The sequence below is a fragment of the Argiope bruennichi genome, chromosome 7 (assembly GCF_947563725.1).
Source record: "Argiope bruennichi chromosome 7, qqArgBrue1.1, whole genome shotgun sequence".
NCBI lineage: Eukaryota > Metazoa > Arthropoda > Arachnida > Araneae > Araneidae > Argiope > Argiope bruennichi.
In genome coordinates this window covers 135583400-135655488 of record NC_079157.1, presented here as the reverse complement: position 1 = coordinate 135655488, position 72089 = coordinate 135583400, and the positions used below count along the sequence as shown (strand labels likewise).

At 30.6% G+C, this 72089-nt stretch overlaps 2 protein-coding genes across 3 annotated transcripts; both read right to left on the bottom strand.

Moving 5' to 3' along the window:
• Nucleotides 1-27451: 27451 nt before the first annotated feature.
• LOC129976241 (sterol O-acyltransferase 1-like) lies at nucleotides 27452-36982 on the bottom strand. Of its 2 annotated transcripts, none has more exons than XM_056089720.1 (5): nucleotides 36501-36982; nucleotides 34033-34131; nucleotides 33342-33471; nucleotides 30195-30337; nucleotides 27452-27946 (listed from the first exon to the last, which is right to left on the bottom strand). In XM_056089720.1, the coding sequence occupies exons 1-5, from the start codon at nucleotides 36618-36620 to the stop codon at nucleotides 27881-27883; spliced, it is 558 nt and encodes a 185-aa protein (XP_055945695.1). In that variant the 5' UTR covers nucleotides 36621-36982; the 3' UTR covers nucleotides 27452-27880. The 2 variants fall into 2 exon arrangements, with proteins under 2 accessions (XP_055945695.1, XP_055945696.1); XM_056089721.1 differs by having other exon boundaries at nucleotides 36599-36982.
• LOC129975596 (sterol O-acyltransferase 1-like) lies at nucleotides 36673-57042 on the bottom strand. The gene is made up of 9 exons (XM_056088659.1): nucleotides 56923-57042; nucleotides 54671-54801; nucleotides 52010-52072; nucleotides 50094-50201; nucleotides 47862-48013; nucleotides 44453-44580; nucleotides 41236-41311; nucleotides 38774-38894; nucleotides 36673-36679 (listed from the first exon to the last, which is right to left on the bottom strand). The coding sequence occupies exons 1-9, from the start codon at nucleotides 56992-56994 to the stop codon at nucleotides 36673-36675; spliced, it is 858 nt and encodes a 285-aa protein (XP_055944634.1). The 5' UTR covers nucleotides 56995-57042.
• Nucleotides 57043-72089: the final 15047 nt, after the last annotated feature.

The window sequence follows — 72089 nt, the reverse complement described above, 5'->3', positions numbered from 1 at the left end:
CACGCACATGCGCAGAATTCATTCCTATTCAAAACATTGTGCTTTTAGACCAGAATGACACCACGTTAAAACTTTTAGTTGATAATCATAATGAGAGTCTTAGACCATTCAGACGCGCTGCGGGTACGAAGCTTCGTGGGCAGATCGGCAGCACGAGGCATCTAGTTTTGCTGGTCTTCAGTTCGAGTCTCGAAACTGAGAACTTTTTAAATATATTTTTCTTTTCTTTTTTTTACATTTTTTTTAGATATTTTTATCCTTTATTCCCACACTTACTACGAACTTTTCCAAATCTTATACTACTAAAATAGAATTTTATGTCAAAATATTTTTATATTCAAGAGAAATTTTATGAGTCGAGTTCACGCACATGCGCAGAATTCATTCCTATTCAAAACATTGTGCTTTTAGACCAGAATGACACCACGTTAAAACTTTTAGTTGGTAATCATAATGAGAGTCTTAGACCATTCAGACGCGCTGCGGGTACGAAGCTTCGTGGCCAGATCGGTAGCACGAGCCATCTAGTTTTGCTGGTCTTCAGTTCGAGTCTCGAAACTGAGAACTTTTTAAATATATTTTTCTTTTCTTTTTTTTACATTTTTTAAAAATATTTTTATCCTTTATTCCCACACTTACTACGAACTTTTCCAAATCTTATACTACTAAAATAAAATTTTATGTCAAAATATTTCTATATTCAAGAGAAATTTTAGGAGCCGAGTTCACGCAATTGCGCAAAATTCATTCCTATTCAAAACATTGTGCATTTAGACCAGAATGACACCACGTTAAAACTTTTAGTTGATAATCATAATGAGAGTCTTAGACCATTCAGACGCGCTGCGGGTACGAAGCTTCGTGGGCAGATCGGCAGCACTAGCCATCTAGTTTTGCTGGTCTTCAGTTCGAGTCTCGAAACTGCGAACTTTTTAAATATATTTTTCTTTTCTTTTTTTTAAATTTTATTTTAGATATTTTTATCCTTTATTCCCACACTTACTACGAACTTTTCCAAATGTTATACTACTAAAATAAAATTTTATGTCAAAATATTTCTATATTCAAGAGCAATTTTATAAGTGGAGTTCACGCACATGCGCAGAATTCATTCCTATTCAAAACATTGTGCTTTTAGACCAGATTGACACCACGTTAAAACTTTTAGTGGATAATCATAATGAGAGTCTTAGACCATTCAGACGCGCTGCGGGTACGACGCTTCGTGGGCAGATCGGCAGCACGAGCCATCTAGTTTTGCTGGTCTTCAGTTCGAGTCTCGAAACTGAGAACTTTTTAAATATATTTGTCTTTTCTTTTTTTTACATTTTTTTAGATATTTTTATCCTTGATTCCCACACTTACTACAAACTTTTCCAAATCTTATACTACTAAAATAAAATTTTATGTCAAAATATTTCTATATTCAAGAGAAATTTTAGGAGTCGAGTTCACGCACATGCGCAGAATTCATTCTTATTCAAAACATTGTGCTTTTAGACCAGAATGACACCACGTTAAAACTTTTAGTGGCAAATCATAATGAGAGTATTAGACCATTCAGAATCGCTGCGGGTACGAAGCTTCGTGGCCAGATCGGCAGCACGAGCCATCTAGTTTTGCTGGTCTTCAGTTCGAGTCTCGAAACTGATAACTTTTTAAATATATTTTTCTTTTCTTTTTTTTAGATATTTTTATCCTTTATTCCCACACTTACTACGAACTTTTCCAAATCTTATACTACTAAAATAAAATTTTATGTCAAAATATTTCTATATTCAAGAGAAATTTTAGGAGCCGAGTTCGCGCACATGCGCAGAATTCATTCCTATTCAAAACATTGTTCTTTTAGACCAGAATGCAGCCACGTTAAAACTTTTAGTTGATAATCATTATGAGAGTCTTAGACCATTCAGACGCGCTGCGGGTACGAAGCTTCGTGGGCAGATCGGCAGCACGAGCCATCTAGTTTTTCTGGTCTTCAGTTCGAGTCTCGAAACTGAGAACTTTTTCAATATATTTTTCTTTTCTTTTTTTTAAGTTTTATTTTAGATATTTTTATCCTTTATTCCCACACTTACTACGAACTTTTCCAAATCTTATACTACTAAAATAAAATTTTATGTCAAAATATTTCTATATTCAAGAGAAATTTTAGGAGCCGAGTTCACGCACATGCGCAGAATTCATTCCTATTCAAAACATTGTGCTTTTAGACCAGAATGACACCACGTTAAAACTTTTAGTGGCAAATCAGAATGAGAGTATTAGACCATTCAGAATCGCTGCGGGTACGAAGCTTCGTGGCGAGATCGGGAGCACAAGCCATTTAGTTTTGCTGGTCTTCAGTTCGAGTCTCGAAACTGAGAACTTTTTCAATATATTTTTCTTTTCTTTTTTTAAAGTTTTATTTTAGATATTTTTATCCTTTATTCCCACACTTACTACGAACTTTTCCAAATCTTATACTACTAAAATAAAATTTTATGTCAAAATATTTCTATATTAAAGAGAAATTTTAGGAGTCGAGTTCACGCACATCCGCAGAATTTATTCCTATTGAAAACATTGTGCTTTTAGACCAGAATGACACCACGTTAAAACTTTTAGTCGATAATCATAATGAGAGTCTTAGACCATTCAGACGCGCTGCGGGTACGAAGCTTCGTGGGCAGATCGGAAGCACGAACCATTTAGTTTTGCTGGTCTTCAGTTCGAGTCTTGAAACTGAGAACTTTTTAAATATATTTTTCTTTTCTTTTTTTTACATTTTTTTTTAGATATTTTTATCCTTTATTCCCACACTTACTACGAACTTTTCTAAATTTTATACTACTAAAATAAAGTTTTATGTCAAAATATTTCTATATTCAAGAGAAATTTTAGGAGTCGAGTTCACGCACATGAGCAGAATTCATTCCTATTCAAAACATTGTGCTTTTAGACCAGAATGACACCACGTTAAAACTTTTAGTTGATAATCATAATGAGAGTCTTAGACCATTCAGACGCACTGCGGGTACGAAGCTTCGTGGCCGGATCGGCAGCACGAGCCATCTAGTTTTGCTGGTCTTCAGTTCGAGTCTCGAAACTGAGAACTTTTTCAATATATTTTTCTTTTCTTTTTTTTAATTTTTATTTTAGATATTTTTATCCTTTATCCCCGCACTTACAACGAACATTTCCAAATCTTATACTACAAAAATAAAATTTTATGTCAAAATATTTCTATATTCAAGAGAAATTTTAGGAGTCGAGTTCACGCACATGCGCAGAATTCATTCTTATTCAAAACATTGTGCTTTTAGACCAGAATGACACCACGTTAAAACTTTTAGTGGCAAATCATAATGAGAGTATTAGACCATTCAGAATCGCTGCGGGTACGAAGCTTCGTGGCCAGATCGGCAGCACGAGCCATCTAGTTTTGCTGGTCTTCAGTTCGAGTCTCGAAACTGATAACTTTTTAAATATATTTTTCTTTTCTTTTTTTTACATTTTTTTAGATATTTTTATCCTTTATTCCCACACTTACTACGAACATTTCCAAATCTTATACTACTAAAATAAAATTTTATGTCAAAATATTTCTATATTCAAGAGAAATTTTAGGAGTCGAGTTCACGCACATCCGCAGAATTCATTCCTATTGAAAACATTGTGCTTTTAGACCAGAATGACACCACGTTAACACTTTTAGTGGATAATAATAATGAGAGTCTTAGACCATTCAGACGCACTGCGGGTACGAAGCTTCGTGGCCAGATCGGCAGCACGAGCCATCTAGTTTTTCTGGTCTTCAGTTCGAGTCTCGAAACTGAGAACTTTTTCAATATATTTTTCTTTTCTTTTTTTTAAGTTTTATTTTAGATATTTTTATCCTTTATTCCCACACTTACTACGAACTTTTCCAAATCTTATACTACTAAAATAAAATTTTATGTCAAAATATTTCTATATTCAAGAGAAATTTTAGAAGTCGAGTTCATGCACATGCGCAGAATTCTTTCCTATTCAAAACATTGTGCTTTTAGACCAGAATGACACCACGTTAAAACTTTTAGTGGCAAATCATAATGAGAGTATTAGACCATTCAGAATCGCTGCGGGTACGAAGCTTCGTGGCCAGATCGGCAGCACGAGCCATCTAGTTTTGCTGGTCTTCAGTTCGAGTCTCGAAACTGATAACTTTTTAAATATATTTTTCTTTTCTTTTTTTTACATTTTTTTAGATATTTTTATCCTTTATTCCCACACTTACTACGAACATTTCCAAATCTTATACTACTAAAATAAAATTTTATGTCAAAATATTTCTATATTCAAGAGAAATTTTAGGAGTCGAGTTCACGCACATCCGCAGAATTCATTCCTATTGAAAACATTGTGCTTTTAGACCAGAATGACACCACGTTAACACTTTTAGTGGATAATAATAATGAGAGTCTTAGACTATTCAGACGCACTGCGGGTACGAAGCTTCGTGGCCAGATCGGCAGCATGAGCCATCTAGTTTTTCTGGTCTTCAGTTCGAGTCTCGAAACTGAGAACTTTTTCAATATATTTTTCTTTTCTTTTTTTTAAGTTTTATTTTAGATATTTTTATCCTTTATTCCCACACTTACTACGAACTTTTCCAAATCTTATACTACTAAAATAAAATTTTATGTCAAAATATTTCTATATTCAAGAGAAATTTTAGAAGTCGAGTTCATGCACATGCGCAGAATTCTTTCCTATTCAAAACATTGTGCTTTTAGACCAGAATGACACCACGTTAAAACTTTTAGTGGCAAATCATAATGAGAGTATTAGACCATTCAGAATCGCTGCGGGTACGAAGCTTCGTGGCCAGATCGGCAGCACGAGCCATCTAGTTTTGCTGGTCTTCAGTTCGAGTCTCGAAACTGAGAACTTTTTAAATATATTTTTCTTTTCTTTTTTTTAGATATTTTTATCCTTTATTCCCACACTTACTACGAACTTTTCCAAATCTTATACTACTAAAATAAAATTTTATGTCAAAATATTTCTATATTCAAGAGAAATTTTAGGAGCCGAGTTCGCGCACATGCGCAGAATTCATTCCTATTCAAAACATTGTTCTTTTAGACCAGAATGGCGCCACGTTAAAACTTTTAGTTGATAATCATTATGAGAGTCTTAGACCATTCAGACGCGCTGCGGGTACGAAGCTTCGTGGGCAGATCGGCAGCACGAGCCATCTAGTTTTTCTGGTCTTCAGTTCGAGTCTCGAAACTGAGAACTTTTTAAATATATTTTTCTTTTCTTTTTTTTAAGTTTTATTTTAGATATTTTTATCCTTTATTCCCACACTTACTACGAACTTTTCCAAATCTTATACTACTAAAATAAAATTTTATGTCAAAATATTTCTATATTCAAGAGAAATTTTAGGAGCCGAGTTCACGCACATGCGCAGAATTCATTCCTATTCAAAACATTGTGCTTTTAGACCAGAATGACACCACGTTAAAACTTTTAGTGGCAAATCATAATGAGAGTATTAGACCATTCAGAATCGCTGCGGGTACGAAGCTTCGTGGCCAGATCGGCAGCACAAGCCATTTAGTTTTGCTGGTCTTCAGTTCGAGTCTCGAAACTGAGAACTTTTTCAATATATTTTTCTTTTCTTTTTTTAAAGTTTTATTTTAGATATTTTTATCCTTTATTCCCACACTTACTACGAACTTTTCCAAATCTTATACTACTAAAATAAAATTTTATGTCAAAATATTTCTATATTCAAGAGAAATTTTAGGAGTCGAGTTCACGCACATCCGCAGAATTTATTCCTATTGAAAACATTGTGCTTTTAGACCAGAATGACACCACGTTAAAACTTTTAGTTGATAATCATAATGAGAGTCTTAGACCATTCAGACGCGCTGCGGGTACGAAGCTTCGTGGGCAGATCGGAAGCACGAACCATTTAGTTTTGCTGGTCTTCAGTTCGAGTCTTGAAACTGAGAACTTTTTAAATATATTTTTCTTTTCTTTTTTTTACATTTTTTTTTAGATATTTTTATCCTTTATTCCCACACTTACTACGAACTTTTCTAAATCTTATACTACTAAAATAAAATTTTATGTCAAAATATTTCTATATTCAAGAGAAATTTTAGGAGTCGAGTTCACGCACATGAGCAGAATTCATTCCTATTCAAAACATTGTGCTTTTAGACCAGAATGACACCACGTTAAAACTTTTAGTTGATAATCATAATGAGAGTCTTAGACCATTCAGACGCACTGCGGGTACGAAGCTTCGTGGCCGGATCGGCAGCACGAGCCATCTAGTTTTGCTGGTCTTCAGTTCGAGTCTCGAAACTGAGAACTTTTTCAATATATTTTTCTTTTCTTTTTTTTAAGTTTTATTTTAGATATTTTTATCCTTTATCCCCGCACTTACAACGAACATTTCCAAATCTTATACTACAAAAATAAAATTTTATGTCAAAATATTTCTATATTCAAGAGAAATTTTAGGAGCCGAGTTCACGCACATGCGCAGAATTCATTCCTATTCAAAACATTGTGCTTTTAGACCAGAATGACACCACGTTAAAACTTTTAGTGGATAATCATAATGAGAGTCTTAGACCATTCAGACGCGCTGCGGGTACGAAGCTTCGTGGCCATATCGGCAGCACGAGACATCTAGTTTTGCTAGTCTTCAGTTCGAGTCTCGAAACTGAGAACTTTTTAAATATATTTTTCTTTTCTTTTTTTTACATTTTTTAAAAATATTTTTATCCTTTATTCCCACAGTTACTACGAACTTTTCCAAATCTTATACTACTAAAATAAAATTTTATGTCAAAATATTTCTATATTCAAGAGAAATTTTAGGGGTCGAGTTCACGCACATGCGCAGAATTCATTCCTATTCAAAACATTGTGCTTTTAGACCAGAATGACACCACGTTAAAACTTTTAGTGGATAATCATAATGAGAGTCTTAGACCATTCAGACGCGCTGCGGGTTCGAAGCTTCGTGGCCAGATCGGCAGTGCGAGCCATCTAGTTTTGCTAGTCTTCAGTTAGAGTCTCGAAACTGAGAAATTTTTAAATATATTTTTCTTTTCTTTTTTTTACATTTTTTAAAAATATTTTTATCCTTTATTCCCACACTTACTACGAACTTTTCCAAATCTTATACTACTAAAATAAATTTTTATGTCAAAATATTTCTATATTCAAGAGAAATTTTAGGAGCCAGAGTTCGCACACATGCGCAGAATTCATTCCTATTCAAAACATTGTGCTTTTAGACCAGAATGACACCACCTTAAACTTTTAGTTGATAATCATAATGAGAGTCTTAGACCATTCAGACGCGCTGCGAGTACGAAGCTTCGTGGCCAGATCGGCAGCACGAGTCATCTAGTTTTGCTGGTCTTCAGTTCGAGTCTCGAAACTGAGAAATTTTTAAATATATTTTTCTTTTCTTTTTTTTACATTTTTTAAAAATATTTTTATCCTTTATTCCCACACTTACTACGAACTTTTCCAAATCTTATACTACTAAAATAAATTTTTATGTCAAAATATTTCTATATTCAAGAGAAATTATAGGAGCCGAGTTCGCGCACATGCGCAGAATTCATTCCTATTCAAAACATTGTGGTTTTAGACCAGATTGAAAAAATGTTGTCTTTTAGTGGAAAATCATAATGGGAATTTTAGACCATTCAGACGCTGTGCGTTTAAGAAGCTACGTGGCTAGATCGGCAGCACGAGCCATCCAGTTTTGCTGATCTTCAGTTCGAGTCTCGAAACTGAGAACTTTTTCAATATATTTTTCTTTTCTTTTTTTTAATATTTATTTTAGATATTTTTATCCATTATTCGCACACTTACTATGAACTTTTCCAAATGTTGAACTACTAAAATAAAATGTATTGTCAAAATATTTCTATATTCAAGAGAAATTTTAGGAGTCGAGTTCACGCACATGAGCAGAATTCATTCCTATTCAAAACATTGTGCTTTTAGACCAGAATAACACCACGTTAAAACTTTTAGTTGATAATCATAATGAGAGTCTTAGACCATTCAGACGCGCTGCGGGTACGAAGCTTCGTGGGCAGATCGGAAGCACGAACCATTTAGTTTTGCTGGTCTTCAGTTCGAGTCTTGAAACTGAGAACTTTTTAAATATATTTTTCTTTTCTTTTTTTTACATTTTTTTTTAGATATTTTTATCCTTTATTCCCACACTTACTACGAACTTTTCTAAATCTTATACTACTAAAATAAAATTTTATGTCAAAATATTTCTATATTCAAGAGAAATTTTAGGAGTCGAGTTCACGCACATGAGCAGAATTCATTCCTATTCAAAACATTGTGCTTTTAGACCAGAATGACACCACGTTAAAACTTTTAGTGGATAATCATAATGAAAGTCTTAGACCATTCAGACGCGCTGCGGGTACGAAGCTTCGTGGCCATATCGGCAGCACGAGACATCTAGTTTTGCTAGTCTTCAGTTAGAGTCTCGAAACTGAGAACTTTTTAAATATATTTTTCTTTTCTTTTTTTTACATTTTTTAAAAATATTTTTATCCTTTATTCCCACACTTACTACGAACTTTTCCAAATCTTATACTACTAAAATAAATTTTTATGTCAAAATATTTCTATATTCAAGAGAAATTTTAGGAGCCAGAGTTCGCACACATGCGCAGAATTCATTCCTATTAAAAACATTGTGCTTTTAGACCAGAATGACACCACCTTAAACTTTTAGTTGATAATCATAATGAGAGTCTTAGACCATTCAGACGCGCTGCGAGTACGAAGCTTCGTGGCCAGATCGGCAGCACGAGCCATCTAGTTTTGCTGGTCTTCAGTTCGAGTCTCGAAACTGAGAACTTTTTAAATATATTTTTCTTTTCTTTTTTTTTTTTTACATTTTTTTTAAATATTTTTATCCTTTATTTCCACACTTACTACGAACTTTTCCAAATCTTATACTACTAAAATAAAATTTTATGTCAAAATATTTCTATATTCAAGAGATATTTTAGGAGCCGAGTTTGCGCACATGCGCAGAATTCATTCCTATTCAAAACATTGTGGTTTTAGACCAGATTGAAAAAATGTTGTCTTTTAGTGGAAAATCATAATGGGAATTTTAGACCATTCAGACGCTGTGCGTTTAAGAAGCTTCGTGGCTAGATCGGCAGCACGAGCCATCCAGTTTTGCTGATCTTCAGTTCGAGTCTCGAAACTGAGAACTTTTTCAATATATTTTTCTTTTCTTTTTTTTAATATTTATTTTAGATATTTTTATCCATTATTCGCACACTTACTATGAACTTTTCCAAATGTTGAACTACTAAAATAAAATGTATTGTCAAAATATTTCTATATTCAAGAGAAATTTTAGGAGTCGAGTTCACGCACATGAGCAGAATTCATTCCTATTCAAAACATTGTGCTTTTAGACCAGAATAACACCACGTTAAAACTTTTAGTTGATAATCATAATGAGAGTCTTAGACCATTCAGACGCGCTGCGGGTACGAAGCTTCGTGGGCAGATCGGCAGCACGAGCCATTTAGTTTTGCTGGTCTTCAGTTCGAGTCTTGAAACTGAGAACTTTTTAAATATATTTTTCTTTTCTTTTTTTTACATTTTTTTTAGATATTTTTATCCTTTATTCCCACACTTACTACGAACTTTTCTAAATCTTATACTACTAAAATAAAATTTTATGTCAAAATATTTCTATATTCAAGAGAAATTTTAGGAGTCGAGTTCACGCACATGCGCAGAATTCATTCCTATTCAAAACATTGTGGTTTTAGACCAGATTGAAAAAATGTTGTCTTTTAGTGGAAAATCATAATGGGAATTTTAGACCATTCAGACGCTGTGCGTTTAAGAAGCTTCGTGGCTAGATCGGCAGCACGAGCCATCCAGTTTTGCTGATCTTCAGTTCGAGTCTCGAAACTGAGAACTTTTTCAATATATTTTTCTTTTCTTTTTTTTAATATTTATTTTAGATATTTTTATCCATTATTCGCACACTTACTATGAACTTTTCCAAATGTTGAACTACTAAAATAAAATGTATTGTCAAAATATTTCTATATTCAAGAGAAATTTTAGGAGTCGAGTTCACGCACATGAGCAGAATTCATTCCTATTCAAAACATTGTGCTTTTAGACCAGAATAACACCACGTTAAAACTTTTAGTTGATAATCATAATGAGAGTCTTAGACCATTCAGACGCGCTGCGGGTACGAAGCTTCGTGGGCAGATCGGCAGCACGAGCCATTTAGTTTTGCTGGTCTTCAGTTCGAGTCTTGAAACTGAGAACTTTTTAAATATATTTTTCTTTTCTTTTTTTTACATTTTTTTTAGATATTTTTATCCTTTATTCCCACACTTACTACGAACTTTTCTAAATCTTATACTACTAAAATAAAATTTTATGTCAAAATATTTCTATATTCAAGAGAAATTTTAGGAGTCGAGTTCACGCACATGCGCAGAATTCATTCCTATTCAAAACATTGTGCTTTTAGACCAGATTGACACCACGTTAAAACTTTTAGTGGATAATCATAACGAGAGTCTTAGACCATTCAGACGCGCTGCGGGTACGAAGCTTCGTGGCCAGATCGGCAGTACGAGCCATCTAGTTTTGCTAGTCTTCAGTACGAGTCTCGAAACAGAAATTTTTAAATATATTTTTCTTTTCTTTTTTTACATTTTTTAAAAATATTTTTATCCTTTATTCCCACACTTACTACGAACTTTTCCAAATCTTATACTACTAAAATAAAATTTTATGTCAAAATATTTCTATATTCAAGAGAAATTTTAGGAGCCAGAGTTCGCACACATGCGCAGAATTCATTCCTATTCAAAACATTGTGGTTTAGACCAGAATGACACCACCTTAAACTTTTAGTTGATAATCATAATGAGAGTCTTAGACCATTCAGACGCGCTGCGAGTACGAAGCTTCGTGGCCATATCGGCAGCACGAGACATCTAGTTTTGCTAGTCTTCAGTTCGAGTCTCAAACCTGAGAACTTTTTCAATATATTTTTCTTTTCTTTTTTTAAAGTTTTATTTTAGATATTTTTATCCTTTATTCCCACACTTACTACGAACTTTCCCAAATCTTATACTACTAAAATAAAATTTTATGTAAAAATATTTCTATATTCAAGAGAAATTTTAGGAGTCGAGTTCACGCACATGAGCAGAATTCATTCCTATTCAAAACATTGTGCTTTTAGACCAGAATGACACCACGTTAAAACTTTTAGTTGATAATCATAATGAGAGTCTTAGACCATTCAGACGCGCTGCGGGTACGAAGTTTCGTGGGCAGATCGGAAGCACGAGCCAATTAGTTTTGCTGGTCTTCAGTTCGAGTCTTGAAACTGAGAACTTTTTAAATATATTTTTCTTTTCTTTTTTTTACATTTTTTTTTAGATATTTTTATCCTTTATTCCCACACTTACTACGAACTTTTCTAAATCTTATACTACTAAAATAAAATTTTATGTCAAAATATTTCTATATTCAAGAGAAATTTTAGGAGTCGAGTTCACGCACATGAGCAGAATTCATTCCTATTCAAAACATTGTGCTTTTAGACCAGAATGACACCACGTTAAAACTTTTAGTTGATAATCATAATGAGAGTCTTAGACCATTCAGACGCACTGCGGGTACGAAGCTTCGTGGCCGGATCGGCAGCACGAGCGATTTAGTTTTTCTGGTCTTCAGTTCGAGTCCCGAAACTGAGAACTTTTTCAATATATTTTTCTTTTCTTTTTTTTAAGTTTTATTTTAGATATTTTTATCCTTTATCCCCCCACTTACAACGAACATTTCCAAATCTTATACTACTAAAATAAAATTTTATGTCAAAATATTTCTATATTCAAGAGAAATTTTAGGAGCCGAGTTCACGCACATGCGCAGAATTCATTCCTATTCAAAACATTGTGCTTTTAGACCAGAATGACACCACGTTAAAACTTTTAGTGGATAATCATAATGAGAGTCTTAGACCATTCAGACGCGCTGCGGGTACGAAGCTTCGTGGTCATATCGGCAGCACGAGACATCTAGTTTTGCTAGTCTTCAGTTCGAGTCTCGAAACTGAGAACTTTTTAAATATATTTTTCTTTTCTTTTTTTTACATTTTTTAAAAATATTTTTATCCTTTATTCCCACACTTACTACGAACTTTTCCAAATCTTATACTACTAAAATAAAATTTTATGTCAAAATATTTCTATATTCAAGAGAAATTTTAGGGGTCGAGTTCACGCACATGCGCAGAATTCATTCCTATTCAAAACATTGTGCTTTTAGACCAGATTGACACCACGTTAAAACTTTTAGTGGATAATCATAACGAGAGTCTTAGACCATTCAGACGCGCTGCTGGTTCGAAGCTTCGTACCCAGATCGGCAGTACGAGCCATCTAGTTTTGCTAGTCTTCAGTACGAGTCTCGAAACTGAGAACTTTTTAAATATATTTTTCTTTTCTTTTTTTTTTTTTAACATTTTTTTTAAATATTTTTATCCTTTATTTCCACACTTACTAAGTACTTTTCCAAATCTTATACTACTAAAATAAAATTTTATGTCAAAATATTTCTATATTCAAGAGAAATTTTAGGAGCCGAGTTCGCGCACATGCGCAGAATTCATTCCTATTCAAAACATTGTGGTTTTAGACCAGATTGAAAAAATGTTGTCTTTTAGTGGAAAATCATAATGGGAATTTTAGACCATTCAGACGCTGTGCGTTTAAGAAGCTTCGTGGCTAGATCGGCAGCACGAGCCATCTAGTTTTGCTGATCTTCAGTTCGAGTCTCGAAACTGATAACTTTTTCAATATATTTTTCTTTTCTTTTTTTTTTTTTTAACATTTTTTTTAAATATTTTTATCCTTTATTTCCACACTTACTACGAACTTTTCCAAATCTTATACTACTAAAATAAAATTTTATGTCAAAATATTTCTATATTCAAGAGAAATTTTAGGAGTCGAGTTCACGCACATGAGCAGAATTCATTCCTATTCAAAACATTTTGCTTTTAGACCAGAATGACACCACGTTAAAACTTTTAGTTGATAATCATAATGAGAGTCTTAGACCATTCAGACGCACTGCGGGTACGAAGCTTCGTGGCCGGATCGGCAGCACGAGCGATCTAGTTTTTCTGGTCTTCAGTTCGAGTCCCGAAACTGAGAACTTTTTAAATATATTTTTCTTTTCTTTTTTTTACATTTTTAAAAAATATTTTTATCCTTTATTCCCACACTTACTACGAACTTTTCCAAATCTTATACTACTAAAATAAAATTTTATGTCAAAATATTTCTATATTCAAGAGAAATTTTAGGGGTCGAGTTCACGCACATGCGCAGAATTCATTCCTATTCAAAACATTGTGCTTTTAGACCAGATTGACACCACGTTAAAACTTTTAGTGGATAATCATAACGAGAGTCTTAGACCATTCAGACGCGCTGCGGGTTCGAAGCTTCGTGGCCAGATCGGCAGTACGAGCCATCTAGTTTTGCTAGTCTTCAGTACGAGTCTCGAAACTGAGAACTTTTTAAATATATTTTTCTTTTCTTTTTTTTTTTTTTAACATTTTTTTTAAATATTTTTATCCTTTATTTCCACACTTACTACGAACTTTTCCAAATCTTATACTACTAAAATAAAATTTTATGTCAAAATATTTCTATATTCAAGAGAAATTTTAGGAGCCGAGTTCGCGCACATGCGCAGAATTCATTCCTATTCAAAACATTGTGGTTTTAGACCAGATTGAAAAAATGTTGTCTTTTAGTGGAAAATCATAATGGGAATTTTAGACCATTCAGACGCTGTGCGTTTAAGAAGCTTCGTGGCTAGATCGGCAGCACGAGCCATCTAGTTTTGCTGATCTTCAGTTCGAGTCTCGAAACTGATAACTTTTTCAATATATTTTTCTTTTCTTTTTTTTAATATTTATTTTAGATATTTTTATCCATTATTCGCACACTTACTATGAACTTTTCCAAATGTTGAACTACTAAAATAAAATGTATTGTCAAAATATTTCTATATTCAAGAGAAATTTTAGGAGTCGAGTTCACGCACATGAGCAGAATTCATTCCTATTCAAAACATTGTGCTTTTAGACCAGAATGACACCACGTTAAAACTTTTAGTTGATAATCATAATGAGAGTCTTAGACCATTCAGACGCGCTGCGGGTACGAAGCTTCGTGGGCAGATCGGCAGCACGAGCCATTTAGTTTTGCTGGTCTTCAGTTCGAGTCTTGAAACTGAGAACTTTTTAAATATATTTTTCTTTTCTTTTTTTTACATTTTTTTTAGATATTTTTATCCTTTATTCCCACACTTACTACGAACTTTTCTAAATCTTATACTACTAAAATAAAATTTTATGTCAAAATATTTCTATATTCAAGAGAAATTTTAGGAGTAGAGTTCACGCACATGCGCAGAATTCATTCCTATTCAAAACATTGTGCTTTTAGACCAGATTGACACCACGTTAAAACTTTTAGTGGATAATCATAACGAGAGTCTTAGACCATTCAGACGCGCTGCGGGTACGAAGCTTCGTGGCCAGATCGACAGTACGAGCCATCTAGTTTTGCTAGTCTTCAGTACGAGTCTCGAAACTGAGAAATTTTTAAATATATTTTTCTTTTCTTTTTTTTACATTTTTTAAAAATATTTTTATCCTTTATTCCCACACTTACTACGAACTTTTCCAAATCTTATACTACTAAAATAAAATTTTATGTCAAAATATTTCTATATTCAAGAGAAATTTTAGGAGCCAGAGTTCGCACACATGCGCAGAATTCATTCCTATTCAAAACATTGTGGTTTAGACCAGAATGACACCACCTTAAACTTTTAGTTGATAATCATAATGAGAGTCTTAGACCATTCAGACGCGCTGCGAGTACGAAGCTTCGTGGCCATATCGGCAGCACGAGACATCTAGTTTTGCTAGTCTTCAGTTCGAGTCTCAAACCTGAGAACTTTTTAAATATATTTTTCTTTTCTTTTTTTTACATTTTTTAAAAATATTTTTATCCTTTATTCCCACAGTTACTACGAACTTTTCCAAATCTTATACTACTAAAATAAAATTTTATGTCAAAATATTTCTATATTCAAGAGAAATTTTAGGAGCCAGAGTTCGCACACATGCGCAGAATTCATTCCTATTCAAAACATTGTGCTTTTAGACCAGAATGACACCACGTTAACACTTTTAGTGGATAATAATAAAGAGAGTCTTAGACCATTCAGACGCCCTGCAGGTACGAAGCTTCGTGGCCAGATCGGCAGCACGAGCCATCTAGTTTTTCTGGTCTTCAGTTCGAGTCTCGAAACTGAGAACTTTTTCAATATATTTTTCTTTTCTTTTTTTAAAGTTTTATTTTAGATATTTTTATCCTTTATTCCCACACTTACTACGAACTTTCCCAAATCTTATACTACTAAAATAAAATTTTATGTAAAAATATTTCTATATTCAAGAGAAATTTTAGGAGTCGAGTTCACGCACATGAGCAGAATTCATTCCTATTCAAAACATTGTGCTTTTAGACCAGAATGACACCACGTTAAAACTTTTAGTTGATAATCATAATGAGAGTCTTAGACCATTCAGACGCGCTGCGGGTACGAAGCTTCGTGGGCAGATCGGAAGCACGAGCCATTTAGTTTTGCTGGTCTTCAGTTCGAGTCTTGAAACTGAGAACTTTTTAAATATATTTTTCTTTTCTTTTTTTTACATTTTTTTTTAGATATTTTTATCCTTTATTCCCACACTTACTACGAACTTTTCTAAATCTTATACTACTAAAATAAAATTTTATGTCAAAATATTTCTATATTCAAGAGAAATTTTAGGAGTCGAGTTCACGCACATGAGCAGAATTCATTCCTATTCAAAACATTGTGCTTTTAGACCAGAATGACACCACGTTAAAACTTTTAGTTGATAATCATAATGAGAGTCTTAGACCATTCAGACGCACTGCGGGTACGAAGCTTCGTGGCCGGATCGGCAGCACGAGCGATCTAGTTTTTCTGGTCTTCAGTTCGAGTCTCGAAACTGAGAACTTTTTCAATATATTTTTCTTTTCTTTTTTTTAAGTTTTATTTTAGATATTTTTATCCTTTATCCCCCCACTTACAACGAACATTTCCAAATCTTATACTACTAAAATAAAATTTTATGTCAAAATATTTCTATATTCAAGAGAAATTTTAGGAGCCGAGTTCACGCACATGCGCAGAATTCATTCCTATTCAAAACATTGTGCTTTTAGACCAGAATGACACCACGTTAAAACTTTTAGTGGATAATCATAATGAGAGTCTTAGACCATTCAGACGCGCTGCGGGTACGAAGCTTCGTGGCCATATCGGCAGCACGAGACATCTAGTTTTGCTAGTCTTCAGTTCGAGTCTCGAAACTGAGAACTTTTTAAATATATTTTTCTTTTCTTTTTTTTACATTTTTTAAAAATATTTTTATCCTTTATTCCCACACTTACTACGAACTTTTCCAAATCTTATACTACTAAAATAAAATTTTATGTCAAAATATTTCTATATTCAAGAGAAATTTTAGGGGTCGAGTTCACGCACATGCGCAGAATTCATTCCTATTCAAAACATTGTGCTTTTAGACCAGATTGACACCACGTTAAAACTTTTAGTGGATAATCATAACGAGAGTCTTAGACCATTCAGACGCGCTGCGGGTTCGAAGCTTCGTGGCCAGATCGGCAGTACGAGCCATCTAGTTTTGCTAGTCTTCAGTACGAGTCTCGAAACTGAGAACTTTTTAAATATATTTTTCTTTTCTTTTTTTTTTTAACATTTTTTTTAAATATTTTTATCCTTTATTTCCACACTTACTACGAACTTTTCCAAATCTTATACTACTAAAATAAAATTTTATGTCAAAATATTTCTATATTCAAGAGAAATTTTAGGAGCCGAGTTCGCGCACATGCGCAGAATTCATTCCTATTCAAAACATTGTGCTTTTAGACCAGATTGACACCACGTTAAAACTTTTAGTGGATAATCATAACGAGAGTCTTAGACCATTCAGACGCGCTGCGGGTACGAAGCTTCGTGGCCAGATCGACAGTACGAGCCATCTAGTTTTGCTAGTCTTCAGTACGAGTCTCGAAACTGAGAAATTTTTAAAAATATTTTTCTTTTCTTTTTTTTACATTTTTTAAAAATATTTTTATCCTTTATTCCCACACTTACTAAGAACTTTTCCAAATCTTATACTACTAAAATAAAATTTTATGTCAAAATATTTCTATATTCAAGAGAAATTTTAGGAGCCAGAGTTCGCACACATGCGCAGAATTCATTCCTATTCAAAACATTGTGGTTTAGACCAGAATGACACCACCTTAAACTTTTAGTTGATAATCATAATGAGAGTCTTAGACCATTCAGACGCGCTGCGAGTACGAAGCTTCGTGGCCAGATCGGCAGCACGAGCCATCTAGTTTTGCTGGTCTTCAGTTCGAGTCTCGAAACTGAGAACTTTCTAAATATATTTTTCTTTTCTTTTTCTTTTTTTTTTTTACATTTTTTTTAAATATTTTTATCCTTTATTTCCACACTTACTACGAACTTTTCCAAATCTTATACTACTAAAATAAAATGTATTGTCAAAATATTTCTATATTCAAGAGAAATTTTAGGAGTCGAGTTCACGCACATGAGCAGAATTCATTCCTATTCAAAACATTGTGCTTTTAGACCAGAATGACACCACGTTAAAACTTTTAGTTGATAATCATAATGAGAGTCTTAGACCATTCAGACGCACTGCGGGTACGAAGCTTCGTGGCCAGATCGGCAGCACGAGCCATCTAGTTTTTCTGGTCTTCAGTTCGAATCTCGAAACTGAGAACTTTTTCAATATATTTTTCTTTTCTTTTTTTTAAGTTTTATTTTAGATATTTTTATCCTTTATCCCCCCACTTACAACGAACATTTCCAAATCTTATACTACTAAAATAAAATTTTACGTCAAAATATTTCTATATTCAAGAGAAATTTTAGGAGCCGAGTTCACGCACATGCGCAGAATTCATTCCTATTCAAAACATTGTGCTTTTAGACCAGATTGACACCACGTTAAAACTTTTAGTGGATAATCATAACGAGAGTCTTAGACCATTCAGACGCGCTGCGGGTACGAAGCTTCGTGGCCAGATCGACAGTACGAGCCATCTAGTTTTGCTAGTCTTCAGTACGAGTCTCGAAACTGAGAAATTTTTAAATATATTTTTCTTTTCTTTTTTTTACATTTTTTAAAAATATTTTTATCCTTTATTCCCACACTTACTACGAACTTTTCCAAATCTTATACTACTAAAATAAAATTTTATGTCAAAATATTTCTATATTCAAGAGAAATTTTAGGAGCCAGAGTTCGCACACATGCGCAGAATTCATTCCTATTCAAAACATTGTGGTTTAGACCAGAATGACACCACCTTAAACTTTTAGTTGATAATCATAATGAGAGTCTTAGACCATTCAGACGCGCTGCGAGTACGAAGCTTCGTGGCCATATCGGCAGCACGAGACATCTAGTTTTGCTAGTCTTCAGTTCGAGTCTCAAACCTGAGAACTTTTTAAATATATTTTTCTTTTCTTTTTTTTACATTTTTTAAAAATATTTTTATCCTTTATTCCCACAGTTACTACGAACTTTTCCAAATCTTATACTACTAAAATAAAATTTTATGTCAAAATATTTCTATATTCAAGAGAAATTTTAGGAGCCAGAGTTCGCACACATGCGCAGAATTCATTCCTATTCAAAACATTGTGCTTTTAGACCAGAATGACACCACGTTAACACTTTTAGTGGATAATAATAAAGAGAGTCTTAGACCATTCAGACGCCCTGCAGGTACGAAGCTTCGTGGCCAGATCGGCAGCACGAGCCATCTAGTTTTTCTGGTCTTCAGTTCGAGTCTCGAAACTGAGAACTTTTTCAATATATTTTTCTTTTCTTTTTTTAAAGTTTTATTTTAGATATTTTTATCCTTTATTCCCACACTTACTACGAACTTTCCCAAATCTTATACTACTAAAATAAAATTTTATGTAAAAATATTTCTATATTCAAGAGAAATTTTAGGAGTCGAGTTCACGCACATGAGCAGAATTCATTCCTATTCAAAACATTGTGCTTTTAGACCAGAATGACACCACGTTAAAACTTTTAGTTGATAATCATAATGAGAGTCTTAGACCATTCAGACGCACTGCGGGTACGAAGCTTCGTGGCCGGATCGGCAGCACGAGCGATCTAGTTTTTCTGGTCTTCAGTTCGAGTCTCGAAACTGAGAACTTTTTCAATATATTTTTCTTTTCTTTTTTTTAAGTTTTATTTTAGATATTTTTATCCTTTATCCCCCCACTTACAACGAACATTTCCAAATCTTATACTACTAAAATAAAATTTTATGTCAAAATATTTCTATATTCAAGAGAAATTTTAGGAGCCGAGTTCACGCACATGCGCAGAATTCATTCCTATTCAAAACATTGTGCTTTTAGACCAGAATGACACCACGTTAAAACTTTTAGTGGATAATCATAATGAGAGTCTTAGACCATTCAGACGCGCTGCGGGTACGAAGCTTCGTGGCCATATCGGCAGCACGAGACATCTAGTTTTGCTAGTCTTCAGTTCGAGTCTCGAAACTGAGAACTTTTTAAATATATTTTTCTTTTCTTTTTTTTACATTTTTTAAAAATATTTTTATCCTTTATTCCCACACTTACTACGAACTTTTCCAAATCTTATACTACTAAAATAAAATTTTATGTCAAAATATTTCTATATTCAAGAGAAATTTTAGGGGTCGAGTTCACGCACATGCGCAGAATTCATTCCTATTCAAAACATTGTGCTTTTAGACCAGATTGACACCACGTTAAAACTTTTAGTGGATAATCATAACGAGAGTCTTAGACCATTCAGACGCGCTGCGGGTTCGAAGCTTCGTGGCCAGATCGACAGTACGAGCCATCTAGTTTTGCTAGTCTTCAGTACGAGTCTCGAAACTGAGAAATTTTTAAAAATATTTTTCTTTTCTTTTTTTTACATTTTTTAAAAATATTTTTATCCTTTATTCCCACACTTACTAAGAACTTTTCCAAATCTTATACTACTAAAATAAAATTTTATGTCAAAATATTTCTATATTCAAGAGAAATTTTAGGAGCCAGAGTTCGCACACATGCGCAGAATTCATTCCTATTCAAAACATTGTGGTTTAGACCAGAATGACACCACCTTAAACTTTTAGTTGATAATCATAATGAGAGTCTTAGACCATTCAGACGCGCTGCGAGTACGAAGCTTCGTGGCCAGATCGGCAGCACGAGCCATCTAGTTTTGCTGGTCTTCAGTTCGAGTCTCGAAACTGAGAACTTTCTAAATATATTTTTCTTTTCTTTTTCTTTTTTTTTTTTACATTTTTTTTAAATATTTTTATCCTTTATTTCCACACTTACTACGAACTTTTCCAAATCTTATACTACTAAAATAAAATGTATTGTCAAAATATTTCTATATTCAAGAGAAATTTTAGGAGTCGAGTTCACGCACATGAGCAGAATTCATTCCTATTCAAAACATTGTGCTTTTAGACCAGAATGACACCACGTTAAAACTTTTAGTTGATAATCATAATGAGAGTCTTAGACCATTCAGACGCACTGCGGGTACGAAGCTTCGTGGCCAGATCGGCAGCACGAGCCATCTAGTTTTTCTGGTCTTCAGTTCGAATCTCGAAACTGAGAACTTTTTCAATATATTTTTCTTTTCTTTTTTTTAAGTTTTATTTTAGATATTTTTATCCTTTATCCCCCCACTTACAACGAACATTTCCAAATCTTATACTACTAAAATAAAATTTTACGTCAAAATATTTCTATATTCAAGAGAAATTTTAGGAGCCGAGTTCACGCACATGCGCAGAATTCATTCCTATTCAAAACATTGTGCTTTTAGACCAGAATGACACCACGTTAAAACTGTTAGTGGATAATCATAATGAGAGTCTTAGACCATTCAGACGCGCTGCGGGTACGAAGCTTCGTGGCCATGTCGGCAGCACGAGACATCTAGTTTTGCTAGTCTTCAGTTCGAGTCTCGAAACTGAGAACTTTTTAAATATATTTTTCTTTTCTTTTTTTTTACATTTTTTTAGATATTTTTATCCTTTATTCCCACACTTACTACGAACTTTTCCAAATCTTATACTACTAAAACAAAATTTTATGTCAAAATATTTCTATATTCAAGAGAAATTTTAGGAGTCGAGTTCACGCACATGCGCAGAATTCATTCCTATTCAAAACATTGTGGTTTTAGACGAGATTGAAAAAATGTTAAGTCTTTCAGTGGAAAATCACAATGGGAATTTTAGACCATTCAGACGCTGTACGTTTAAGAAGCTTCGTGGCTAGATCGGCAGCACGAGCCATCCAGTTTTGCTGATCTTCAGTTCGAGTCTCGAAACTGAGAACTTTTTCAATATATTTTTCTTTTCTTTTTTTTAATATTTATTTTAGATATTTTTATCCATTATTCCCACACTTACTACGAACTTTTCCAAATCTTATACTACTAAAATAAAATTTTATGTCAAAATATTTCTATATTCAAGAGCAATTTTAAGAGTGGAGTTCACGCACATGCGCAGAATTCATTCCTATTCAAAACATTGTGCATTTAGACCAGATTGACACCATGTTAAAACTTTTAGTTTATAATAATAATGAGAGTCTTAGACCATTCAGACGCTATGTGAGTACGAAGCTTCGTGGCCAGATCGGCAGCACGAGCCATCTAGTTTTTCTGGTCTTCAATTCGAGTCTCGAAACTGAGAACTTTTTCAATATATTTTTCTTTTCTTTTTTTTAAGTTTTATTTTAGATATTTTTATCCTTTATTCCCACACTTACTACGAACTTTTCCAAATCTTATACTACTAAAATAAAATTTTATGTCAAAATATTTCTATAATCAAGAGAAATTTTAGGAGTCGAGTTCACGCACATGCGCAGAATTCATTCCTATTCAAAACATTGTGCTTTTAGACCAGAATGACACCACGTTAAAACTTTTAGTGGATAATCATAATGAGAGTCTTAGACCATTCAGAATCGCTGCGGGTACGATGCTTCGTGGCCAGATCGGTAGCACGAGCCATCTAGTTTTGCTGTTCTTCAGTTCGAGTGTCGAAACTGAGAACTTTTTAAATATATTTTTCTTTTCTTTTTTTTACATTTTTTTTAGATATTTTTATCCTTTATTCCCACACTTACTACGAACTTTTCCAAATCTTATATTACTAAAATAAAATTTTATGTCAAAATATTTCTATATTCAAGAGAAATTTTAGGAGTCGAGTTCACGCACATGCGCAGAATTCATTCCTATTCAAAACATTGTGCTTTTAGACCAGAATGACAACATGTTAAAACTTTTTATGGAAAATCATAATGGAAGTCTTAGACCATTCAGACGCTCTGTGTGTAAGAAGCATCGTGGCCAGATCGGAAGCACGAGCCACATAGTTTTGCTGGTCTTCAGTTCGAGTCTCGAAACTGAGAACTTTTTTAATTTATTTTTCTTTTCTTTTTTTTTACATTTATTTTAGATATTTTTATCCTTCATTCCCACACTTACTACGAACTTTTCCAAATCTTATACTACTAAAATAATATTTATTGTCAAAATATTTCTATATTCAAGAGAAATTTTATGTGTCAACTTCACGCCTATTCTAAACATTGTGCTTTTAGAAACGGATGACACCATGTTAAATATTTTTAGTGGATAATCATAATGAGATTCTTAGACCATTCTGACGCTATACGTGTACGAAGCTTCGGTGCCAGATCGGCAGCACGAGCCACCTAGTTTTGCTGGTCTTCAGTTCGAGTCTCGAAACTGAGAACTTTTTCAATATATTTTTCTGTTCTTTTTTTAAAAATTTATTTTAGATATTTTTATCCTTTATTCCCACACTTACTACGAACTTTTCCAAATCTTATACTACTAAAATAAAATTTATTGTCAAAATATTTCTATATTCTGGAAAAATTTTAGGAGTCGAGTTCACGCACATGCGCAGAATTCATTCCTATTCAAAACATTGTGCTTTTAGACAAGATTGTCACCATGTTAAAACTTTTAGTGGAAAATCATAATTGGAATCTTAGACCATTCAGACGCTCCGAGTGTTAGAAGCTTCGTGGCCAGATCGGCAGCACGAGACAACTAGTTTTGAAGGTCATAAGTTCGTGTCGCGAAACTGAGAACTTTTTAAATATATTTTTCTTTTCTTTTTTTAAAATTTTATTTTAGATATTTTTATCCTTTATTCCCACACTTACTACGAAATTTACAAATTTTGTACTACTAAAATAAAATTTATTGACAAAATATTTCTATATTCTAGAGAAATTTTAGGAGTCGAGTTCACGCACATGCGCAGAATTCATTCCTATTCAAAACATTGTGCTTTTAGACCAGATTGACACCATGTTAAAACTTTTAGTGGAAAATCATAATGGGACTCTTAGACCATTTAGTCGCTCTGTGTGTAAGAAGCTTCGTAGCTAGATCGGAAGCAAAAGACACATAGTTTTGCTGGTCTTCAGTTCGAGTCTCGAAACTGAGAACTTTTTTAATATATTTTTCTTTCCTTTTTTTTACATTTAATTTAGATATTCTTATCCTTTATTCCCACACTTACTACGAACTATTCCAAACCTTATACTACTAAAATAAAATTTTATGCCAAAATATTTCTATATCCAAGAGAAATTTTACGAGTCGAGTTCACGCACATGCGCAGAATTCATTCCTATTCAAAACACTGTGGTTTTAGACCAGATTGACAACATGTTAAAACTTTTAATGGAAAATCATAATGGAAGTCTTTTACCATTCAGACGCTCTGTGTGTAAGAAGCATCGTGGCCAGATCGGAAGCACGAGCCACCTAGTTTTGCTGGTCTTCAGTTCGAGTCTCGAAACTGAGAACTTTTTCAATATATTTTACTTTTCTTTTTTCAAAAATTTATTTTAGATATTTTTATACTTTATTCCCACACTTACTACGAACTTTTCCATATCTTGTACTACTAAAATAAAATTTATTGTTAAAATATTTCTATATTCAAGAGAAATTTTTTGTGTCACTTCACGCCTATTCAAAACATTGTGCTTTTAGACCAGATTGACACCATGTTAAAACATTTAGTTTAAAATCATAATGGGAGTCTTAGACCATTCATACGCGCTGCGGGTGCGAAGCTTCGTGGCTAGATCGGTAGCACGAGCCAAATAGTTTTGCTGGTCTTCAGTTCGAGTCTCGAAACTGAGAACTTTTTCAATATATTTTTCTTTTCTTTTTTTTTAAATTTATTTTAGATATTTTTATCCATTATTGCCACGGTTACTACAAACTTTTCCAAATCTTATACTACTAAAATAAAATTTATTGTCAAAATATTTCTATATTGAAGAGAAATTTTAGGAGTCGAGTTCACGCACATGCGCAGAATTCATTCCTATTCAAAACATTGGGCTTTTAGACAAGATTGACACCGTGTTAAAACTTTTAGTGGATAATCATAATGAGAGTCTTAGACCATTCAGACGCTCTATGGGTACGAAGATTCGTTGCCAGATCAGCAGAACGAGCCACTTTGTTTTGCTGGTCTTCAGTTTGAGTCTCGAAAATGAGAACATTTTAAATATATTTTTCTTTTCTTTTTTTTAAAATTTATTTTAGATATTTTTATCCATTATTCCCACACTTACTACGAACTTTTCCATATTTTGTACTACTTAAATAAAATTTATTGTCAAAATATTTCTATATTTTAGAGAAATTTAAGGAGTCCAGTTCACGCACATGTGCAGAATTCATTCCTATTCAAAGCATTGTGCTTTTAGACCAGATTGTCACCATGTTAAAACTTTTAGTGGAAAATCATAATAAGAGTCTTAGACCATTCAGACGCTGTGCTAGTAGGAAGCTTCGTGGTCAGATCGGCAGCACGAGCCACATAGTTTTGCTGGTCTTCAATTCGAGTCTCGAAACTGAGAACTTTTTAAATATTTTTTTCTTTTCTTTTCTTTTTTTTTTTAAATTTATTTTAGATATTTTTATCCATTATTCCCACACTTACTACGAACTTTTCCAAATCTTATACTATTAAAAAAAATTTTTATTGTCAAAATATTTCTATATTCAAGAGAAATTTTAGGAGTCAAGTTCACGCACATGCGCAGAATTCATTCCTATTCAAAACATTGTGCTTTTAGACCAGAATGACACCACGTTAAAAGTTTTAGTATATAATCATAATGAGAGTCTTAGACCATTCAGACGCTCTATGGGTACGAAGCTTCGTTGCCAGATCAGCAGAACGAGCCACTTAGTTTTGCTGGCCTTCAGTTTGAGTCTCGAAAATGAGAGCTTTTTAAATATATTTTTCTTTTCTTTTTTTTAAAATTTATTTTAGTAATTTTTGTCCATTATTCCCACACTTACTATGAACTATTCCAAATATTATACTTCTAAAATAAAATTAAAGCATAAATTTACGGAAAATACAGAAATGTTGTAACCGAAAAATGTTAACCGTAGCCTCATTAGAGTGGGGGAAAAAACTTGGCGACCAACCGGTTCACCAATATTAATGCTCGTTAAAATTTTAATAGTTAAATATTTTATGTAACTCGTATTTTAATAGTTTCTTCATGGATATATTTTAAAGTTACAAATTTTGATAGTCATATAATTCATTCATAATATTATAAATGCCTTCAACTATAACGTAATATGTATCTCCCTAATTTTCTTTTAGCCCCCGTAGAATTTATGCTTTAAATTAAAGTGGAAATGGTTAAATTGCAATTTAAATCAGGAAATTTTTTACTGAAACTATGAATTTTTTTTCTTTTAAAATATGAGTACTAAAAACACAGTCGCTTTGCATTTAAGCTAAACCTTATGCAAAATTAAGAATATCTTTCTTAATTTATGTAATATCTTAAGAAGTTTTCTACAAAATTTTCTCAGATTCATCATGAACAGATCGATTAATTAACATTGTTTAGTTTTAAATGCATCAAACACTAAGAAAATAAACACAATCCTTTGAAATAATCTGTCGAAAACATATTAAACCTTCAAAACGAAGATCGTATCCATTGTCGACAATCAGAACACAATACGCATGCGTGAATTTTCAACGCCAATTATGGTAACGCAAATGCTTGAATTTTCTACGCCAGTTGGGGTAACGCTATGCCGATTAGAAATTTTTAATTTCCTTTAATCTGAGTTATTTTAATTCAAAAGTACTTCAGAATGAATCTGAAAGATCGATTAATTAATAATCTTTAATCTTAAATGCATAAAACATTAAGAAAATGAATAGAATCGTTTGAATTAATCGGCAGGAAAATGTTACGCCTAAGCCTCATTGCTGTTGGGAAAAAATGTTGAAGCCTTACTCATTTGGCGGTGGGGAAAGAAATAATTTGTTTGGCGGGAAAGTTAGTTTTTAATTAAAAGTTAAAATTCTAATTAAAAATTCAAAAAAAGGAACCCCAGGTGCACATTCCCGACCTCCAAGGTATACATGTACCAAATTTGGTAGGTGTAGGTGAAATGGTCTGGCCTGTAGAGCACCCACCCACCCACCCACCCACCCACACACACACACACACACACACACACACACACGCACACGCACGCACGCACACACACACATTGAGCTTTATATAAGTATAGATAATGATATATGTTAATTTTTTGCAAAATAATTTAAATCTAATAAAAAGCAAAAAAAGAAAAAAAAAAAAAAAAACAGAAAAAAAGAAGGAAACTTGGTACTGCGAACAGGAAAATTATTCCATTTTCAATAAGCTTTGTGAATAAGCAGAATAAAACCATTTAACACAAACCACAATTTTTAAAAATAAAAGTTTATTCTCAAAAACTCAACTGAACACATTATAAATTTCCACATACAAATCAGACAAATCTGCCTAGTATTAACAGAGACTAAGCATAATACAGTGAAAAAATATTCTCAAGAAAATAATCCATATATCCTAGAAAGAGAGGAAAGTGAGTTCAAAGAAAATATATTTTAATTTCAAGATTTTTAGAAAATTAATATCACAACAGCGGTACATTTTAGAATAAAGATTTTTTTGCTTAGAAATTCATCATATTGTAAAAAAAAGTGACAAATAAGTTTTTATCCAATAGCAAAAAATCGGTTCTAAAGAAAATGTATTTTTTAGTTGAATTATCTTTCTTTAATAATTATTAATCAGATATAACTGATTTAAAATATTTTAAAAAAGATTTAGTAAACCTGAAAGCTTCCATTTCTGTAAAAGTTTCTAGAATTCTACATCTACAGTAGTAAGACATACTTAATTTCATCGATTTAAAAGTTTGTTTAAAATAATTAAAGAAAGTGAGATACACTCTTAATGATATTCAAATAAGTTTGGACATATTCGAAAATTTCTAATTTACAATATTACTTAAATAAGTCTCCCAAAATTAGAGGCACTCTATTTCCAAATACATGTTAGACATATATCCAAAATTAAATTTTCATTGGATTGTCTGGAATTCTATTTATTTAGAATACAGGTCGAGTTAGATTGTTATATTTTTACTAAAAAACTTTTTAACTAAACTTTTACGCTAAACTGGGAAAGATATCACATTGCAATGGAGAAACCGAGGAACTGCATAGTCTAGCCAAGAATCCTGTAAAGGAAATTAAAAATAATAAATTATTCATTATTGAGGAACATGATATTGTATAAAGTAATCGATCACAATTAATCTTATTATATCCATCATTTTAGTTTGGAATTTTTGGAAATCAGAAATATATTTAATACAACTCAAAATTTTTTACGCATCTAAAGCAGAAAGTTTATGCTAATTAGTTTATTACTACGAACCTACTGTCAATGCGAGCATGAAATGTTTTAAAATATAATTATTTCTAAATCTGAAATGAATTTCATCATAATATAACTTTTTAAAAAAATTATATGTGATCCATTTTTAAAAGAACTCGTAGAAAGAAAAGAAGGGGGGAAAAAAAATTGAAATCTGCTATCGCAAATTTCAAGTAATCATATGATAACATTATTTGTTTTAAATAAAGTGGTATCGATCCGATAGAAAAACATGTTCTCACATGACTCATATCTCGCAATCACCAACATTTAGGAAAGCGATGGTTTTTGACCATCTTAAAATCAATAAATAAATCTTAAAATCAATAAAAAATTTTCGCGAGGCCAGATTTTTTTCTTGCAAAGCCAGTTTAAACCGGTTTTAAAAAATTACGTAACTATCAGATTACGCATATACGTCGATATTTAGAAAACGACTTTTTTTTAATTCTCAAAATCGTTCGAGCTCCAAAAATTTTTGCTAGCCAGAAAAATTGAAAACTAAGAAAAAAAACAAACATATATTATATAGCTTTCGATACTTCTCTCACTGTTCCGCGTTCATTTCACTTTTCTTCTATGCGCTTTTCCGGACGATAACTTCCAAAGTCCCTCCCCTTTATTGGCCAGACCGGAGAATCGGGTACATGGCAAACATTCGTGCCATTTTATACCTTTTGTTGGCTATAAGTCACCAAATGTGACAATCATCATTATCATTTTCTAACAACCCTAAAAGCAAAAAACTGGTGCCTCAAAAGCGATAAATCGCCGATTTTCTGCCCGTGCATTTCGAGGCTTCAAACACCCCAAACCAAAACAACATAATTTTCTCACAAGATAAAATGCTAAGTGATAAATTGAAAGTGATAGAAAGACATTGAGTGATAGTGAAAATAATCATGCTGAGTGATAAAAAAACTCTAGATACTTTTTTCTAGATATTAATTTATAAAGGAAAAAAGTAACAAGGATGCAACAGTGCATGTCATTAACATTGATGTCTGAGATGTGGATGCGTTATACCCCAACTTTCAACTAACGGAAGTATCATCTCAACAATCTAATATATCGCGTTCTGTGCTTAGTTCCGTCTCGTAAAGAAAAGAATCGAGCACTTCTTTTGCAAGTCAACTTCCAGTAGAGCAATTAGATTCTTTAATTTATACAGATTTGCAAGTTTGATCGCAAATTAGCTTAAAGCATTTATAAATTTTCGAATTCACATACGAGCAAACGGATACACCAACAAGCATTTCATTCTTTGATAGATTTAATCTAAAAAAAGGGATATAGATTTGTGATTATGATAATAAAACCATAAATCAAATTTCAGTCCAGATTTTTGGGATTTTGAATTCTGTTTAAATGCAATTGGAAAGATAGAGAATAGATATTAGACAATGATTACGAAAGAGCATGCGATTTTTGGCGATTAATCGCCAGGATTTGGTTAGTACAAAGTACCAGAAAATCGAATGTATATACTTTTTTCCCGTCCAATTAAAAATGAAATTTGACATAAAACTTCAATGATAGTTTCAAAATCACATATCATATTTAAAATCTTTTAGTCATCACGTTAAAGTGTAGAAAAAAGTAAAGAAAAGCTTGTGAAAGATGGTTAAGCCCTGCACGGATTTGGTTCTAAATTAAATGCAGGTCTACACTTTAAATTTTAAATTTGGGTACCAAATTTTATCCATCCAGCTTTTTTGTTTGATATTTATCGTGTTAAGATATACTGGAACAATTGAAGGGACAGACCTTCGTTTGAAATGATCTTGTTCAAACTTTGACAGAAATCTTCAAATTTGTTGTAAAAACCATACAACAAATTTCGCTCGGCTAGCTCAAACCATTTTTTAGTTATCGTGTTCACAGACAGACAAGTATACTTCCAGAAACGTGTTTTTCGGATTCAGGCAGTTCTGAAACGTTGAGTTTCAACGAAGTCTCGACTTGCAATTTTTTGACGTGTATAATATTTTCTCTTTCTATACTTCGTGTGTAGGAAGTAAAACTAAATTAAAGGAGGAAAAACCTACTAAAATCCTCGGGCAGTTGATCCTGGCAGACATTTCCAAAGAGTAGAAAACTAGTAAAAGTCCATATCCTAGCAACAAAGTAAACCAAAGGAAAAAGTTCCAGAAGTTTGAGGTTCTTCTTCGAGTCATAAAAATGAATATAACTGAAAAAAAAATGTTGGATTTTTATTAATAGTTTGGTGCAAATTTAAAAAAAAAAATTAAGATCGAGACAGTTACAAAAGAATACAAAAATTGGAAAAATTTGAATAAATTAAAACTAGATATTTATGTAACTTTGATTTAGATATAACATGCCAAAATTTAATAAATTATGATTATTCATATAATAAGGGTTAAAAGAGAGGCTAAATCATTCTTATGCCTATAAAAAAGAGTATTTAATAATATGAGCTTAAATAAAGCATACTGGAGCTAATATTTCTTAAATAGTAAAGCAATGTATCGGTTGATTATAATTAAAATTGCACTTTCAAAAGGCTGTTAATAAAGAACTACTGGTCAGAATGACACAATATTTCATATTGAAAAATTCGTTTTATGAATGAAAAAATTCAAAAGTTTACCGATATATGGGGCTGTATTCTTCACAGTATGTTGAAATCTGTTGCTTTAAAAGATGTGTTAATTTAAAGGTGCAAATTCAGAGACATGATATGCGCAGCTCACATTATTCTTGTGATAAAAATAAGGAACAAGCAGTTTCTGCGTTTCAGAAGATAGTCGTGTCTCTACTATGAATATTTTTACAAGAATGGTGACTATGCGAAAATTACCTTCAAGTAATCCCGGACGTTACGGGATTTTAGAAGCGGTTCCGGTAAAATAACAGCATTCGGTCTGAAGAAGATGATTGATAAAGCTGAAGAGACGGGCTCATTTGAAGTGAAATGTGGCATAGAGAGGAAAGCAATTGCTTCGACATCAGGGGAGGATGTGGCTACACCACTATAGAAAGTGCCAAGTACTGCTCTGGTAATGCGCAGTATATAGGGAATTTTCCAGACTTCAGACATATGTGTGTGCATGATTCGTAAAAATTTGCCAATCTTGCAATACTACCCATTCAAAATTACACATTTTCAGGAGTTACTTCCTATTGATCTGTCAAAACGAGGAGCTATTACTGAAGCCGGTTCTTTTTTTTTTTTTTGCTTCAAAGGAAATGGACAATGCATAGCCATAAATCATTTTGTAGACAAAAAAGCCCATTTAATTCTCCAAAGTTCTGTCGACATTCACAATTCCAAAACACTGGTAAGAGAGAATATGTTCCAAATGCAACCATCACCTCTTCATTTTCAAAAGGGCACCGTGTGGTGAGAGCTTACGGCAGGCTTTATTATTGATTGCTTAATTTTTGAACAGATTGATATTTTGAATCCTATAACCGGTACAGTCAATAGGATACGTTATGAATCTCTTTTGCGCAACAACTCATTTCAACACTGCAACAGAGTGGATGTGGACATCACAATTTTTATGCTGGGTAGCACTCCCCAGGACATTTCAACACAGCAAAGCAGATCTTGATTCTTCACTTTGGAAATGACAAAATTATCAGTCGCCATTTTCCAACAGCTTGGCCGTTACGATCAACATACTTGAACCCTGTGGAGTTACCTATAAATGTTGTGTACAGACGTCCGAATGCGGTCTTAGGTGAATTGCAAACATGCATTATGCAACACATTTATATTATCACCACTGAAACACTCCGATATGTTGTGAAACATGCAGTTTTTGCGCTTTCAGCTGGCAGGAGGAAACGGTGGACAGTATACTGAAAATTTCTCAAGCAAATCATCCCCAAACTTCCTTTTCTTGAAGGTTTTACCAGTTTTGATTTAGAAACAGTTAAAAATCGATTTCATTTTTGCTTTTTTTTTTTTTTTTACAGTTTCTGGTTAGATACAGTTAAAAACAGATTTCAATTTTTTTTTAGCATAGGGACTATTAAAAACCGATTTCATTTTTACTTTTTTACGGTTTTTAGTCTAAAGACAGCTAAAAATCGATTTTTCCCACCTTATCGGGAAGGTGCCACAACGGATAAGGAACAAAGAGTACCTCGACATGTCAGGATTTTTAATTAGCACTTTATGACGAATAGAGGGCCTTTCAGGGCCGAATCAGTCAACTTTTGAACTTTATTTTTTATTTTTCAAAGTCAATTTTCATTGTCCTACTTATACTCAGATCTCACTGTAAAAATATCCCAAATTTTATATAGGAAATCTTTATTATAAATTTCCACTCCAAAGGAAAAAAGAAGTTTAATCCATATCTGTTATTATTCGATATGATATAAATGTTATTTTTCAATTTAATATTTCTACTGAATTTAGATAATTTAATATATTTATTGACAAAGTTTAATGTTCAGTATTAATGTTTTTTAATTTAAATTAATTAAAATACTTTCAACTTTTATATTGATATTTTAAAATCCATTTTGAGGAATCCCAAAATAATTTCACTTATAAACGGTTTAAATAAGGCGTATTCAAAAGTATTCAATTCTACAAAAAAACGCATTCTTAGTTTTGTTAAAACATGCCAAAGCAGTTTTAAATACTTGTATTAGCTTTATTTGATTCCTTCTATAAACGTGAAATTTATAATCACTTTTATACTCAGTTATACTGAAAAATCGATTTTATACTTAGTTTTGACTCCATATGCATGGCTCAATTTATATATTGAATCTTCAAGAAAAAAGGATTTTCAGATTTCATAATATTTACAATAGCTAATTACAAAATATTTATTAAAAGGTTAATTAAAAAATTTCTAAATACGCTTTTATTAGTTTGTTGAAAATTTGAAAATAATTTTAAAATGTGAAGGTGAAAACAAAATCGTGTAATCATGAAGTAGTGAAAACAATACTATAAAGAAACAGAAGCAAAATTAATATTAAAAGAAAAAGAAATTGCAAATTAAAATGAAGAAAATTTCTGGGTATTCATTACAGATTTAAAAAATTATGTATATGACATATAATCGGTTACGGTTATTATATCTTGTATTCTGATGTTCCTATAAAAAAACGTGCTTTAAGCAGTACAGTACACAGATATAAACGTGCTTTAAATATGTTTTTATTTAGAATAATAAAAAAGTAATTCATAAAAGGATACTTACTACCAGCTATGTAAAATAATGTGAATAAAGGAGGGAATATAAATCTGAGAGAAACGGCTACGATATATTCATGACCAATTGCAGATAGCAGAAAAACTGACAACATAGCAACAGTTCTGCTTTTCAAAATCTAAACAAAAGATAAACGGCGATAAATAATCAAATACCTTTAAAAAGCAAAATATTCTGATACTTTTAAAAAAGATTTAATACAATTAATTAGATTATATTAAAGATTTAATACAATCTAGAAATTATACAGCGTTATATTTTATGTAGAAAGAAATTAATATTTACTATTGTTTCTTCACTAAATTTTTTTATTAATAGGCTTTTTTTTAATTATGAATTTGGAAACAAATATCCACTTCAATTCTTTTTCAACTTATAATATCTAAGATTTTTGTTAAGTTTATATATAGAATAATATATGTGAATTTCAGCTTAGAACTTATTACTGAATTCTTAAAACGCTTATTAAAGATTTCTTTTCTTTTCTTTGATATAAATATTTAAATACCATCAGTGTCTTGCAGATTAATTCTAGAGGAATTTTTGCCACAAAATACAAACACAAACGTATCATTCAGCTTGTCTTCCAAATGAACTAACGCTGTTCTCGAAACAGAGAACTTATTACATTTATGCATTATGTGGTTCATTTAAATATGCAAATAAATTTGTTACTTACAGCGTACATATCACAATATATGTAGAAGTACAGCCAATCATGTACAAGTATATTCCAAGATCGGTAAAATTTTGTATAGGAAGTACAGTTCCACCAATCCTTTAAATAAAAATACACGAGGTATCATCTTTTCTGGGTGCAAGTAACTTTCAGAAATACATTATTTCGTCAGTTCTTTCAGTTATTAGTAGCAGAGTAAAATAGATAAAGACAAGCATCAAAGAAAACAAAATTTAATTTGAAAAAGCAAGGGATGTTCTTTTTCACAGGCATACACGCTTGTAGTTTACTGCCTCAATAAGAAACGTTCTCCTAAAGCAAACGTGCATTCATAAGATTTAACTTCATAGAAATGTTCCGAGCCAAACTTTGAAGATATCACTTTCAATTCCAGGAAAAATGGCACAATACTAAATAGAATCTAGATTTCAAACAGTGTAGTTTTAATAGTCTTACATAAGTTATGTTCATCATGTATAAGAACCTTTTTAATGGAATTCAGCTCCATGACGTCAGAGCTCTATTATGTCCAGTTCATTCATCTTCTAAATGACGCGATTTTCATTTTTTATTCGTCTATAAACTACTCAGCTATTAATTAAAATCCTTCTTCTCAAGCATGAAACAATGAAAGAAAATCATGCGATTACATACTGGAAGAAACAATGAAACCGATTTCCGTTTCATTCACAGCAATGGAAATATTATTGTCAAATATTCTTCAAAATAGATTTAAAGCCTAATTATATACATATAGATCTAAAAATCTTACAGGAATTAAATTCTGAATCATTGAAAAGATAAAAAAGATAATTGTCTGGACATTAAAACGATGCAAAACAAATATTTTTTTCAGAAGTTACCTCAAAAATCTAAATTATTTTAATTAATTAAAATTTAAATTAAAATTTCATAGAAATCACTCTGAAATGCCCATTCATACTTCTCAAAATCTGAGCAAAATTTAGTAACTCGAGGTCATTTAGAGCGCGCCCACATTCATCCATATCAATAGTAGAGATGGGATTCACATGAGGAATAAACCGAAATGACTAGGATATCACTGTGAAATACGATGTACATTAGAAGGTCCATTACACTAACAGCTCTGTTTTCAGCGAGGAAGCCTTGAGACTTTATTAGAAAATTTCACTTATACAACATACAAAAAACCTTGGAGGGGTATTAAAGAATGCTTTAATATCTCTAACAATTTGAAGTTAACAAATTATTTTTGAGAAAATCATAAATATAATTATTATAAGATATTTAATTGAAGTTAAATACAACCAACATACTGAACGAAACATCTAATCGCCGAAGGCGGCTAATTGTCAATTAAATGAACACTCCAATCTATTATAATTTTAAAAATTGTAAACATTTATTGTAAATATATCAAAAAAATATTGGAAAAGAAAAGATATCTACATATAACAATTATAAATGAAATTATAAAATTGGTATATATAAAAATAGTCCTTGCAATTAAATGTAATAAAAAAATTCGCTTAAATTTAATAAAGTAAGCTTATTTTTCCAAAGTTCTAACCACCACAACAAAAAATGGAGTTTAATATTTAAGGAAATCAATCAAGTTATTCAGAATTTTATGGGAAAGAAATATACAATAAATATCTGTATTGGATTTCTAGCAATGAAAATTTTAAATTGTTCGCTAATATTAGGATGTATCCATAGAAAACGGTATTTAATCTTATAAAATATCGATGTTTAAAACTAGGACAGCTAATGTAAGTAGGAGTTTTTTTGTTCATCCTCAAAAATTGTATGAAGCTTCCAGTAAGATGGTTCTTTTTTTTTTGTTTGTTTATTTCATTTACTGCATTGGAATAAACTCAAAAAGGAAGCAAGTAACTAATTGTTGTCAGCTATATTACTTTTTTGGTGGTGAATCATAGACTAATTACTCCGACCCGTTCGAAGGCATACGGAAAAAAGAATGATTGGACTGCCGTGATAGCAACACTGTCGGGAACTGGGGTTGTTTCCTAAGGGCCATCACCGGCTACGGTACAACCCTTCCCTAAGAAGCCCTTCCCGTCATCGATAGGAAGTAGCCACCCCCACATTTTCGTATACCTACAAGGGTGGCGAGAACCAACCACCATGCCAAACGCTTCTCACTTTCAATTACGAGGTGCTCCCACGTGGGATTTCCTGGTTGTGAAAGCGGGAAATCTCGTTACATTAACAAAACTAATCATGATAAAACTGAATACTGAAATTCAAACAAAGTCATGAGAAATACCTGACTCATCTAACAAGTGAGATTGATTTTTTTTAAAGAATTTTGAAAATTACATTTATCACTCACATAAAACAAACAAAAAAAACCGTGTTTAAAATCTGCTTAAGAAAAAATCTTAAAAGAAGTCACTCCATCAGCAGTTATTATGAACATTTATAAACATATGAAATCAGCACGCAACTAGAAAGATACTTACTTCATAAAACAATCTGTCGCCAAACCTCAGCATTTCAGCAAAAGCATTCGGCAAACAGTGTAATATGGGATAAAACGTTACGAACGAGATCATACTACCTGCGAAGATTGCAATAGCCATCAAACACACAAAATGAGTGATGGGTATGGGTTCAATGCCCGCCTTGTTGAAGCTATTCGCTAAGAAACAAATGTAGACAATATAGTCACCCAATACAATAAGAAATAATTGCAAAAGATTCCAGGCAACGAAACCCCAGCGAATACCAGATGTTCTGAAAATAAAAGAAAAAGTGAAACACTTTTATAAACTTTTATTTAAACGTGACTTTTCCCTATTTTTAACCAGAGGGAGTAGTCTTTCAAAAATTTTCACTCACAGTCCCTAATAAAGCTGTTAACCCAGAGAGCACCCTGCATGGTATTGACCTATTTTAATTATGATCTATTCAACTTTGTCGTGAATTTACCATTTTTACTGAATGCATCGTGTCATTCTTGGCGAGTTTTTTTGGCGACAAATCTCTGACTTGTGTTAAAAGTATCCGAAAATCGAATTTGTATTTTTGACACGTTTTTCTCAACCGATTCAAACAGAAATTTGCTAAAAACTGCTTTTTGTAGTTACAAATCCCATGCTAAATTAGATATTTTTAAGTCACTGCGTTTATTTGTTTCTGAAAATACAAGCCAACAAGTAGTCAACCTCTTGTTGAATTTCTCTCCAAACTAGATACGTAATTACAATACAGTTGCTAAATTTATGTACTGAGTTTTATACATCTCTCTTCGTTTTGTAGTTATTGTGTTAGCTTGTCCTCAAACAGCCGTACAGACAGACTTCCTCAGAACGGATTTTACTGAAAAGTTGACAGATGGCCAGATATTTTTTAATTGTATTAGTAATTTAGAATTTTTCGAACGTATTTTGAAAAAAAATCCGTTCGAAAAAATACACAAATTTTGTGCAAACACTATATACTAAATTTCAACCCTTTAGCTCAAAGCTTATTTGAGTTATATTTGTCACAGACAGACGTAATGCCAAAAATGTGTTTTACAAACTCAGGAAGTTTTCAGTTTAACATATATTCATTTAAATCTCGAGTAAAATTTTTTTTTAACGATTACAATACTTTTTCTACGTGAGGAAATAAAAATTGAACTTTATAATCAATTTTGAACGCATTATAGAGTTTTCAAATTAAGTATACTTATAAATTAGTAAATTATGCAATATTTAATTATTTCAGAATATAATTATCATCTGATGCATTTTTTTTTTGCTATAGTATCACTATCTGATAGTGAATTTGAGAAATAAATTTGTCTCAAAATTCTCTGATGTTTGTGTTAATGAATTATAAAATAATTAAAATTAGAAAATTCATTTTTAGTACATTCATACAAGATCACTTCCGAAATAATTTTTTTACTTAAATTTATTTTAAATCAAAGTGTTTTTTTTTAAAAAAAAAGAAATCAATTTACATCGATGCTTCATAAAAGAACTATTCGCCACTGATGAGATTGAGTAAATAGTTAAAGTTTTAACATCTCATTTGATATGCAGATGAATTTTATTTCAATATCGAATGAATTTATGAATAATTACAATATTTAGAATTTTAAAACATTTATCAAATTAAGGAAATGATTTCTTAATACTATTTCTACTACGATTTCGTGTATTTTTATTTCTTATATTGAATAAATGAAAATGAATGAATGTGTTCATGCTATTTTAAAATCTCATCTATGCAACAGAAAAATTCGCACAAATGGATATATTGTTTGTAAACAACATACCGTTGCATAGCAAGCAATATCGTCCTTTATTTCTGTTTTCCAAATATTAAAACTGGAGGAAATAATTGAATTTTTTGCAATCAGTAGCGAATATGGTATGATTTTTATTACATAGACATAGCATGTAGGTCTCATGTTCATACTAAATATAAAAAAGAAAAAAAAAATCCCCCACAATCATTCATGCTTGCAAAAAAAAAAAAAAAAAAAAAATCAGTTTTTTTTTATTTCATGATGAAATTTGGAAAACAGAGGTATGTGGTTATTATCTTGTCAGTCGCAGTACATTGCACGTAAATTAACGAATGTAATTTTTTTCTATTATAGAGATGATATTTTAAAGCGACAGAAATATGTTAAAGCATTTTTCAAGAATTTGTCTAATTTTATTGATGATATATATATAAACATATGCATAACTGACTTGCAAAATTCGTAAAATATCATAAATGAAAGAATGAATGCAAGGATTTTTCCTTTTTGTATCTTGGATAGCTATCTCTGTAAATTAATGTAGGTGCAAATAAAAAATATATCAGTTTTCCTACTTCTAGACAAGGAGGTGAGTTTGATTCCTCATCATCATCTGAAAAAAAATCGTAAACAGAGATTTTTAATTTTTCAATATGGAAAAACAAAAGCAGTACATATTTTATAAAAAGTACAGAAAAAAATAGAGATCATTAAGAGCTACCAAAATTATGAAATTTCTTTAGTAATTACTTTCATGCAGGCTTATTTTAACTTCTTAACGTATATAAAATATTAAAAAATGATGAAATTCAAAAAACTGGAATGCATTTTTAACATTTGTCATAATTGCTTGTTACGATTCATCCACGGTACTAAGGATTTTATTACTTTTAACATGATAATGATTGTTGGTTGGAATATTGCCTGCATATTATTTGGTGCAACATGCAAATTTAAAAATTATTCAAAATTTTCATGATCAGGCAAATTATTTCACCCTGAACAATCAGATCTAATATGTTTTTCAGTAGTAAGTTCTCTGAAAGGGATTTATCAAACTTTTAATTCTATTTTTAAATAAAAAATCATTAATAAATCTATTTTTTTCCCAGGCAGCTTTGGCGTATGATAATGCAATAAACTTTTGCAATGCTTTAAATTTCAAAAAGTTGATTTTTCAGTAATACCAATTTTAATTAATGATGCAATTGCGTAAAGTAAAGATGCTTAAAGTATTATCACAATACCAATGTTCGATTCTAGATTTATTTATTGTTTATTAATGGAAGGCTCTTTAATAAATCACTATCAATATTTTAAATAAGTCAAAAAATTTTTTAAAAAATTGTCATATTCATAATGCGCACGATTACAGCGGATTTATTCTAGTGAAGCTTTAACGTTTAGTTTAAGTTGAATTTATTTTTTGTAGGTGTTTTAAATAAATGCTTTTTCCAGATTTTAACTATGAAAAGAATGTTATGCACAATGACTACACTGAGAAAGGATCTCATTGTTTTGAATCGTAATTAGATGATTAGGAAAACATCAGAGCCACACCCCACACTTTAACACCACACACATTTGAGAATGTCTTGAATATCGACGGCAAGTTTCACATAAATGCTAGCCAACACCCACAGTGAATATTCAGAAAAATCGAGTCTCATATTTATAATCTTTTCTTCTCAAAGCCGAGATATCACAATAGGATTAACAGTCTTGGGAATTCTTATGATCATCTTATTTGTAGTATTAAAATTTTCAGTGGGACACATTTTTGCTACTGAAATACTAAATAGTGTAATATTCGAACGCAATTAAGATTTGCGCACTGGGAAAGCAACTGAATGAATCATCGTCATCCTTGTAACCTGTAGTAAGTGAAATATTTTATCAAGATTTGACATTAAATATCAGCTAATGGTGTTTCAAATTTGATGTTGTTTGGGAGAATTCTACACTTAGATCGTGTTCTGTATTATATTAGGTAAAGATTCTAAGCTATCTGACAAAAATGTAAAAACGAGTAGATGAAATTAAACTAAGCAGATTTTTATCGAAAAACGCAGGTAGAAATGTGTAGCTAGTGTTACACATACACAAAGTAGAAATGACTGATTAAAAAGTGAAATCAAAAGAGACATTGGTAATTCAATTCTTAATGATAGGTACTGTTAAAGGCAAGCATCAACAATATCAGAAGATTTATATTGCTTTGAATGAATTGATTCTACTAGAGATCTTGAGCATTTCAAGCATATTTCCGGCAGCAACTGACATATTAGAAACTGGATTATCAATCTTGGATTAGACTGCGGTGGCCTGAGGAAAGGTTTAAGATCTGGATTCGTGGCAAGGAATTCCAGATTCTGTGCAAGTGGACTTAGTCACGTTGAATATGACATCGAGAACCGAACATCCTCTGAATAATATGGTGACATTTAGAGCAGGTAAGTACCAAATCTTTCAAGTATTCTGCATCCCAAATAACCCACGTGATGCTCCTGTCAATACTCCTTCGTACAGTGGTTGGCAGGGTGGCCGGCCTTGTACACAAGAGGACCTCGTGATGCATTTAAAGAAAAAGTCAATATAACTTATTCAAACTAAATCTAACCAAACCTTATGTTATAAAAACTGAAATTTGAATTAATATTGCGAGAGCTATAGATTAGGAGAGGGCCACATTTTTTGCCAGTCTGTGCTTTATTCTGATTTTCTTTTAAATCTTTTGATGTTAATGATGGTTGCACACGATAATTTATACATAAATTACAGTTGTATAGCTATTTTTTTATATCGTATATGCAATCTAACTTTATTAAAATTGTCATTCTAACGATAAACACCAGAAACAAAAATTTTCTTAATTTTTAACGGCATTGTATAATTTTATGGCTTTATCAGGATTGAATCACGAAAAATACGAATCAATTGAGATTTCACAATACCTTGATGGAGCTTATACTTTAAAACTCTGTTAATGTTTTCTCGAACAAATGCATAACTCTTCATAAAAAGTCTAAACTGAAATGGAAGAAATACAAAACATATGTCAATATAGATATAAAGCGAAATAAAATATATATAAGTAAAAATTGATACAAAAAATGCTAATATTTTTCCTTTACAGTTTAATATCAATGACAATGAATGAAACGATGAAAATGAAATTTGCAGTTAAAATATAAAAAAGATATTTCAAGACTATGAAAGATCGAATAATTTGAAAATCATAATTGTCTTAACTATATTTTTACTTGCCAAAATGCTTTTTATCCAGGCATCAGTATGTTATACTAAGCAATAGATCTGTCTTATCAATCAATATCTGCTATCAACGCTGTAGTCTATGTTGCTCTGTATTTTACGTTGTCATTATTGGCTTATCTTCATCAGATAGTTCCAAAATGTTGAATATTTCTTACTATACATCAAAGGATATAAACCATTTTTAATTGGACGTCAATAAATATTATGAGAATTAAAAATTTAGAGAGCATAAGGAAAATAAAGTTCGTTTTCTTTAGATGTATAAAACATTTTTAAATGAATAAATGCATTATAAAAATGCAGATGATATTATTAGCTTGTATTAAAAAACTGTGATGACTACGAATAATCTATCACTATATGTTCCAAAAAGACTTGTTTTGGATTAATTTGCATAACTTATCCGCTCTATTTCCAATTTTTTTTTTCGTCGTTCATGATTCTGCAAATTTTTTATCTAATTCGATTGCACAGACTTTCTCTTTTATTGAGCTAACGAAAATGAGAATTCGTTTTAAATTAAGAAAATATAAAACATTTTTCAACTCACTGGAATATAATTCCTTTCATCAAATGCTCTGTTTTGAAAACTATCTCTGCCAAAAGCATCTATTGTATTTCCAATACAATCTTTATTTTTATAAGACTTAGCATTCTTTTATAAATCTATGCTTTGTCGTATATCATGTGCTGCCTAACCACAGAATTTAGACCAATAAAAATGAAATGCCAACTGCTTTTACTTTCATTTTTCAACAGCTAAACAATACTGATGAAATCTTATATTTTTTCTTTTGGTTAAATTATTCTTTGCTTGTAGGCGAGAATTGGCCTTTGTCAAAAGTTTTGGCTCTATAATTTGCTTCCCACATAGAAAACATAACTTTAAATCAAAGTCTTTGAAAAGCACTTTTTTGATAGATATTACAGCTTGCATGCATTTGACTCATATTGTTTCTTCTTCTATAACTTCTTACTTATGAAAGCATTTCCTTATTGAGTCTGTGCATTTTCAATCTTTTTTTATCTATCAATTGATAATCTATTAATAAAGTCATTAATACCTTGTTTATCAGGAGGTACATATTCACAGACACTAAGGAAATACTGATAATCTGGAAGCAAATCATCGAAAACTTCAGTGATGAGCATATGGTCACGTATATTTCCCGTAGATTGCTTTAGTTTTACGTTCTAATTTCATTTAAACTGGGAATACATTCCGTCATTTGTTTTCCATCGCAAGTAGCATTAAAAATCTTTTTGTAACATACACATCTTTTGTAACATACACATCTTTTTGTAACATAACATCTTTTTGTAACATAACATCTTTTTGTAACATACATCAGCACAAATCCAAAGTGAGTATTCACTTTGGATTTGTGCTGATACAAAAAACATATTACTTTAGCAATATTACAGGTCCATTTTCATTCCAGCTAGCTGTGATATCTTATGAATTTAAATAACTTTTCTTGCATTCAGTTAGCTGTTTTATGTCTTCCTCTAAATCGTCATTTATTGCTGGAGCAATTTTTTTAAATATTCTAAAATAGTTCTTCGCTCTGTAAAATTACTTTTACTTGGAATTTCCATAAATTTCAGTTCTGAGCTCCTTTGGAAAGCAATAATTCAGTACTATTACTTGATTCAATCTCAATATTGTTGTTTCAATCTTTAGTTCAACTATCTACTAAACCTAACGTTTTATTCCTCTGTTTAATTTCAACAAATTTATTTATAACTATAGCAGATATATGGTACCTGAAACCATTATCTGTTAAACGTTTAACCATTTTACTAGATAAGCGATTTTTACTGGATTTCAGATTTGTAAAAAAAACCTACTTTCTTATAACCATAAATAATTAACTTGAAAAAGAAATTTATAATCTACAAACTATATACATAAATGTTTTTTTTTCTGATCTTGATATTTAAACTGGTCCCATGTAATAATTAATGACCCTTAGAATTGAATATTGAACACTTGTAGTTTAGTTACCACATTATATTGCCTATTATGTATACTATCAGCGAAATAAAAATAAATAATGCCTCCGAAGGCATAATTCAATTACTATCAAGTATCATATCAAGATACCACTGAGCTAAATAATACAGAAGCGAAAAAAAGAATTCTTTAAAACCACATAAAAATATGAAAAGAACTCGTATGCAATAATAATTCATTTACTCTCAATTGTTATTTTTATTGAATGGCAACACGTGGAACTCAAATATTGCGCGAAATGCTAATGCATAAGCCTGGTGTTTAATTAATAATTAAGTCCCGTAGGTCAACTTGGAAAAAAAGTTTATTCAGTAAAATAAATAAATAGAAAACACACTAAAATTAGAAAAGTTGCACAGATCAATTTTCAGTTACAAACTTCAAGTTACGATAATTAGAAATGTACTGAACTCTAGAATGATACAAAAATTATAGCTCTCCAATTGCAAACAAAATTATGATGATTCCTAAAATTTCCCAACTATTAATTCTAATTTATCATTTAGAATCAAGTTAATAAAAATTAATTCGAATTTTAAAATAGCTTTAAAAAAATTTCCATTTGGGATAATCCATCTGTGACCCATATTTCATCTCGATATATAAAACGATCCAAGAGTGTAAAGCGACGATTAAAACGAACAGAAAGATAAACCAGATCTTTTATATATTTAGAATATCATCCCTAAATGGTTTTGCAATTTATTAATTAATAGATTTCTGATGTTTCACCGAATGAGAGAAGTATTAATTATAACATAACGTAAATGTAAGAGAAATAAAGACAACATTAAATTCTTATTTAACTCTTAACTTGTATACTCTATTAACTCATATTTATGTATACTTGGTTTATAAAAAAAGAATACAATACTGACCTGTTCCATTACTAACGCGCAAGATGATGCGGGTGGTATATTGCAGTCTATGATTATTTTTGGTGGAATTATCAGCAAAGCCGCTTCATACAAAACGAATAAAGTGCAAAACATCAAATCATAAAGGCCTATAAAGAGATTAAAATATCCATTAATTTCATATCTATTCATACTAATCCATTGTTTTTGCTTTATACGAAATGAATAAAGTTCAAAATATCAAATCATAAAGGCCTATAAAGAGATTAATGTATCCATTACTTTCATATCCATTCATACTTATCCATTGCTTTTGCTTTATACGAAATGAATAAAGTGCAAAGCATCAAATCATAAAGGCCTATAAAAAGATTCAAATATCTATTACTTTCATATCTACTCATGTTTATCCATTGTTTTTGTTTCATACGAAATGAATAAAGTGCAAAATATTGAATCACAAAATCTATAAAGAGATTAAAGTATCCATCGTTATACATACAGAGTTCTAAATATTGAGCGATCATAAATTCTTTAATTCAGAAACGTTCTTTAATTTAATTTAAAATTAATTCTTTAATTTAAACGTAAGCCACTTTATACCAATTTTCCAGAAAAATGAAAAATAAAAATGGAAAAACTTCAATTCGTTATTTGAGGATTTATATTCATATTAACCAGAATAAATTATAAAAAGTGTATTCTTAATAAATTTACCTAGTTATGACTTGATGTAATATCAGATTTTGTATACAAAATTGTTGTAACTGGAAAATCGTCTTTTTTAAATTACATTCCTTTGGTACTGAAAAGCAGAATTATAAAACACCTTTCAGGATTGAATAAAGGATGAGTAAATTATAGTACTGGTGTAAACTTGATATCTTCTTTGCGAAGAAATTGCGAGTTATTTCCTTTATATCAAATAATGAGTTTAAAAAAGTTAGATATGCGCTACATTGGTGATACGTAAAATATCCAATGGCTATTCAGTCTCAAATCTAGTGTTATGGGGCACGCATTTCAGACATTATTCCTCCAAAGATCTTGTAGCGAATGCCTATCATCTTTCCATATGAATCTGTAAACTACAGTCTCCGTCGAGGCTGTGTGTGACGTAATGGCGCGCTGCACATCATCCGGGTATTGACACGCACGATGCTTCTAAAAAGCTATTCTCTCCGTTTTCTTCGGAATGTTCGCGCACTCGCCTCGGTGAAGCTTGTAGTGAATCAAAATTATTTGTTTCATTTCTTAAGTTTAAAAGTAAATAAAATTATTTTTCTAACATGTTGCAATAATTGGAGTCAACCACAACTGCACGTAACCCTAATTACGACATCCTCAAAGCTTATTCATTTTTGGTCTTAAAAGAAATTTTTTTAGGGGGGGGGGTTATGGTCATTTCCATTCACATGACAACTGAGAAATTTAAAGTCACACACAAGCGTTCTTTTTTTAAATCTTTTAAATGAATTACTATTTTAACTGAATCCTTTAACGACGTATCATGCATTAAATACAGAATTTACGTTCTTTAATTCTGTATACGCTTATTTAAAATTAATAAAAATATTAATTTAAAAAACAAAAATCAATTAAATTCTCTTAAGAATATGAGATGCTCTTTTCTTTTTTAAGCAATAGCAATAGAAGTAAAAAATAAAACGTAGCATTTAATTAAAAGCTAAAATAAATTTATGGTTAAATACAGATTTAAAAATGAGAAATTCCCTAAGATAAAAGAGTTTGACAAAATATTAAAAAAAAATAATCTGCAATGTTATGTTTTTGCATTCAAATTTTAAATCCTTTCAATAAAAGCGTAATCAAATTGCATAAGTACATAACCAATAACTGAGATTTTCAGCTTTTGTCAAAATAACGACCCGTTTTGAAACTATATTGGAGCTCTTTTAGGATTCAACTTTCAATTTAGAACGCGATTAAAAAATGCAGGTGAAAAGTGAACCACCATATCCTCTTCAAACCTCCGTCCAAATCTAGCAGGAGTGGACGGAGGTTTGCCATACAACAGCCCAGCGGTCAATCGAATCTCTATCCAGCAACCTTTTCAATCTTTAAGCCAAATATGACTCTTGCGCCAAATAAACTACAGAAAAACAACAACAATCAATCTTTAAACTGAACTCTTGGCAATAAACGACGATTCGGTATGAAGGAAATATTGGAATGTAATTTAGTTAGTTTTTTCATAGTTTTTTTTTTTTTTTTAATTTCAAACAAAAAAATTATTTTTGTCATGGAAAGTTCACACATAACAACAACAAAAAAAATACACGAAAAAATCCAAGTAGAATTTAAAGGATTAAAAAAAATCCAATTAGAATTTTAGGGAATTAAAAAAAAATTCAAATAGAATAGGGAACGCTTAAGAGAGAAATACAGCGCATCGTGGCATACAAATCCTGTAAAGATGAATGAAGTAGCATAAGTATATTTGCTGAATCAAGTCCTAAAAATGATTTATTCAAATCATCATTTTTGGAAAGATGTACTTGAAGTCGGAGTCTGAATTTTATAGTGCTAACATGGTCTTTTGTATTTCTTTATACACAAAGCGAGAATAACTGGAAGGACTAAGTTTTAGCTAAGGTATTTGAGATCATTTTAAAGACCTGAATCTCATAACTAAAAATAAATATCTTAAGAGTTTTCTAAAGTCTTATTTGATTAGTTAAAAATTACTTCCAAAAGCAAAATATAAAATGTAAATCACAGTTCAAAGAAGTTAGTGCGTTTTAAGATCAAAAATATGACACCAAAGTATCTGGAAATTTAAATTTCATATTTCATAAAAATTATGTCTAAATGTTCCGAGCAGAAAACACATTCAGCTCTCGATTCTACCAGTTTCACAAGCATATGAAAAATTCTATCATCATATGAAGCCTTTGTCTTTTGTGCACAACGTTCTCTTTCGTTATAGAAATTTTAAATATAAGATCTTAATCACAAAATAATTAAATTATATATTTTCTAAGGAACTATATAACAATCAGTTTTTCCATTTGCAACTTAACACTAAACTTTGAATTTGAAAGTCATAAAATATGCTGATTTTTTCCTTTTAAATGTAACATGCTTTGAAAAATGATCAAAGATCTAGCAAAGCAACACTGACTTCAAAATTAAATATGTTTATTTCAAAATGTTTTTGAACATTTTGGAAAATATTTCTTTTTAGAAAGCTTAAAAATATAAAATAATAACGAAAATACAAATTAACTTTTTATAAAGAGGATGAATAGTATCACTTGAATCATATGAATATTATCTTACTATCATCATATCTTTCACTTGAGACAACACAAATCATTTCATTTCTACTTTATCCCATATTTTTCTGGACTATTCATTATTTCAATGGCATATTTATTTAAGATACCCAAAAATACTTAATACTTACCCTTCTTCTTCGCAAATGCTCTAGAAGAAGCCCAGAATCGAAAGACAGGATGTAAAAAGAAAACAATCGATAAGTTGATGCCAATCCATACGGCAGTAACAATGTGAAACTGACCAAATGACCATGAAACCAATGCTAAATCTCTTTTTAACCTAAAATTTAAATCACAATAAAATAAAATAACGAATAGAATGCCACAATTATTCATAAAATCATAATTTAAATTAAAAAAAAAACTTTATTTGAGTTGGATTATGGACTTAAAAAATATTTACGCAACCTGATCGAATATATCCCTTAGTTTTTTAAGTATCAACTATTTTTTAAACATATTTTTTTATTAAGGTAGTTGGGTCGACCTAAAAGTCTCAATGGGAGTAAAGGTTTATATAAAAGAACAAATGAAAAATTAAAACATAGTTCAATTTAGCTTTGTTCGAATAATGTTACTATAAGAAATTATTTGGAACAGATTTCTCAATTTTTAGCAAATAAAAGAACAAATGAAAAATTAAAAAATAGTTCAATTTAGTTTTGTTTGCATAATGTTACTACAAAAGATTATTTGGAACAGATTTCTCAATTTTGAACCATGATCAAATGAATAAAAAGTAGCAAAATATGTAATTTTAAAGGTAGAAATATGTTTAACTATAAACAATTTACTAACATATTTTTAAAATAAGATTAAATTTAATTATAATTATAAAAACTGCACCTGACTGGAACACAAATAGCTTCTTGAATCGGAATAGCACAGAAAATAGTTATAATGCAGTTATAATATATAGTATTCCTCAAAAGCTAGACTGAGAAGAAGGCAAAACACGAACACACTATTTCAATTAAAAATTTCAAATGTTTATCCAGAGAACATAAAAAAATGTGGCTATGTGATTTTAGAACATAATTCGAGAAAGAAATAAAAAAAATGATACAGAACATATGACATTGTATTAATGTAATATGTTTTATAAAAAGTTAATTATGTATATTATTGTGCTTAAATATAAATAATCAACAATAAAATCTGCGTTCAGTGAATTTATTTCGTCAACTCTGTACAGTTAAAATGTTTAGATTATCCAAATATCATAATAAAATTCACATAAAAATTTGCGTCACAAAAGTGTAAAAATCCATCACATATATGAAGACATAAAATAAAGTATATGTCATAAAGAGTGAAGAAATATGAGCGAATAGAAATTTTCATAAAATCAGTAAAAATAAAAAAGGGATTATTCCAAATATTTTAAATAAATGGAAGCAGAGTAATAAAAAAGAAGAAAAAACGATTAAAATTCAATTTATAAGAATTTATCGTCCAATTAATAATAGAAAAAATATTGTCAATAAACGAATAAAATAATGCAAATGATAATTTGCCCTGAACAAAAGGGAGGAAAATATGGATATCATGCTGTATTGTTTACTTTAAATTGTTAATCAGTGAATACCTTTCAAAATTGAATTAGGTTTATAACAATATTAAAATTTTTCCATGCGGATTATCATCATTAGGCTTTATATGATATTTAAAAGTAAAAACCTTTATTATAAATTGATCAGTGATCCAGTTTAAATTTGTGCATATCATAAATGATCAACTGGCGCATTTCTATATTCTGCGGCATGATTCAGATCACATTGTTTACTGATTTTTAACCCTCCTTTGCATGGTTTTTTTTTGTGAAATAAATCAGGATAATTCCTGCTCTAGATTAAAGGAAATCTTCAATGTCCCTCTCTTCTAAATTCCTCCACTCATTATCGTATTTATTAGAAAAAAAGAAAAGAAAAGAAAAAGAAATCAGATGTGTTATAAAAAATATTCAAGAAATAGAAAGTTTCTTCCAACCACAACAAGCAGCGAAATGGCAAGTTCAAACCTCCTATAATGATTGTGACATTTAAATTCTTTGACAGCTACGTTCCTTATTACGCAATAGGTGCGAAAAAGTCAATAAATTTACAGTACACCTGTTTTGAGTTCATTTTTTGTTCACTAGATGTTATGATGGAAATTTCTATCATCATGCAAAGATGGGTTAAGTAATGGTATGCTTACGTATTGTGATTAATAAACAAGTCTATGGTAGACGATTAAAATAAAAGAATTGTATGCTTATATATACATTTTTTTCACATGAAGATTACAGCATAGTAATTTCTAGAAACTGAATGCAAACGGAATCTAAGAAAGAAAAGAAAAAAATATCTGGTACTTACCGTTCAACATTAAAGTAATAGAAGATAGCGATGTGCAGGTACAGGAATACAAAAAAAGCAAGAATTAAGTTGTATAAAGAGCGTACATTAGGACTTCTCCAAAGATTTCTGAATAGAAACGGAAAATCAATAATAATAATAAAAATAACTTTTTAAAATGCTTAATGTTTTAAATTTTTAACATTTAAACATAAAATCAGATAGAGATTCTTAAGAATTTCTTGATACATTTTATTAGAAATCAAAATTATTTAAAATTACATATTTTGATCAATAAAAGAATATTGTTTAAAAAAAACCATGTTAACATTTCAGGTGGTATCAACATGCTAGCAATTTTATTTCTTCGTATGCGCAAGTATAGACATTTTTATTAAAAATTAAACAGCATTAAGATTCGCTAAAAATTCGCCATATTAGATATCGTCAAATTTAACAATGAACCGAATAAAACTATTCTTTGGAGCTACTTTTATTAATATATTTAAACTCAGAATAGCTTTCATTTAATTTTTTTTACTCTTCCTATTAATCTTTCATTCATAATTAAAATTATCGTGTAATAAGGTAATTATTTTTCTGAAATTATTTACAACGCAAAGGGAGTTTGAATTTGTGAAGCCACATATTTCGCATTTTCCCACACATTTAAATTCAACTCAAATTTAGTTGAATTGATTGATAAAATAAGAAATTAAGTTTCGAAGTATTAAAATATTGCATTTTTTCGAAGTACTCAGGAATTAAAATTTTCTAATTTCCAGCATATCAGAATGCGTGTTAAAAAGGAATAACAATCGTCAGTCCTTCTTAACATGAAATAAATCAAATTTAAATTGAATAAAAATTCGTTTTTGAAATTATTTCTGCAGACATTTTCTTATTTGTAAAATAGCATATGTTTTATCGTGTACTATAAATGAGAATTAAGAAAATAATATAAACACAACGAAACTGCATGCATCCATAGAATATAAATTATGATTTTGCAGGAATTTCGTAAAAGAAAAAAGTCCCTGTTTTGAAACCTGACTCAAGTCTTCTATACTCTATTATGAAGTCAGCATAACTGAGCGATATTCACAAATTTTTTTGAAATATCTATTGACATACAAGTTAAATGAAAAACATTGCAAATATTTTCGATTATCGAGTTAAGTGACTTCGAAATGACCTCAGGTTTAGTGAAAAATGGAAAAAAAAATTGCAAAGAAATCAGAATACAATTTAACGATAAAATAAAATTTATTATTTTGAAGCATATCGTAACATACGAGAATAGGAAAACTGTCCACAACTTGTAGGGCATCTCAAAATTCTTCTATGTATTCGAAGAATATTCGGGAATAATTATTCAGAAATGTAAAAAAAGATCTATTATTCTCTAGAAACATAAATTAGCAATAAACAACATTTAAAATGAAAGATTGAACCAAGCTACCATTAAAAAGATTTGAACCATGGTTAATCACATCGAGTTCAATATTCAACTAAGCCAAGATGGCTGGTGACTTATATACAAATCTAGGAATAATGAACTTTCATTTGAAATAATATATATATATATATATATATATATATATATATATATATATATATATATATATATATATATATATATATATATATATATATATATATATATATATATATATATATATATATATATATATATATATATATATATATATATATATATATATTAAGTGGTTGTAGTCAAGGAACTATTCTTTGGTTTTCCTCGTAATTTTAAATATTTTGAAACAATAGTATTTATTAAACTTAAAAGTTATAAGAATTAATGATACTTTAGCAAAAATATTTAATGGCATGGCATCTAAAATAAAACATCATTTTCATGGTTATCTGAATGGAGTGAAATATATTTAAATTAAAGTAATAATCTTATGACTTACGTTAAAGTTGAATTTCTTAAAACAAATTCTTTTCTTCGTAATTCCCTCGGAGCTTCAGAACCTCTGAAAAATATTTTAGATGAATAAATGTGGATGGAAAACTGCAGGCAGAATATGGCGTCGTTCCCTGGTTATGAAAATTCATTAAGCAAAGAAATATTATATTTAAACAAACTACTATTGTTTGTAAATAATTAGTATAAGTTTATAGGCAAATTGCCTTAGTTAATTGCAACATAATTTTTATTGCTAGTGTAAAAGTGAAATTCTGCTATATATGTTTCGTTAAGCATTAAATTTCTTAGCGCTATATACTTTATCTATGGAACTACCTATGGATTCTCGAATTCTCAGACTCGGACACTACTTGCATTTTTACCCCTTCCGACGCCATGAAAGGATGATTTATAAGAACAAATCCGATTTAAGTGATGATTGTCGTTACTTATTCCACGGGGAATCTCAATTTCAAATTCTTGTCTCAGGAACAATGCTTGAAAAGTCCGAACAGTTTGTTCTGTATAGGCACACAATTCAGGTCTCCTTGAAACGTGTCAGTCCTAGATGCCTGAAATGTTTCTTTTGGTGCAATACGAATTTATTTTGTAGGATTGCGCTAAAAAATAATAAACAAGATCCAGAAATATATTACTTTTTTTAACCTGTCTTCTTCTTCTTTTAACTTGTTGGAAGGTCATTAACAGAATCAGATTTTTAAACTAATTTAATCAATTTATGAAATTAGCTATTTAGAATAGAGTTCACGACTCATTCCAGTTTTAAATCCACGATATGGATTCTTTCATGAATCCATATCGTGCTTTTTATCTCATAGATGAAATTTCTTGAAGAATAAATTTTCGATTTAATGCTTTTTGCTCGTCGTTTCTATGAAGAGACATTTCCGACAGGTAGAGCTACTAATTTATCGTTTGGTTTCTTAATTAAGACCTTTCACAGAGCGGTACTAGTTCACCGTTTGGTTTCTTACTTTTAATTAATCAATTTCGCGTCTCAAAGAATCATTTATCGTTAGAATTTTCAAACTTTTTATGTTTCTAAGTCACACTCGTGTAATACGCAACTAACATTTATTCTTTTAACTACTTTTTGTATACTTTAGATCCACATAATTTGAAGATTTGAACCGCATGTTACAAATAGTAAATGTTTCTCAAAGAAAATGTAAACTTGTGATAAATATTAGAACATATTTTAAAATCAAGCTACCTTATATTAATTGGATTTTACCACACATGCAACAGCTTTAAAAATATTGCAGTATTCTGTTTGTATGACGGATTTGAATGTTTGAGGTACTTTTTGGTTTTGAAATGATACCGATTCCCTTTACAGTATTATAATCATCGTCAAATAAGGCAAAAGAGAACAATAGTGTATTTCACATACAGTATATTAATAAGAGATATAATTACTGTTTTGAGACATAGGGAAAAACCTTATCTGTGATTGAAAGATTTGATGCTGTAGAATTAATATGTATTGAATTTTTTAAATAATTTTGTTGTCACCCTGTAACTCATTTATTTTGCCAAAAATATACTAATTGAAATCATGTATTGTTTTTCTAAAAAATTTAATGCAGAAAATGTTAAGAAAAATTGACTTTTAATACTATTTACATTATGAATCTGACAGCAAGGCATTTAATTATATATTAAATGTCTATTAAAGTTTTAAAATTTAAGTTTGATCAGATTTTAAACACTTACCTTAAGCTGAAATTAATCAGGGATAAAATATTTCATAACAAGATAGAAATAGTATACAATTATAAATATTCATAGTTGTTAGTTGTCATTATCAATAATTTCTTTACAGTTTTACAAGAAAATATCTCTACATTTCTTACATCCTTAAACTAAAAATAATAGTAAATATTCCTTAAAGTTCATTAAATTGCATCATTTAGGTGCATCATTATAAATATACCCACATTAAATCTATCGAGTCAGAAAATTACAGCGAGAAATTTGGGTCACAATGATAAGGACTGTTATTGCTTTCGACTGACCCTTGAGAGGGTGGAGTTCGCTGAAGACACGGAACTATAATACTAGAACGTTTTTGAGACACTTTGTATACTAAAAAGATATTGAGAGGAAAAGCACGAAGGACATAAAAATTCACTAGGAAAAGCGATATAATGGAAATAAAAATGCAAACAAAATATGATTAATGTAAAATTTATTTATTAATGGAAGACTAATAATAAACTAATACATACAAAAGATTTCTAGATTAACATTGTCTATTTCGTTCTTTGCATTTTAGAGGCATTTTTCTTCACTATTAATGAACTAAAAAAAATCTGGCATATTTCAATATATTAAATCAAAAAGAAAATTAAAGAAAATATCTAAGCGCTGCTTCGATATTCTAAGTCACTAAAACATACATAATATTATATTATAACAAAATAATTTAGCAAAAAATACTCCACTTTCTGATTACATGTTAAAATAAATATCCGCTTTTTTAAGAAACAACACCTTTTATGTGTTCTGAAAATCTTTCAAAATTCAAATGTATAGAAACAGTTTTGATTTTCTTTGAGATTAAATTGTTTTGCATAAATATAAAAATAATTTTCTGTTTTAAGAGCCATAAAAAAAAACTAAAAATAATAAAGATGCTTACTTGGGTAAAGATAGCTTATTCATAAAATCGTTTTGAGGTTTTTTATGTTTTAATTCAAGTTCCGTGATTATTCTATCAGGGTCTTTCTCGAACTTGGCATCAACATCATTCAAAATATCAATACTCGGATCCTAATGAAGCAATGCATATATTAAGGATATTTAAATGAAAAAAAAATCACTTTAAGTTTCATTTAATAAATTAAATTAACAGAATCTCTCTCTTTCTCTCTCTCTATATATATAACGCTAACGTGTCATAGAAATCACTCTTATTACTTATCATCGAATGGCAACAGTCTAATGTAAACAAAGCGACATGCAAAGGTTTCAGACTACTTTATTGAACGTTTGTACAGCTGCACTTAATTCAAAACTTCGCATTTTAACGGAGCTGCAATTTTCAATTTATGGAGTTCAAATAATTAATAGAAAAACAAAATAGTATTAGAATTTTTGGGTTTGCTGTGTCATTATATACGGTGTACAGTCCCAGGAAAAAACATATAAAAGAAGTCAAGACGTTATAAACCAATTGAATTGAGTGCGAAAGCAGGCTGAACCGCCGCTTGATTGATGGTTGCTATATCTCGCTTATGAAAACTGATGCTCATATCTTCTAGAAGTATTCCATGTTTTTTTTTTTGTGTGTGTGTGTGTGTTACTAAATATTTTTTAAAAATTACCTTTATAATGATGTCAGTTTCACTTGCGTACATTTTTTCGATATTTTTAAAAATTTACTTTGATTTCAGTCGCATGCGTCCACCAATATTATAATCGATTCCTTTCCGATTCTATTTCAAAGTATGTACATTTCTTTTAATATTCGTGCCAGAAATTTTTAATAGGCAGATTCAATTTAAATAATCTTTTCAGGCGTATCGAATAACACATTGAAATTTTTAAAAAATAGATTCCCAATTAAGATAGAATTAAAAGACGATAAATAAAAATTAAATCCATAAAAGTAAATAGAAAGAAAGCCTTTCTTGATGGTTTATGCTGGTTTCTGTCAATTTAACCCTTTCTAGGGCAGTGGGAAATATGCTTCTCACCAAATTTATCAATCTTTGTATGAATTTATGTAGGTTGGCATAAGTTCTGACAATTTTTTTAGTAAGTCAGAAACTTAGATACTTCAGTTCTTTATCTCAGACAAAATGATGCGTCTTGATTTGTTACTTAATTATTGATAACCAAATTAATTAATTAATCAAATTAAATTTATCTAATAAGCTACATGAATCCCTTTTCTTATTCTAATTTCAAGCCTAAAAATATTTTAACATAATATGACTAAAAAAATGGCCATTTAAAGAGTTAAAGGAACTCTATTTCCTCAACACTTTTTATAAATACAAACTTTTACTTGTAAATAAAAGGAGATGTGAATGAGACAATTAAAGAATTATCCTATCTATATTTCCAAGATCCGAACTACAAGAGACACCATTCCTTAAAGGCATTACAATGGAACAGAAGAGACAGTGGCAGCGAACAGTAATGGCACACATTTATTGAGATTAAGCCGATGAGGATTAAAAAATAAACGCAAATCACAAATCTGGATTTATCTCTTTCATACCAATGAGAAACCAACCAAGAAAGTACTCTCCAGTTTGACTCGATGCCTTTCGCATTCATTCAGCAAATGCAAGTAAAAAGAAGTTGCAAAAGAATTTCTAATCCATGCATATTCTGCAAATAAGACGCTTGGCGAAATTACACCAGTTTTTTCAAAAGAATATGAAACATCTCTATGGTAGATTGAAAGATTCGAACAATAAAAACAGCATAGAAAGATTTCATGAAAAATTCAGTGAATTTTTTAACAATATAAAAAGGCCTTGAGAAACTAGCGCATTGTTGAAATATTCAATGCTATTTGAAAGGAATTTATGCTGCAGGATATTATTTTACATATTTATTGATCATTATAATGGAATATTATGTAAACAAAACTGAACTTATGCTACTTGCATGCCATCCAGTTTGTTGAAAGCACCAAAACTACTAACAAGATATGTAAAGAATCTGAAAAATGTCTGTTGCCTAAAATTACTCTCCACCGATTGTTTCCGTATTTCCGAAACGGAAATTTTCAGATAAAACTTTTAATTCGAGTCATTCCACCTCAAACAGAAAAAAAAATATTTTTAAAGAATAAATTTGAAAATTTTTAATCAATTAGAAAACACTCATGAAATATTCCTCAGTCCAGAAAGTATAGTAATTAATTGATTCATTTACCTGCAGCATTTGCCTTAGTTCCCAAAGCTCTATATCTCGAGCCTTCTTTCTGATCTCCACCCTGTTAGACATGATCCTCAACCCTCTTCTCTTGAACACCAACCCTGAATGTGATAAACTTCATACAGAGCGATCGACATAAAAGCAAATACAAGAAGTGCACAACAGGTGCGAGCTCGACGGCAGTAAGCAAACAATTTTAGACAGAATACGTGTCCGGTTAAAATCCTTTTCACGACGAAACAATCGTCTGCTCTTAAATAGCAAATATCTGTGTTCAGTTTTACATTTATTCCTTTCAGTAATTATAATAAAGCTAAGGTCCTGTGTTTTGATTTTATTTGCATTTTCAAATAAATATGCATTAAAAATTTATAAGGCATATTTTTGAAACTTGAGCAACTTATTATTCAATGAAAAAAGATTTTGAATAGATGATAACGGCAATTACAAATATCACTGCATTCCCAGATTTTCAAAACTTTAAATTTTAATATTAAAAGACCTCTTTAAATAAGCAATTTCAAAACAATCACATTGTTCTTATCTGGATATAAATGCCTTTTTGGCAATTTGAAAGTTTATGAAGGCAATTAAGATGCGACGTTATTTCCAAACACTTTTCTGAACAAACTAAAATTAAATCAACGCCAAGGAAGAGAGATACAAATTTAACTACATGATTGAAGAAACAGAACAATACTTAAAGATGCAAATCAACGTTCCCATTTAGTTTTTTGATTTAAAAAAAAAATTAGATTCTATGTGTGTGGGGGGGCTATCTATCAAACAATACGTTTCGTAGTCTTTCGATCGGTATAATGTTATTAAAAGAAGATACCATCACCTTCATCTCTTTCTTTCTTAAAAAAAAAAAAAAAAAAAAAAAAGTTTTGATTACTTATTCATTTGCAAGCCAGCTTGCTTTTATGAATGTATGAAGCTACACTGAGGAAGTTTTTTCTACTCACCAACAAATCCTCTAAAGTTTTAGTATTTTTCTACGATGGAGAACAAAGAGAATGAATTATTGATTACAATTTATGAAAGCAAAACACAAAATTTGTGTTCTTATAAAGCTTACCATGTAATGCAATGCAATTTTGCTTTTTAAATGGAATAAATATATAAAATTTCTTTTAACATTGGGGATAATAATTTAGAAATCACTATATTATTATATTCTTATTCATAAGAACACAAAATTCTTTTCATAAATGCATAAAATTATAAATAATGGCGCTCATACCGATTTCGGGACATTCGGATAATTTTAATTTAATCCATGTAAATTTCTATTCTAAGCTTTACAAGAGACTTAAATTTTTATGCTAATATATATATATATATATATGTAATGATATCTAGTTAAAACATGATTTCTTAATTTTATCTTAATTCAGCCCACATTATTTTTCTTCCGAAACATTCTCTTGCATCCTGATTTAATTCTTACTTTTTGCTTTGTTTATTGAATTATGACACATTCGAAGTAAAACTGCCGATTCCATAACAACGAAGGGATAAAAAATTTTATATTCTTTTCAACATTATCCTTCCCATGTCTGCACGTGTCCAAAAAATCCCTATCAAAATGTCATAGTAAAATCATTGAACAGAAACATTTTGCTCTTATGTCGCGATGTAGATAGACGAAATTCTATCACATTTTCGATGTTCATAATACGACTCTCGTGGTATAATAAATCAAAGTTAAAATTTCAAATATATATATTCTTATAATTAAATGAACGTAAATTGATATGTAGGAACCTGACCAAATGATAATTTTGTCTTAACATTTTAGCTTTTGAAGTTTCAAAATAGTTACATACATATAAATATTTCAAAATTCGAAGTGAATACGGTACTGAAAATTAAATCGACCCCTCCCCCCCACCAACGATCAAGACAGAACATAAAAATGAATGCAACATCAGAAATTGCCTTTTTACATATATATACCTAGCCACTGTCTCTATCGACTCTGCTTCAATTAACGAATAAATAATTAAATAATCGAGGAGAATTCAGCTGGAAGTAATGGAAGACATTTTCCATTCGATCACTTCAGGTTATCTAGCATTTAGATGGTAATAAAAGAGAAAATGCATGGATTCCCAACGGATGACTAATACCTCGTATTGGATATTAACTTCGAACCTCTATTACATCTAACTTTAAATAAAATTATTATCGAAATGCAGTTTCAATGGTCCTTTAAACTGTCCATAAAGAGAAATTGTTCAATTCTCCAAGTTTTTAATTAATTGAATTACCAGCTTATCGAGAAAAATCCACATAGTATTTCAAAAAGTATTCCACAAAATCCAAAAAGTATTACAATTTAAATTAAAGTTCTAAATTATTCCTTTTTTTTCCCAACTTGCAATTTTATTTGGAACGTATATTATCCTTTAATGGAAATTTCGCGCGGCAAGGAAAAGTAATGCACACCATTTCGAATTTCTGCCAACTCTTAACATTCCAGCGGGAGTGCGTACATATAACAGAATTTATAATAAAGTATAATTTCATTTAACTTTCAACATTAGGGCAGTAAGAAATCACAAATGCGACTATTCTTCCTGCTTTTAATTGAAGTTTGGAATTTCAGAATTAAAAAAAAAAAAATTATGTTTATATCACATATACACACGATCCTTGAATCAAGTTCGTGCTCAAGTAGTGCGGTTATTTTTTTAAAAATTTACTTACAATCAATTGCCATATTATTCTAAAAGATCTGCGATTACTGCCAAGTGATTTTATAGATGGTATGTTTTGAATTTTATGTTTTGAGCATTCGAAACGTGTTTACTTGAATTGCAACTATGCAATGAATTGAATACTGAAACCCAATCTTGGCTTTTTATTCATATCTAAATTTTAATCGTTTTCTTATTCCCATAACCGTTATTTTGCCAATGAGAAGATTTAAAATTTACCAAACCCGAAATTTTTTTTAAAAAAATTCTCCTTTTAATGATTTTTACTACAAAAGGCCACATCCCGTTACTAGACCGTTGGTCATTTACGATATATGGATTATATTTGAAATTTCAATTATTTTCAGATCATTTTATTACATTGTTTCCGTTCTTTTTAATAAACCATTTATAATTAATGAACTTAACCTTTTTACGACCATGATCAAACCAGTTAAATTTTATAAGTGTATCGGCCAAGCGGTCAGTTTTACCAGTATTTCCGATGATATCGTAATTATTTTTTCAAATTTACAAACTATTTAAAAATTCAAGAAACTGAAATTGGATAGTATTCAGTAAACTGACCATTATTTACGGGATATTATATAATTCAATAGTAATTAATTGAAGGTTGAAATTCGCATTTTTTTTTTCTGCACTTGTTTTACGCTTGTCACGCGTCTTATTCAACATTAGCGCGAATTTCTATCCAAGTTTCATTTATTCTAAAGATTTAAAAATCGACTGCAGAAAACAGTTCCGGTTTTTCTGCTACGTACTGAGCAGCCTCTATGGTTGACAACGATTCGAAAATTGGTCAACATTCATGGTGTTCTATAACATCATTTTTTCGACTTTCATTTAAAGTAACGTTGCCCGATATTTAGAGATCTTTGTGCATTATTACTTTTAAAACTTAACCAGGAATTTTCGCAAAATAACAAAATTAAAGTCTGAAAACTATCCTATTCGAGATCAAGGAGCAATCTTCCGGGGCTTACGCGTCAAGTTTCTGTCATCAAGTCCAATCAATTACATGTTTTAAAAAAATACAGGGATGTGAACAATGAACTCGTCGTACACCAGAGAACATGCTTTAAAAGAGATAACGGACAATTACTCATTTTACGGTATTTAAATATAAATCCACTACTTAAATCTATTTTAAATAACCATTTAAACTAATTAAAAAGGCCCGCTTTTATCGTCGCGGTGAGCTCAAATTATTTGTATAATGATTTTAATAAGACTAAGCATTTGGGCCTTTTATACTCCTTCCCTGTGACTTTGGGGAGCTCTATTTAAAAAATTTAAAGAAAATGTTTTGTTTTGAAAAAGAGATTTCACGAAATTTCTTTGCAAGAGGAGAGTCCTAGTTAAAACTAAACGTCTAAATTCAGCATGAATACCACAGATTTATAATTCTAGTCGCTTTGACGCAGATAAAATTTTAAATTTCCACGAGAGAGGTTCAACGTCCACCGGTTTGTACTTTCAGAAGCATGTAAAAGAGCCAATTCAAAAATGCAACCTTTTAAATATATTAAATTTTGGTACGTTTTAATTTTAACTGCAATTTTGATTTCAAGCGTTTGGGAAAAAGGCGTATATATAAACAAATGCACCATTATTAAAAGTTTGCGAGAAAGTGTTTTAGAGATAGTTTCTATTCTATTTTTTCATTTAACAAATTCAAGTTTCCATCATCAGCGCAAATTCCTGTCTAAGCTACCTTTACTTTAGTGATTTGAAAGATGATAGTTTTTAGAATAGAGTTTTGACATCGATGATATGAAAACATTGTGTGGTTGACCATTTTCGTTCAAGCTAGGAATTTTGTGAAATTAAAATTTAAAAAAAAACCATTCGGAAGTACCTGGTATAAAATATTAAATGCAATAATGCTCAAATAGAGAAGTGAAAATATTAATCGTACTATAGTGATAATAATTATCATTTATGCAGTTTAAACCAACTCAATTTACTATGTTTAAATAGAATCCCACTACTCCAATCTCATTTAAATGACAATTTAAAATAAGAATATAAGGCTTGATTTTGATAATTATTTAAATTTTTCTAAACCTAAGATAAAACATATGTATATATACTCCCTATATAAGATGGCAAATTTGTCTTAAAAGTCAACAAACTAATTTCTTTAAATAGAAAGAAGGTAATTCGCTTGAAACAGGAAGTAGAAACTACAACTACAAATTTAGAATAATACCAGATTTCCATAATTGAAGGAGCTAAAGCGCAAATAAAAGAACACAACACAGACCCACTGACCACACAGCAGTCGCATGCCAGCTCATAAAACGGCGTCTGGATGCGAGTGATGCGGGTTTATGGGTGCCTTTTGGCGGCTTTCTATCTCCTTTTCTTTTGTAGGAGAAAGATGAAGTTATATATTATTTTTTCTTTCGTCACTTACTAATAATAGATAAAATTTAAATTACAAAATAATGTGGAAGCTCCTGCATGTTTTTATAAAAAGATATTCTTGCATATTGTGAAAGTCCAATGTCTATATCTGTGATAAGTCCTAATGATTTAAAGAATGAAGAAATCCAACACAAAAGATATTTCAACATAGTCTCATTCCGAAGAACAAGCAAAGGAAAAAGTCCAAGAAAGTGGAGAAGAAAGTGTGTTTAAGTCTTCTGAGAAAAAAAAAATGTCCATTGTTCATGGATCAGTAACAAATTCAGCAGATTGTCCTTTCAAATGTCAACAGGTGTCCTTGATTAATACACTATCAATTCAGTCACTTGTAAAAGGTCCTTCATTGAGAGGAGTTTCAGACCTGCACTCCTGTCCGGTATGACCAGCAAAAGTTTCTTCAGCTCAGTTGAATGTTCTTCACTCTCGCTGAATGGTAACTCCAATTGTATGGATAAAGGACGAAAAATATTAATAACAATGCATATAAAAAGATATCAAAAATATATTAAAACGACAAATAATGGACTAAAAGACCGCATTAGATTGGTTAACACAGATTATTCGTATGTCAAAATAAAGTTAAGTATTAATTTCAGACGTTGAAATCATTAACAAGATATTGAAACTTAAATGTTTTAATTGTTTTTATGAAGTGAAAGTTTCTCAACACGATAAGGTTGGCCAAATACCAGCTCGCGATCTATCTATATGCTACGCGAGTATGGTTTAGATTTTTGTTAATTACTTTCTTAAATATTTACCTCATAAAACAGGAATACGTCTCACGAACGATAATTCTACAATGGTATTTCAGTAGCGGATGCTGTCGACAAGAAACAAGCCATAAACAAACTAAACTTTCAAATCATTAATATATCGAGACAGAAACCGCCCAACGGAATTATCTGCCTTTGTGGGAAAATAAGCGTGTTCACCGATTGATACTTATTTAAAAATGGAGACTTTACTCACGCTATATTTTGATTTGTTACAATGAGACTATTGTTGTCCGATTTGTACGGGAAATAACACATTATTTATTATTTTTCTGGAAGTAACTGGGAAGTAATTGATTTAAATCTTTGAAGATACCATAACCATTTTCTTAAATAAAAATCAATCTATTTTGAAAAAGTTTATAATCAGTTTGAACCAGACATCAAAAATTTAAAGAGTCGTACTTACGTTTGAATTCCCCTAAAAATCCAATGTTAATTACTTACACAACTTCTGTTTTTTATAATTGATATCCTATGCGAAAGTTATTTTCCTGTGCAGTTTAATTCCTTTCACAACTACGATAAATGCTTTCAAATTAATAACCCTAAATATAATCCATCATATAGCAATGCAATGATACACAATTTTTAATTGCATTATTACGGTAAACCGACAGCTAGCGAGTTCATTGAATAAAGTAGATTTGTGAAAATTCTATCAGGGCAAGTTGTTTGCTCATAGTGAATAAAATTATTTTAAATAGAAACAATCACCGAGTCCTTTCGATTTCGAGCTACCACATACAGCACATAATTATTCTTCGGTGATAAGTACACAATAAAAAATATATTTAAAATTTTAAAAAATGAAATAAATATTTACGGAAGTTAAAATGATTTTCCCCAAAACGACAGAAGCCAATTATAGTACAAAAACCTTAGCGCAAGGCTTTCAAAAAATTAGCTAGAATTTTTATTTAATTCTTTCTCCAATTTTAATAATTTAAGAAGCATTTAGCATATTTAATTATACTTTTATATATATTTAAATATGTTTATTTCTTCAACTGTAGAAATAAGATGCATTTCTTTTCTGTTCGCGTGCATTATGATTATTACATTTTTTTTTTAAATTATAAATTTTATACAAAAGAAGAATTGAACTTCGAACACTATCGAGCTACTACTATTCGAACTAGAAGGAATCTTTAAATAGAAATTAATAAATAATATTCTTTCATTTCAAATATGAACTGTATTTTTTATAGAGAATACAATGCGATCTTTTAAAATATACAGCTTAATTTTTAACACAATATATTTAAAGTTATTTTTAAAACTCTTGGGAAATTGATTACTTTTAAAATTTGATATAGTATTTCCATCAATTTTTGTGAGATAAAAACTATAAAGGAGAGAAAATAAAAGATTTCTAAGCAGATTTTATGAATTTATTCATCGGCATTTATTTTAATTAACAGCGATTGAGATTCGAAGAAATATATCTCCAACATTCAGATATTATAGATAAAAAAATTGCCCATTAAAATAGAATTCAAAATTTTCTTACACATTTTACAAACTAAATTTATGCAAAAGACTTCAAAATGAGTGATATTTTCTAATTTACTTAACGTTAGATTGAGTATTAAAGATATAGATATATATTAATGATATAGATATGAAATGTGTATCTTCAATAGAATAAAAACTTTTCTTCTAAATTTTTATGCCACAATACTTAAGCACTAGTAATAAACCTATGCAAGAAGTGCATTCTCCAGTTCGTTCCACCTTTTAATCCAATTTTACTGAAGAAGATTGTGAAAACATTTGACCTGTAATAGCACTTTAATATAGCATCGCATTCCTTACCACACTGTAACAATAAAAGTGGGAATTTATTATAATTCTTAAATTAAATTTGACAAATTAACCATTTGCATTTATAAAAGTAACTTGATGCATAAATATACATCTATTTGTTAACCTCTGCGAAAAATAAACACAATTGTTTTAATAGAATATCCTCGAAAAATTAATTCTACATCATTTTACTACTCTTGAATATTCAAACAATCAAAATTGAAATATATATACAGTAGGTAAAAAAAGTTCCCGTGTGGAAGACAAAAATAAAAATAAATTAGCATAATTTCTAAACTTTGTTTTTTATCTTTGTAAACTACTTATATATGGTTAATATGAGTCTTTAAAAGGGAGTTTCATAATAAATTTATATTTTTACAAAACGCAGCAAGTTTTTTTTTTTGCAAGTTTTAAGATAACTGATGAAGTAACATGCAAAAAAAAAAGTTTCCGCACGCAATATGAAAATTCTTCCTGACGTGTTCTATAACTGACTAGCAGTAAATATTCGAAATTTGATGGCTTGTCAGAGTGAAGAATACGACATAACAGTTGTTTAATTACAATTTGTAGAAGATCGTCTTAAAATGGAAGTTCAGAAATCCATTTGAGAGTTAGTGATTCGGTTGTTAAAAAGATAGGTTATTTATGAAAAAAATCAGAGAAATCATTAACAAACCAAAGTCTACAGTGCAGTATATTATTAAAAGATACCGTGAGCAGTAAATATTTAAAAGCAAGAGATCGATCTAGAAGACCTGTGTAGTCAATTTGCTTGCATAAAAGAAATAGCATGTGCAAGGGGCAATGTAATTCCGCCGATTAATGCACCTCAACTTGCAACTGATTTAATTGTTGATTACAACATTAAAGTCGCAGCACAAATGGTGAGAAATGTGATTGAAAAAAGGATTATAATGGGTGTGCGGCCCGTAAGAAGTCTGTTATAAATCTCAGCAACAGAAAAAAGTGTCTCGAATTTACAAAGAAGCATATAAGCAAGCTTCTATATTTTTGGGAATCAGTCCTTTTTAGTAATGAATCAAAATTCAATATCCGTGGGTCAGATGGTCGAGATATGGTCTGGAGGAACCAAAGCATCATATGTTAATTAGGAATTTATATGGAATTGTGAAGCATGGTGATGGCGGGAACATGGTATGGGGGTGTATGAGTGCTGCTGGTGTCAGATATTTGTTTTACGGAGATAACAAATATCTGACACAAAGACTTGTGGGGGTAATGTCACAACGTTTAAGAGAAGTGATAAAGCTCAAAGGAAGGCGTACCGATCATTAAATGCAAGTTGGCTAGCACAAAAAAGATCTTAAATGTACTATGCAAATACCGTACGGAAACTTTTTTTGTTCCTTATTAGTGGCATTTTCCGATTCTTTCAATTTACGTATTTAATTTTCTCCATAGTTTTTCCTTTAAAAAATTCATAAATGATAAATAAAATTGTGTTAAACCAATTTTCAAATTTTCATTTTCATAACAAAATACTTAGTGTCAAAAATTAAACTTTCATTAATAGTCATAACTGCGTACGGTAACATTTTTAACCTCTGTATATATGAAACATCAAAATGATGCAACGGTTTGATTTGTGCCAGAGAAGAGCCATCAGAGTGCAAAGGTTCAAAAGGCCTTAATCTAAAAAAAATTAAATAAAAATTATTTCACGATTAATCTTTTGCCTCACAAGTATAACTATATTTGTTAATCACTCTGATACATAGGAAAATTTAAGTCTAGTTTACATACATTTCAAATAGAAAAAAGACGAACGTAGTTTGTCATCCCATGTTAAACATTCCAGTTTGAAGCGACAGGTGGAATACACATAAAAACGAATTTTGCCCAAAAATATCTTTTTAAAAATATTTTCTCGTATTCATAATTACAAAAATACAGAACACTAGACACTTAAAAATATGCTTTCACGAAAAGTGATTTTGCAAATAGTGAAAAGTGATTTTACAAAAAATATTGCTTAGTCCTAGCATCAAACATATTCTCAAAAAGAAATAAAAAAGATACTGAATTCAAATAATTTTAGATTTCAGTTTCATATAGCCCTACAATAATTACAAGACTGAAAATAGTGTTTCACTGCTGGATTTTGAATCAGAAATAGTCATATTACTTTTAACCCTCTGACTGCGTAATTTTTTAAAATTACTATTTATTACTATTGCAAATAAGTTTAAATAATTTAAGTTTTAAATAAAGTGAATTGATACTTTATGTTACACGGTCTGTAATCTTAAAAATAAACACTCTAAACTTCCAAAAGCACGGGACGCAATTGAAAATGGACTGACTCTCAGTCCTCTGGAATCACGGGATAAGCAACTGGAGGGTTAAAATCAGATTTTGAAACATGGCATTTAATTATTGGTAGTTATAGGCAAGGTAAAAAGGTTTTTAAAAAAAATGATGAAAGGAAACAACTTTTAAAGTTAGCAATTAAGATTACAAAAATAGATATTTTTTCTTTCGATAAAAGGCCGTTTTTGAGAGAACTATGGTGTAAATTTAAACATTTACACAAAGATACAAAACTGCAGTAGCCAAAAACAAAGAAGAATGGGACTGTTCCTTTCTTATCCACGTGCTCTCTAATCTAATAATATATTAATCTCCCTTTATAAAATTACTGACCTTCGGTAACACCGCGATTCGCACGAGCACCTAGATTCTTATTTTCAGCAACTAGATGAGATTTTCTGCTTCATGGTACAGTAAAGAAAAACATCGGACATCTTTTTTTCTAACCGATTAAAATCCAGACTCTACAAAAAACAATTTTAGTCACAAGGTCACATACCAAATTTCATTTAATTATAAACCTCTGCTTTTGGGAGTCGTCCCATTTACCTGCATGTGAATGTACTGATTGATTGACGGTCAAAGCTTTGACAGATTTTGTTCAAATTTTGTTACTAATTTATGCTTCAGATACAAAATCTGCATATTAAAATTTATCTATCGCTTTGTGTTTAGTTATTTTGTTCACCTGCATTAGGACAGTATAGATAAATTAACATCCAGTTTTAAAGCAATACCAGGATTATTTTGGAACGGCCCTCGTCATTTTGAACCTCGGTCAGAAGACGACACCTGAGATGAAGACAGAAATTACGACGACATCTACTCTCTCCAAACTTCCGCACCACTCCAGTGGGAGAACGTTTGGTTCTGACGGATTTAACGTGCACCAGGCTCACTTACACGATGGTTCTTCGGTGGAATCGGCCTGAAACCTTCCGGTTCCGAAGCCGTGACATTACCACCTTTGCATTCAGACAGACAACCAGCCAGAATTTCTGCGTCGATGTAGAGCAAAGTTCGGTAGAATTTTTTAAAAATTCGTATTAAGATCACACATAAAATTTAAACCATTAAAAACGCTTTTGTGTTATCGTGTTCGGTGACCGGCAGCAGAGAGACGCCAGATAGACGTCATTCCAACGTTGGAGGGAGGGGTGAGGGGAAGGAAATCTCATGTTCGATTTTCTTTGCATATATCATATACGAGAACGTAAAAATGGAACAGCTGTATACTGGAGTATTTACTATCGCTTCTTTACAAAAACTAGGTTTATTTTTAAATTAATAAGTTGTTTAATTAAGTGGATTAACATAAAAAGTATTTCGAAATTTTCTATTATGCTCAACAATTTATTTCGTACAATCCAGCAACATGAAATAAGAAAATAAGAATAAGAAAAAAATAGGATATTATAATTCTTCACGTTTTGCTACTATTGCTCGCTTCTAATTGGGCAAACAAGCAAGCTTATTTTGTATTAATTTCATGATTGAAAATTAGTTAGAAATCTACAAATTTGGTTTAAAGATCTCACACCGAATTTAAGTACATTATAAATGGAATAAGAATTTTAATCGACTTGTATCTTTTCTATGCTTACGTTTTGACAATTTTTGCTAAGATCCATATTTTGATTTACAAATATACTTTCAACTACGTAGCTTTCAACTTATAAAAGCAACTTTAAATAATAAACATCAAAAGGTTTTAATTTAAATTTCTTAATCTTAGAAGTTATTACATTATGAAACGCAAAACTAAATACTCTATTGAATTGTTAAAAATTCGAACATTAAAATTTATTACTTCATATTTCGACCAACCCGATTCCGAAAGAGGAATTTATAGAATTAAATATGTCAGTCTGATTCAAAAATGGAAGTAGCATATGGCTTTCACAGACATTACAGATCACTTAAATTTCGATCAAATCGGTCAAAATTAAATGCAATTGTGAAAGTGCAATTATCCTGCAAGTATCCTGTAAGGATTTACTGGACAAAATTCTTAGCACCGAATTTAGGAAATATAAGACATTGTATTAGAGAGAGAGAAAGAAAAATTTAAGTAAAAGTAGTCATTTTACTTGAAAAATTTTTGGATTTTCAATATACAGTCAAAAGGTAAATGGTAATTTGTAATACTTTAATGACTTGTATGACATATGATTACACTGGTAAATTCATTACACGCTTTACTTTAAATTACTTACACGCTTACTGAAGAATTTAGTTTTTCGATTGGCGAACCCCACGTGTCAGGTATGTTTACTACACCCGCAATCTTTAGATGTTTTATTACCAGTTTTTTTTTATAGTTTCTTATAATTACATATTTAGCTTTAGACGAAATTCCTATCAAAGAAAAATCAGTCCCAGAAATAAAAGAAAAGTCCTAGATGGCCATAGCATCACCCGTCAAAATATTTATCAAAATTTTCACGTCACCGAAAATATCTATACAAATAATTTATCAGAATAAAACAGGAAAATGCGTAAGATGGAATTAAGATATCTGAACTACAGGAAATAAAAGACGAAATCGTACTGTCTGACGCCCCAAGAAGAAACATCTAAAAATTATTAAAAGCTTTCGTTCAAACCATTGTAAGGATGAAAAAAGAATGAAGAGATTACAATTCTTTAAAATACCTGGAATTTATGGGCTTAGATATTACAGAACAGAAATGCTATTATTTAATTTTTATTTCTTTGAGAAATTAAAGAAACATGTATGATTATTTCAATATCTACAATATCACAACTTCTGTAACAAAGGTACAAATCGAAACCTACAGAACTTCAATTATAACTGCAATGTGTTTTAAAAGTGCCAGTTTTTACCATAATAATTGGCATTGCAAATGCAATTCCCGCTGCATCAAATTCAATAGCAGGCATTCCACCATTCATTGACAAATTAAAGAAAAACAACAGAAAAGCATTTGTAAAAAGAAAAGCCAGTTAGTTTCGTGGTGGGTATAAACGCACTTATCATTCCACTAGAAAATACACATCCTCCTTGATAAACAAGAAAATTTGAGAATTTTGCTATTTTCCATATCAAAATATCACAAAACAAAAGACCAAGGTTGGAAATCAAACAGAAAGCTGAAAACTCGTAACCAGACGAAAGGAGTTTACTGGATATCAAATATAATAAAAAATATTTGGAAGTATTTAAAAAATGCAATCATAATGAAAAAACAAATAAAGAAAAACTGCTCGATACTCTGATTACGTAATTTTTTAAAATCAATATTTAGATGCGTTCTTCGCAAATAAGTTAAAAAAATTTTCAAACAAAGTGACTTGATACTATATATTACACGATAATAATATGACATAATAAAAATCGAATCGTAAAAAGACACACTAAACTGCGAAAAACGCGGGATGCAACAACAACAATGGACTGATTGCTAACCCGCGGAAATATCGGGATAAGCAGTTGGAGGGTTAATTCACTAATGGAATAGTTCTTATAATTTTTTACCTATCGTTAACTACTAGACCTGCTACGACTGGCCTCTCAGAAGCAATAGGAAATCCCCGAAAACTTACAATTTCAGAAAAATTATTTTCGTCTCCCTCTTCTATTCCTGAAGATGAAGCTCTCTTACCCCTCCTGCTTCATCAGAGCCTGTAATTCAGTTAACGATCCAGTTCATTTCTCCCACCACAAGTATAGCAAAAGCCCATGCCATCTGGAAGTGCAAAGCTTCCCACAATCAGCCCTCACAAGAGATACTTTTTCCGCAAGTAGATGCTCTTTAAAAGTCATCTAAGTGTATAAAGATGAGCTGAAATTAATGTAAATTATCTACCCGCAGTTACCATTGCACTCTTACAAAACGTAGGTTCAGAACTGCTTCTTAATGAGTCTTCGTAATTGCTCTCCTGCAAATCAGTGTTTTCAGAAATCTGTATATATTTTGATATTTATGCACAATGTAATCTTGAAATCAAGCAATTTACTTATGATTTTTCCTACACATTACAGGGCATTGAATTATTCCCCAATATATATTAATATAACTATGAAAATATTTGCTAAATCAGATCATTGTTACGTAAGCATATTGCTCCGCCTCTTACTTGTAACGCCCTCAAGCGGTATGTGTGAAAAACAATCAGATTTCTAAATTGATAGATGTAGCAGCAACGCCGAAAGGCAAAGCTCAAAGGAACTCCCGAAAGAGGAGAAACAAAATCTTTAAAATTCTAAAAAGGTCCGTCATTGTTGAACCTCTCCATTCTGGCCCTAGCGACCCGGAGACGGATTAGCGAAAATATGGATAAAAATAAAGCTGAAACAGCCAAAGAGTTAAATAGCATACGTGGAAGAATAAAAGCCAAATTAACAAGTATTAAGAGGTTTGTTAAAAGTAGTTCAACGGTTGAAGAAGAAAAATTTATATTCAGCTGCCAGAAATAAATGAATTAGAAATTTATTCAAGGATTATTTAGAAATCAACGAAGAAGAAACACTAATCCAGAAGTGCGATCAAGAATTGTTGGATATCAAAGAAGAAAGAAACGAAATAGTGGTAAATTTGAAATGCTTATTCTCTCATTATAAAGTTAAGGAAAATGTAATGCATAATAAAAATGATCAAAATTCAAATTTGAAAGCTTATATCGATCATATTGAATTAAAATCGAAACTTCCGGAAATTCCCTTACCACTATTTTACGGAAAAAAAAATGGAAGAATTCAATAATTTCAAAAATCAATTCATGTGTCTAATAAACGATAATACCGAATTAACGAATGATTAAAAGTTATTTTATTTAAAAGATGCCCTCCGAGGTGAAGCTAAATTTATAGAAACAAGTGACGATGCATTTGAGTCACTATTTGCTGGTCTCAAAGAACGCTTTGAAAATAAGCGAGCAATTGTAGCATATTTTGAATGTGAATATCAACAACTAGAAAAATTAAATTTTGAGTCTGCAAAAGGCTTACAAAATATCAGATACAATAAACAAAAGTCAGAGCTTTAAAAAGTTTGAATATAGAATGCAATAACTTAAATGCTCTATTAGTAAATATAACATTAGAAAGACTTGACAAGAAATG

Bases quoted from the DNA above. Each gene is read 5' to 3' on its own strand.
- LOC129976241 (XM_056089720.1), bottom strand. From the start codon at position 36,620: ATGGCTATTGCAATCTTCGCAGGTAGTATGATCTCGTTCGTAACGTTT. The intron at 34,132-36,500 runs GTAAGTATCTTT...TTTTATTTAAAG, and splicing joins GCGACAGATTGTTTTATGAA to GATTGGTGGAACTGTACTTC. The intron at 33,472-34,032 runs GTAAGTAACAAA...TCTTTTGTTTAG, and splicing joins TATATTGTGATATGTACGCT to ATTTTGAAAAGCAGAACTGT.
- LOC129975596 (XM_056088659.1), bottom strand. From the start codon at position 56,994: ATGTCTAACAGGGTGGAGATCAGAAAGAAGGCTCGAGATATAGAGCTT. The intron at 52,073-54,670 runs GTAAGCATCTTT...AATATTTTTCAG, and splicing joins AATAAGCTATCTTTACCCAA to AGGTTCTGAAGCTCCGAGGG. The intron at 44,581-47,861 runs GTAAGTATTAAG...ATCTCTTTATAG, and splicing joins AGCATTTGCGAAGAAGAAGG to GCCTTTATGATTTGATGTTT.